This window comes from Emys orbicularis, chromosome 1, assembly GCF_028017835.1.
Source record: "Emys orbicularis isolate rEmyOrb1 chromosome 1, rEmyOrb1.hap1, whole genome shotgun sequence".
NCBI lineage: Eukaryota > Metazoa > Chordata > Testudines > Emydidae > Emys > Emys orbicularis.
Window position 1 is genome coordinate 194,916,514 of NC_088683.1, and position 72,089 is coordinate 194,988,602.

Consider the following 72,089-nt stretch of genomic DNA (forward strand, 5'->3'; position numbering starts at 1 on the left):
TTAAAGGATATTATAAATGCAAAGTGCTTCAATTTTACATTTTTGAGAGATCTAAAGGATGTTATGCTCAGAACAAGAAGGCTGGTGTTGATTTAAATGATATAAGATAAAGAATCTGAGATGCCTTCCATGAAAACAGTTTTGATACATCATTCAGATTTTCTGAAGGACAAGAGAATCTGTACACAAGAATCAGCAGCTAATGAATCCAGGAATCTTTCAGACCAAGAATGTCCAATTTCAAAAGGGGGTGATCTTCAGATTTATCAGAATGGTAGAAGTGGCTGTATATATATATAGAGAGAGATTCTGCTATCTGTTTGGTCCCAAAAATAGCAGTAGTGAGACTGAGGCTATGTCTATACTACACAGTTTTCTCGACAAATTCAGCTTTCACCGACAAAACAGTGGAGCTGTGCACACTGCAATGCTCCTCCCTCCGATTTAACTCTCCTGCAACTCTGACATAATAAAACCACCTGGAGCAGGGGCATAGAGCTTTTTGTGACACAGGCAAAATGAGAGGCATAGTTAGAGCGACACAGTGTCGGTGTAGACACTGCGTTGCTTATGTCATCCTAAGAGGCTTTCCCAGGATGTGTCCCACAATGCCCATTGTGACCACTCTGGTCACCAGTTTGAACTGTGCTTCCCACAGGCGCCAGCTTTTTTCTTTGCCTGGGAGTGCTCAACACTGCTTAGCCCCAGGCTCTGCCCCTAATCCATCCCCTCCCCCAAGCCACATCTTCCCACCTCTTTCCACCCCCACTCTGTTCCGGGTCACATCCCCACTCCACCCCTTCTCCCAAAGCCCCACCCACTTCGCCTCTTCCTTCCCAGTTCTGCCCCTTCTATCGAGCTCACTCTGTCCCTGCTCCCACCCCCCCTGCATGCTGCGGAACAGCTGATCTGCCATGGGCAGGAGGCGCTGGGAGGGACAGGCAAGAGTTGATCAGCAGGGCTGCTCACGGATGGGACGTGCTGTTGGGGGGGAGAGGGGAAGCTGGCTGCCAGTGGGTGTTAAACCCCCACTAATTTTTTTCTGTGGGTGATCCAGGGCTGGAGCACCCACAGAGTCAGAGCACATGGCTGCAGCCAGATACACAGGCATGCGCCCCCTCCCCCTTTTAAAGGCCTGTAATTTTTGAAATTCCACTTCCTGTTTGCTCAGCATGAACAGCTCACATCGTATCTTCCCAGCTGACCATGCCGGCTCCCCGCAGCAACTGCACTCCTGCCTGGAGTACATCTGATCTGTTGGATCCACTGGGCCCGTGGGGAGAGGAGGCTGTGCAGTTGCAGCTCCATTCCAGCTGTAAGAACTTTGATTCCTCTGGGCAGACTGTTCGTGGCATGCAGGAGAAGGGGCACAAAAGGGAAATGCAGCTGTGCCATGCTAATATCAAGGAGCTGAGGCAGGCGTACCAGAATGCAAGGGAGGCCAATCGTTAGGCTGGTGCATTGCCAATGACATGCCGCTTCTACAAGGAGCTGCACTCCATCCTTGGAGGTGACTCTCCTCCAGCACCAAGAACCCCATGGATAGTTTGGGACGGGGTGCTTGAGACAGCAGTCAATGGAGTGAACCCCGAGGACAAATTGGTGAATGAGGAAGTGGAGTTGGAGGAGAATGTGGGACGGGTGACATGGACGTCTGGTGGCGTGGCAATCGAGGACCTCTTTTTAACTCCAGAGGGAGTCTACCCAGTCCCAGCACTCAGGCTCTGGCACACCTTATGCAGGAGAGGGAATCTCCGGTAAGTACTCATTGTGTTTTGATACTGCAGGGAGAAGTGAGGTAGAGCTCTGCTTTTTTGTTGTTGTTGTTGTTCCAGGGTTGGAGAGGGATAGAAATAATCAACACTAGCACTGTTTGCATCTGCTTCTCCTTCCCCTGTGCAGCTAGGAAGAGGAGGCACTGTGAAAAACTTTGTTGATGCACACAGGGACGTCCCAGGAATCCTCCATAGTGATATCTAGAAAACTTTCCCGGAGGTATTCTGCAATCCTCTGCTGAAGATTCCTTGAGAGGGCAACCTTGTTTCTTCCCCTCGCAGTAGGAAACTTTGTCATGCCAATCATTAATTACATCTGCAGGAACTGAAACAGCACACAGTCGAGCAGCTTATGGACTTAATCTGTAGCCACACACATGCAGGGGCTACACCCTTGCATCCTCGGTTTCTCTGATGAGTGAGATATCAGCTGCTATCACACTTGCCTGTGGAAAACGGCGCCAGTATTCAGAACAGTGACCCTAGGTGCTTATACTGATACACCTGTGAGCCCTCTACACTCACCCTTTTGTCCCATCTTGCCCCTCCTCCGCAGCCAAACTCACCATAAGTAGGACTCTTGCCGCACTGTGTACCTGCCAAGGGAAAGTGAGAAAGGTGTATTTAATGTGTATGCATCAATATTGTGCCTCTGTCCATTGTGCTTCTGAAGATGCACCCTTGAGGATTTATTCCTGCACACCAGCTGAGTGACTCTGAGTGATAAAGAGATGAACCAGGAGGAGTAAGGAAGGCATATTCAGGGAGGTGTTGCATTAGTCTGATGCAGCTGATCGTGAGCAAAGAGCATGGAGAGAGACTATAAGTGAAATAGTGAGAATGGACAGCCAGGAGAGGAAATGGGCAGGAACAGATGATACAGCTTCTGGAGGATCAAACAGACATGGTAGCTAATCTGCTAAAAAAGGCAGTGCTAGTGACCCTTTAATTTGCCAGAGGCCCATTCAATGGTCATTCTCCACCTGCTGAGCCTTTTGTTGAAGTGCTCCTTGCTGCTGTTAAGTTTCCAGTGTAAGAGCAAGGGGTAGGCTGGGTCTCCCAGGATCACAATTGGAATTTCCACATCCCCAATTGTAATCTTCTGGTCTGGAAAGAAAGTCCCTGCTTGCAGCTTTCTATACAGGCAAGTGTTCCTGAAGATGCATGTGTAATGTACCTTCCCTGACCACCCCTTATCGATGTCAGCGAAATGACTGTGGTGATCCATGAGCACTTGCAATACCATAGAATAGAATCTCTTTCTGTTGATGTGCTCCAACACAAGGTGGTTTGGGACCAAAATAGAGCAATGCAGGCCATCTATCGCCCCACTGCAGTTAGGGAATACCATTGCCACAAAGCCATCCACACATTGCCCAGAGTCACAGTTCTTTGTAGCAGGAGGTGATTAATGGCCTTGCACACATGCATGCCTGCACCCCCCATGGTGGACTTCCCAACTCCAAACTGATTCATGACTGATCAGTAGCAATCTGGAGTTGCCAGCTTCCACACAGCAATTGCTACTCGCTTCTCTACCAGGAGGGCAGCTCTCATTTTGGTGTCCCTGCATTGGAGGAAAAGGGTGAAATCTGCACACAGTTCCAGGAAGGTGGCGCCGCGCATCCGGAAGTTCTGCAGCCACTGCTCATCATCCCATACCTGCATTACAATGTGATCCCACCACTCAGTGCTTGTTTCCTGAACCCAGTAACAATAGTCCACCGTGTGCAGCTGCTCTGTGAATGCCAAAAGCAATCTTGAATTGTTTCTTTCCATGGTGCACAGCAGGGCAGACACCATGAATTATTAGATTTGCAGCTCATGAAATACTGTAGGATTAGCTACGTTGTGTTCATAATGCTTATCACAAGACTGGAGAGCTGTGCTGGATCCATACTTTCAGAGATGGCAGGCACATAGTTTACAGTGGCTGTTGAAAAGTGGCATGAAACACATTCAGACACCCATAGTATGATGGGATGGAGAAAACTGCATCATGGGACAGTGATCCTGTTCCCATGATTCACCACAATCCCTTCCCGGGACTCCTAGCAGCAGACAGTGGTGAATTGCATGGTGCACTTCTCTCTCTGTCAATGCAAGAATACCAACTGTGGACGCGCTCCACCATCACAAGGAGAGATGTGTGGACATGCAAAAGTAGTTTAATTACAGTGGTAGGCGATTGTCGACAAAACTGTGTAATATAGACATAACCTAAATCATGAACAACAGATATTTCACAATATTGAGTAGTTAGGAGCTATGTACTGGTAGGACAATTGAATATTTTATATGATTACTTCATACCACTGGCTAGCAACTCTGGCCTAAGCCCCTGGACCTGAGCTGGGAATGGCCATTAATGATAACTGCTCCTACTCTTCCCCTTCTGACATATGTTAGCCCAGAGGATTCCGTTGCTATTGTTACTGTGGCCCTTTATTCTAACTTAACCCTCCCTCTGATTTTATGAAGGAATCTAATTAAACATTTTGTCCCCAGTTTAATGAATTTTTGTAAGTATTTCTCAGAAGATTTGCTATGGAGATTTCCAAGTAATCCCTCCCCCCCCACCACCCTTTTTTTTTTTTTTTTTGCTTTGTTTTTGCTTTGTGAGTATTGCTGATCACCCTGGAAACATTTGGCATGGAAAAATGCTTTACAGCAGCCAGAATTTTACCCTTTGAACATCAGTTCTCTCCACTGCTGAGATGAACACAGGCTTTGCTTTCGTTAGATGAGCAAAATTGCACTAATATAAATTATTTTGTTTGGCTTACTATGAGGACAACAGAAGGCTAAAAATTATTATTACATGCAAAGTGTCACAGCTTTATTTATATGGTAAGACAGTATAAACAGAACTACATGTCTACTGTGCGGGTGGTACACATGGAGACTTTGTTCTCTTGTATAAAGTATGGTGTAATGACATTAATATTGGAAATAAAATTCTGGGGCAGATCCTCAGCTGGTATAAATAGCCATAGTCCCATTGACATCAATGGGGCTCTGACAGTTAATACTAGTTGAAGATCTGCCTCTCTATATTTCCCCCCTGTGCCTGGTGGTTTAATGACAACATGGCTTGGGGCAGTTATAGATGTGTATCCTTGATGGGTCCCCTCACCAGTCAGTACCCAAAGAATCCCAAGATTTGAATACTATCATAGAAGAAAGGCAATATTTTTTCATTGTTGCTACTGTTTTTATGTGGAAATCACTCAAATGTTACAGTGCAGCTGTGGAAACCCATAGATTGGATGAAATTGAAGCAGTAAAGCACATAGTGAATTAATAGTGTGTTAAGCGTGGAAACATTATACCTTATATATCTACTATCTAGAACATTCTTACACAGATCCAAAATAGGCAAAAGCTGCTATCACATATATAGAAGAAACCCAGCTGTATTTACTGTTCACAGAAAGTGGGCACTAGCTGTATATTTATTGAACACAATTAAATATGTACTAAAAGGATTTGAGGAATAATTACAGTGAAACATCCTCCTGTTCAACAATAAAATAAGCTTTCTGGGAATGTGCATTTTTATTTATATTGGCCTTCTTAGCAGTAAAACAAATTAAATAAAAAGCTTTACTTACAATTATTTAGAGTCTGAAATAGTTGCATACTGCCTGAACTTTATAGCAATCTTATCTGGGGAAAAGTAGCAAAGTACATGTTCTAGTATGATAATGCTACAAATACACATCCAAGACATTTCTTTATAGAAAATGATAAATGATGTATCACATCCATTTATACACAAAACCTATGGGTACCAAGTTTTTGTACTGTAGCTGGAGGTGCATGTGTTATTTTTGGTTCAATTACTAAAATAGTCACTTAATGAAATTAGATTATTTCACTTGATACATCATGCAGCAACATTGGAATGGGAATTTGCCTTCTAAATTTTCCACCAGAGACAGATCCTTTTAATGGGAAAACTGTTGGCAGAAAATGAGAAGAGAAACAATATACCATAAAACTTGAAAGCCGTTTGTCTAATGGTTCTCAAACTTATTTGATCCCCCCCCCTTCTTTGTGCCTATAATATTTTACACCCCGCCACACACATAAATTTACATATAAAAAATCAACATGCAACTCTCACTAAATATTAAAAACATGAAGGCATTGATTCAAACAGAGCCATTTAAATATATGGTAATGTACATTTAAAGTGAGATACTGCTTACTTGTATCACACTCTTGTTTCTAGTGTGATGAGTGCACCTGTTTTTTGGAGCAGAGCAATTCCATCCTGGGTTGGATTCTTGAAACAGCTATCTGAAGATCCCCTTCTATCTTCAATTAAAAGTGCATCCCACATTGTAGCAAATAGATTAACCTATAGATGGCAACAACTTGATATAATGCTATGCAAGAATAACAGAAATCCATCAAAATGCACAACATCATCTGTAGACCTGATATATCTGGAGGAATCAGATTTGCTAGTTATTCATTGCTGTGGGTAAAATGTGTGCAGTAAGTTCCCCCCCCCCCAAAAGCTTCTCATGCCCCTCCCCCCTGAATACCTTCTGTGCCCCCCTTTGGGGAGATCTGCACACCAGTTTGAGCACCTCTGGCCTAGCAGAATTCAGCTGCCTACAAATACTGCCACATATACAGACAGAAAAACAGAAAAGGGAGCCTGATGGAATAATGGAAAAAGTGTATATTTTAGGGACTGATGTTGCAAACTCTGCTTCCAAGCAACACCTACTGATGCCAATGGGTGTTGATCAAATGCAGTGGCTAGAAAACTGAACACTGAAGCATGTGTTTAAGCATATGTGTTCTCGTTGACATCAGGGAAAATGCTCACTTCCTCATGCTTTCACCTTTTCTCAGAGGCACTCAGAAATTCAGGCAGTATAAAATCCTAAAACAGAAAAATAAGAAATTGAAAGATAATAAGATAATAGAAAAATAATATGCTATTGTGTTAATAAATAACCACATAAATATTGCCTGCAGCCCCCGTTTGAGTGTACAGTAGCCCATTTGAATGTTTTTTTCAAAAGATTTGCTATGGAGATTCTAAGTAATATTCCCCCTGTAGAAGAAAGAAATTCCATTTTTTTAAATTGTTATATTTTGTATTTAGTTCCCAAGACATATTAGTGTGATCTGTTGTTGTAAATAGCTTAATAAAACTATTGATGTTATAAAATAAATATAACTTTGGTTAAAATAATGAGGATTGTGACTTTTACTGGGAGTGAGGCTGGTTCAGTGTTTTTGTAATTTTGCCATTTTTGCATGACCAGACCATGCTTTTTCTTCTGAACAGGTCACTGTTCTTCTTGATCTTCAGATGTACATGGCATTACATATAATCAGTTTTGATCTAACATTCATCGTAATCCCAAATTCTTATTAGCCAGATGGGAAACAATTGTGTTTTAATCCCATTTTAACCTTTATTGAATGACTCACCATCTTTCAATCAGATTCGTAGAACAGGAGGAAAACAGAACAAATTGTTCCTGTACGAACAATTATATTTCAGTGGTCTGTGTATTATGAAAGGAGCCTTTCCCTATACTTCCAAGCCAGCAGGTTTCCTTTGTCACTGGTGATGGTAACCTTAAAGATGCTAAGGTGATGATTCCTGGACTATAAAGCACAATAGTAGTGAATGTACCCATCTTTAGCCATCCTGATTACTCTGATTGCTTAATGTGTGGTGTGTAATATATAGACACAGTGAGCACACAGGGTTGGCCACTACTAGTCCTTAAAATGTGTGGAAAAATAGCATTTTTTGGCTTTATCATCATACCTTCATCTTTTATCACATTGACAAAGGCAATTATGTCGTTCCTTATGCATCCTTCTTTTTATTCCAACGAATGTTTTCTTCCCTCTGGCGCATCCAGCAGCACTTGTTTCCAAACACTGGAGTTCACATCAGCAATTTTTGGTGTCTTATGAAATGCAAAGTTTATTTGGAAAATCAAAGAGAAAATTTCAATTTAAGAATTAAGCCAGCTAGATTAACACTCTCGGAACCAGAGCTAGCCAAGGCCTGACCTCTTCTATAAAATATGTTTGCTAACCAAACCAAAATGAAACCTTACATCTTGGGAAGTTCTGTGTCCCTCTTAAGGGAAACAAGATGTTTGTGTCTTTGTCCTTTTCTGATTTCCAACAAATCCTCCTCCCATGGTTTGTATCTCCCTTTGTAACTGCAGAACACAGGCGGCTCCAGTGTCAGTGTATGATTGTACATAACCTCATCCATTAGCTCAGACCTCAGTACACAACAATAACCCTATTTCTACAGTCCACTTGATTTATTTCAGTTTTGATCTTTAATAGCTTACTTTTAAGTGGTGTTTATTAAGAATTTTCAAAGCCTAATTGTACTCAGCATTTAATGCAGCTCACTAATCCTGTATATACAATTTCATTTAATTTTCTCCTAATCTGCATGGGTGCATATGGAGCATTTCAAGGGTGTTCAAAGAATGTGTTTGAACCTGCAGAACACCCCTTACATACAAGCTAATTAAGAATTTCATAAGGCTTACAATCAGTTACCTGGCACTTCTCAAAAGATATCCACCATTCAAGAGATGGCCAGAAAACACATTCACTTTAAAGTAGAATCTTTTCACACAGTTATGATTTCTGAGTAGCCTGAAGGCCTCCTTGCATCCCTGGTGACAATAGCATTCTAATAGCCTACTCTGTAGAGATCCATTATTATATGCATTGATATGTACAGACAATAAACTTGCCCCAAGTAACCCTGCAGAGTAAAAAAAATGGTGAGGTCACAATTCAGAAGTCACCAGAGATTCACATGTTCTATTTGGGTTTTAGGTCAGATTTCATTGTCTCATTAGTGGACTAATTAGTGGGGGCAAAAGACCTCTCTGGCTTCAAGATTAGGCTAGATAAGTTTATGGAGGGAATGGTTTGATGGGATAACGTGATTTTAGTCAATTAGGCAATAACGTGTCATCGCTGGTAAAATGAGGGTCCGGCTGGAGAATCTTGCCTGTATGCTCGGGGTTCTACTGATCGCCATATTTGGGGTCGGGAAGGAATTTTCCTCCAGGGTAGATTGGCAGAGGCCCTGGAGGTTTTTTGCCTTCCTCCACAGCATGGGGCAGGGGTCACAAGCTGGAGGATTCTCTGCGACTTGAAGTCTTTAAATCACAATCTGGAGACTTCAACAGCTGAGTTAAGGGAAAGTGGGTGGGTCAGCTTTTGTGGCCTGCATCATGCGGGAGGTCAGACTAGATGACCATAATGGTCCCTTCTGACCTTAAAGTCTATGAGTCTATGAGACTATTTCATCCTAATGATAGTCAAAGATCCTAGATGGGAATCCTGATTATCTTTGGTTCTGTTGACCAAAAAGTTTTGTTTATGAGACAGCAGGTGTGGCCAGAGTTGGCAATGATCATTTATTCTATTCCACTCCTTTCATGAAGAGCCCAGAATGTTGTATTGGGTAATTTTCTCAGTCAGTCAGTGAGCTTGCCACCCTTCCTATTCAATGTTTGTATGAGGAAACTGGGGAAGACATTAAGGTTGTTCGGATGCAGTGTCATCGGCTGGCACTTGACATACACTTTTTTGTCTTCCATTATCAGATCCGGGGGTGCAGTGTCTTTCGCTTAGGGTTTGACCAGGAGATTGTCTTGGATTGGAATGAGATGCCTCAGGCTCAGTCAGGACAAGATGATGGTGAGAGTGTATGATAGGCTAATCTTTGAAGATGGAATTATGGGGGAAAGTGTCTTGTATCTATGATTTGAATGGACTTTCCCACCTCTTGTCAGTGACATTCACAACCTAACAGTACACCCTCTTTCTGTTTTTGGTGTACTGATTTTGACCAGTCTTTCTGAGATTGAGCTTACAAAAGGTGGTGTGGAGGGACAGGAAGGGCTTTCATTGCCCAGTCCTGGAGCCATGGACAATCCTCAAGAAATAGTACTATAGTTGTAGGCTTTTTCATTAAGTCTCCCACTTGAGGTTACAGGAATTGCTATGCTCGGGCCAAGTCTTCAGTAACATGGCTTCTAATATAGGCCCAAACTTTGGGTTGGGTTGTGTGTTCTTTGCTGAAAGGTTGCCATGGACCCGTGTTGGTGCAGAAGAATGAATTTCCCAAGATGAAATTCAGTAAAGACAAATGCAAATGAGCAAATACAAAATGGAGAATAACTGGTTAGGTAGCAGAACAGATGAAAAGGGTGTAGGGGGTGATACACTATCACAAACTTAATATGAGTCAACCATGTGATGCAGTTGCAGTAAAGGCCAATATCATTCTGGAGTGTATTAAGAGGGGTGTTGTAGATAAAATCTGGGAGATAATTTGTCCCATTCTACTTGGCATTGGTGAGGCCTCAGATGGAGTACTATGTCCAGTTCTGGACACCACACTTTAAAAAAGATGTGGACAAATTGGAGAGGGTCCAGAATTGAGACATATAAAAATGAGAAAACCTGACCTATGAGGAAAGATTTTAAAAAATGGGCATATTTAGTCTTGGCAAAAGAAGACTGGGGGTGGTGGTGGGGAACCTGAAACAGTCTTCAAATATGTTAAGGGCTGTTACAAAGAGGATGGTGATCAGTTGTTCTACATGTCCACTGAAGTTAGGACAAGAAATAATGGGATTAATCTGTAGCAAGGGAAATTTAGATTAGATATTAGGAAAAAGCTGTCTAACTATAAGCATTGGAATAGGCTTCCAATGGAGGTTGTGGAATCCCTGTCATTGGAGGTTTTTATATTCAGACAGACATTTAGACATTTAGTGCTGAATGGTTTATATTTACTTGGTCCAGCCTCAGCACAGAGGGGCTGGACTAGGTGGCCTCTCAGGGTCCCTTCCAGTCCTATCTTTTTCATGGGAAGCTCTGTGGGGAAATCTTCATTGAGAAGCTCCCTCTTGTGGGACTTAACACAGGAAAAGATGATTCAGTGTTGCTCTCTCTTATGAATTTAGCACAAGTCTCTCAATATTTTATGTTTCATTTAAAACCCAGTTTCAGGAGACAAGTGACAACATGAGGACCTCAGCTTTTATTTGTTTATTTATTTTAAAGCAACTTTCTAACCTTTATACATGCAGAGAAAAACTTGAAAATGTGAGCTGAGTGCACCATAAAGGCTCAACCAACCAGCAAACCAAACCACAGAAGGGACTGGCATAACAGGCCAATGCCTGGTGAATAAAAAGAACCCAAATTGTATGTTATTTCAGTCTCATGATTTTAATGTCAATCTCAAGATTTATTTGGGCCTGACTCATGATGATTGAATCCTTTGTGTTGGCAATACTGATCATTTCATTTGAATGTCTCTCTATTTATTCTTCCTTTTACCATGTAGCTTGATGTTTCTGGGTTGTCTTTTGTGTGAGTATTTCTCCTTACATTCTCTTTGCTTCCATTCTCTCATCTTTTTCCACTCTGTCTCCATTGTTTTCAACCTTTTCTCAAAAAGTTCACTCTGAATCTCTTCCTGCTTGCTTAATCTACCTTTTTGTCTCATTTCTCTGTCTGCAGTCTTTCTCTGCTTCCCCATCCTCCTTAATTTCTAGCTCTGACCCATTCTCTTTCCCGTCACTCACTTCTCTCTCTCCCTCCACTCCCCACATTACTCATTCTCATCTCTGAGACCTTCCTGCACTTGAGGGGGAGACACACTCAGAAATGCAGGGTAAGTGCCAGAAGAAGATTGCTCCCTGCCATTTTTCCAGGAGCTGGAATTTCTCTCCTGACCACTATTAGGGACTTGAATTCTCCTCCTCTCTCCCCTCTACAATTCGGGGAGGGAAGTATCGCCAGATTGCTAAATTCTTATGTTACTTTTCCTAGGTATTAGGGGAGAATGCTGTCTTAATGTGGGGTGTTTGCCCAATAACTGAAAGGCTCCAGGTCTAGATCTCTAGGCAGAGTGATTGAGCAGCGGCACTGACTGCCTCTTGGCTTGCTCTACCTTGTGTAAAGTTAGGCTGGCAAAGTGTGCTGAGCTATGACTACCTCCAGGTGTACAGTTGCTATTTGAGAGACTGGTAGATGAACACCCAGTTATCTGGCTTTTAATTCCATGGAAGGACCAGGCACAACAGGCCAATGCCTGGTTGCTCAATGACTGTGTTCCTGTGCTATCATTTACAGGTGTTCTCCCCTCTTAAAGCTCACCTCAGTGTACAGGCTTTTGCTTTTTTGTTTGTTTTTTGGGTGGGGGGGGGGGAAGTCTTTTGCAGCCTGATGCCTTGTACCCTGTGTAATTCAGCCTTCTCTGGAGCAGTATCTATGGCCTTTGGAAACTTTCATAGTCCTGAAAGCAGTGGATATATTATGCTTTACTGGTACTTCAGCACTGACTCTTATGAAAATTCACGGATACAAACAAATAATGGAAACTGAATACAAGACAAGATGAAAAAACTGCTTTAAATGAGCATTGCAGTCAGCTCTTCTTGAAATATATTGGTTAATAACACGGTACCTTCTAGATTATAGGTATATAGAATACAGCAGAGAGGACAGTGTGGGTTCTGGGGACAGAAGAGATATTGGAAGTGCAATATCTAGGTGAGATAATAAGAAACCAGGTCCTAGATGTGTTTCAGATTTAAAAAAAATATATCTTAGAAAATGATGTTGCTGTCTAAAGTGTATTGACCTAAGATAAAAATGTTTATAGGCAAAATTCAGGGAAAGGATACCCAATAAGATCAGAGTCAACACTTTCGCCATGGTGCCTTCCAATCTGAGAAAAAAGACACAATAATCTGAAAAAAAAAATAGAACTCATAGTAAATTAGTAACTTATTTGTAGCCTGGTGACTACCTCATAGCAAAATGGCCATCTCCATTCTTATTTTCAATTTTACAAGCAACCTTTAGTTTGTTTTGGTTTATTTTCCATCTATTGTCTCATCACATTTCCATGATAAGATATTTGGAACTAAGAAGTGATTGCTAAATAGAGGATAAAAATGTATTTCTTTGGGGTTTTTATTGTAAAAATCTGCATTTCCAAGAACCAACAGAAATTCTTATGAAAATGAGTTTGATAATGGTGAAGATTGTTGGCTAAATTCCATCTACGCAGAGTTGTGTTGTGAAGAAAATGCCCCTGAGTGGCAATGCCTCTGAAATAAGAACATTTTGAACTTGTACAGCTCCTTCTCACTCTGAGGATCAAAAAGTGGTTTACAAATGTTAATAACAATGTGGAATTTTGTAAATGTGACAACGGAGGTGCGGAGGATTTAAATGACCACAATATGTCAGAAATATGTCTAAAACCTTTAAATCAATTTCTTCCCACTGGGACAAATCCTGCTCAACTTGGACCGGATCCAAAGCTCACTGAAGACTCTCATTGATTTCACTGGGATTTGGATCACGCCCCTTATGCAGATGACCGCACCGCACCTTTAAGCCGGGGGTGGGAGGTAGCAGGGGTATTTGGCTGATTTCCTGAATGAGGGGAATAGTGCTTTATGGCTGGAGGTAGGGTTCCCAGGCATCCAGTTTTTGACCGGAACGCCCAGTCGAAAAGGGATTCTGGCAGCTCTGGTCAGCACCACTGACCAGGCTATTAAAAGTCCGGTTGGCAGTGCAGCGGGGCTAAGGCAGGCTCCCTGCCTGCCCTGGTTCCGCGCAGCTCCCAGAAGCGGCCGGCATGTCCCTGTGGCCCCTAGGCAGAGGGGTAATCAGGGAAGCTCAGCGTGCTGCCCCACCCCCAGCACCAGCTCCATAGCTCCCATTGACTGGGAACCATGGCCAATGGGAGTTGTGGGAGTGGCACCTCTGGGTGCAGGCAGTGTGCGGATCCCCCTGGCCCCTCCGCCTAGGAGCCAGACATTCCGGCCGCTTCCAGGAGCCACCCGGAGCCAAGGTAGGCAGGAAGCCTGCCTTAGCCCCATTGTGCCACTGACCGGGAGCCACCTGAGGTAAGCACTGTCTGGTTGGAGCCTGCATGCCCAATCCCCTACCCCAGATTGAAACCCCTTCCCACAGTCCTTCTCAGATCCTGCATCCCAATCCCCTGCTCCAGCCCTGAGCCCCCTTCCGGAGCCTGTACCCCACACCCCTCCTGTACCCCAACCCCCTGCCCCAGTCCTGAACCCCCCTCCTGCACCCCAAATCCCACATCCCCAGCCCCACCCTAAAGCCCATACCCCCAACCAGAGCCCGCACCCCCTCCTGCACCCCAACTCCTTGCCCCAGCCCAGAGCCCCCTCCTGTACCCTGAACCCCTCATTTCTGCCCCAGAGCCCACACCCCCAGCTGGATCACTCACTGCCTCCCATACTCCAACCCCTTACCCCATCCCAGAGAAAGTGAGTGAGGGTAGGGAAGAGTGAGCGACGGTAGAGGGGGGGATGGAGTGAGTGTGGGGCAGGCCTCTGGGGAAGGTGCGGGGAAGGGATGTTTGATTTTGTGCAATAAGAAAGTTGGCAACCCTACTGGAGGGGTGGGGAGATGAAAACTGCTGCAAAAGGGTCAGCATGGTTTCTGGTTCATCCCTTGGAAATGCAGGGTTTAAAAGGGGCAGCCCTGAGCCTGAGCCAGCCTCGTTTTTACAGGGAGCAGGCTGAGGCAGGAGGGAACATAGTACTTCAGCAGGTCTCAGCATGACTCCACATGGGAACAGTGCAGTAAGAAAGGGGTAGGGGAGTAATTTCCCCCTTCCTCTGGTCCAGGTAGGGCGAAGCAGGCCTGGTAGAGTAGCTCTGCAAGGGGATGGGGATATGGCTAGCCAGGCAGCCTGCAGTCTGATTCAGCCCCCTGATTGGAACACAAGGAGAGGGAGTGCTCTCCCTCCTCCCCCCGCAGCTGTGCTGTGAGTGCAGGCGTTAGTGAATCAGGTTTTAAGTTTTTCCTGCTAGGGTGGGAGACGTCAGGAGGCACTTTTGCTCAGCTCAGCCCTGATCTGTGTAGAGGCAGGATGGTAAGCAGTGAAGGGGGAGAGGAGACACAGAGGGAGAGGAAGTCCCCTCCTACCGCCGTTCCCTCAATCCATGCAGAGATAGGCAGGAGCACATTTGTAATGCCAAAAAGGGAGGGGGAGATACCTAGTAAGTCAGCTTTAAGGGACATATTATTCTGGGGTACAGGGAGGAGGTGCAACATGCCCCCCCACACACACATTGATCATTCAGTTAGGGGCAGTTTCAGGTTTTGGCTTAGGGCGGGCAGGACAGACCCAGGGAATTTTCACTTCTCCCTTTTCTGTCAGGCTCAGCACTAACACTGGGAAAAACGGGGTGGGGGGATGGGAGGGTTTCAAAGGCTACACAGGGCATTTGTAAAGGGGATGAAGGAGTCAGCGGCAGTCAGGGGTAGTTGCCATGCAACTGAGGCTTGGGGCTGGTGCTAGGACGGGGCGCATGGGGTTTGGGGGGTTCTGTTTCATTACCAAAGGCAGCCCCCTCTCATCCCCAGGTTCATGGCTTGGGGGACTCCAAGGGAAGCAAACGTCTATCTCAGTTAGCAGGAAATGTCATGCAAGTGGTTAAGACCGTTATTTCTAAGGTTGTCTTCACAGCATTCGGGGTTTCCAAAGGATTCAGGATCTCCCAGAGCATTGATGTTCGTCCCAGGTGAGTACAAAACTTGGGGCCAACACTGCTAGCAGGAGTGCGTCAGTGCAGCAACAGATGCATATGGCATGGGATGCAGGCTTCGGGAAGCATCTGTGAGGGCAGGCATGTTTGCGGATTACGTTTTGGGGTGCATTCAGCGTGTTCAGGCCACAGCGTTAAGGGAAGGGTCCCGGGGGAACCAGCATAGGGGTTAAATCCAGTGCCACCCACAGGTTGTCAAGGGCACCATTTCCAGTTCAGCTGAACTGTTAAGGGTGCTCATTTGGGAGTACCTTCATAAAGCAGATGGGGGCAGATTACTGTCAGTTTAGATTCTGTTTCTGGGGACTATAAATAATACACTGTCAAACAAAAACCCTGGACGTCATGGGTGCAGATGGAATATGTAATGTGCTGTCAAACAAACATATTAGAAGTCAGGGGCATGGTCGGGCTATGTGGTTTAAAAAAAAATAGGATTCCACAGGAATGAATTGAGGGCAGGGTATTAGAGCACTTCATACAATGGCCTGTACATAACTTGCAAGTTTTTCTCCTGGAGCTTGATCCTCAAATAGGCTTCAGGATAAAATCCATTACTTTATTGCCTTTCCTGGGTTTATACTGGCATAGCAGATGCCTTGCCTCACTTTTACATAACAGGTTTCAGAAGCTGGCACCAGGAGCCAGCCAAGAACCTTAGTGGATGCCATTAGCTGCATGGAACCTGGGGGTAGGATGGTTAGCAATGTAGCTAATGTAGCTGGCCTTGAAGGTTGGCTACTGGGGTCCAGTGATGGGGTGAGCCTGCATTGACATGGAAGGAGAAGCGTGTTATTGGACCAGCTGTTGCCACTGCTGTGCGCAACATGATGTGGCACATCTTGGAAAATGCTATTTGGGAATGTGTAAAGGGGTTCAATTACTGCCCAGAACAAGAAGGGGCTTGATGCAGATCCATGTTGTCAGACATGCATTAACGCAGGGTCTGGCTGGCAGCCGTGGAGCGCCACCTGGGTGGACAAGGCATGAGAGATGATAACAGAGGGGGTGGCCAGATTCCTTGACGTCATAAAAGGCTCAGCAATTTGGCATCCTGGGGCACCAAATAATTCAGGAAGGATGGGGTTCCCCTGTACATCCTGGGAGCCCATTTGTTTTGACCGATATAAAAGGGGGGCAGTAAGAGATGTCTGGGAACCTGACTGGGTTTGGAGGGGGGAGGCAGCCAAACTAATTGCCAGTGCCTCCTTGTGGCGGATGTCCAGTGCAGGTACTCCATAGGGAAGGTATCCAGTGACCGGATAAATGGCTTGGAAAAGGACTTAAAAAAGGGGTGTTCCATAAAGGAGAAAACGGGGACAGTTGGGGACTCCTATGAATGTTACGGCAGGGAACCAACCTCCCATTCTTATAACCCACCTTAACTCTCCTAAGGGGGGGGGGTGGATGGTAAGATCCCGGCAATGGATTTGCTAGATGGACCTGAATGGAAAAAGAGGGGGAGCTGGTAAAAGCCCCTAGGGTAATTATGGAATAAACATGGGGTTACCTGCACTGTGCACTGTTATCTGCCGGGTAGTCCCAGATATCTAATAATAAAGTTGTGGCCTGATTAAACCCATGTCAAATGTCTCCTGTCCTTCTTTCAGTATAGCCAAACAATGAATACACCCCATTGATTTGGGGACTATTTTTTTGTGTAAGGTATGTAAGGATATGGGCCCTTTATAACTTTAGCCTTCAATATGCTTTTCCCTAATGCTGTTTTCGAGCTACAGATAAAGGTGTGAGGACTTTTAGCACTTTTGTCTCTTTATTCTTACAATTATGGATTTTAGTCTTAATTCCCTATATTTCTATTTTTTTTCTCAGTTCCTTTTCTCCCCCTTACACAATTGCTTCCCTACCTGTCATTGAACAAACACATTTCTCACACACATATAACTAGGTTTTGAATTTATGCATAAGGAATTTAAAAAAGGAAAGGTCATTTACTATAGACGTTTAATTTGTGCTTTGTTCATGATTTTTTCCCCTCTGATATCCTCATGACCTTCTCTTCCAAGTACTTACTAGTGAGATAGTGAACTTTAGAATAGCAAGGAGAATGTTGAAATGGGAATATATTGACACAGCAAGCTGTATTTCAAAGTTGACCTTCGGTATGATGCCTATATGGTTCCAAAAAGCAGTTTTTCACAAAGAAAAATGGCTTATGTTTCATGGAAGTTTTGGTGAAATTCTCAAAAGGTAACTAAAAGAGAAACATAATTCTAATTTTTTCTGCCATCGCTTTAACTTTAATGATGTTTCACACAAATTGAATTGAAGCATGGCCATATTTTAGTTATGTTTTTTTTTAATCATTAATAAGGAAATCTAGAAAGCATAATAAGGAAATATAATAACATATTGTGGACCAGAACATAAACTGATATAAATCAGAGCTGCTCTATTGATTTAAAAATTTCTAATTTACACCATCTGGTGATCTGGGTCACTTTTCTTCATTTTTCATAGGTGATTGTTACTTTAGCTTCTCAGTTTCTTTTAATAGAATTTACACTGTCTTTATTCTCACTAGACTGTATAATTCAGATGGGGTTTTACTAACAAATAAGTTCAATGCTATTTTTTCTCATTTAATATGGATGCTTTTATAGTGGATTGCATTAATAAATAACTGCCCAGCAAATATGGCTCATTTTCATTAAACAATGCCTCTTCCCCCCAAAAAGTCTGTATGAATCCAATTAAAACAGCAAATGAATTAAATAGTCACAGCAGAAACAATAAAAGTATAAATTGCTTATTCCGTTATCAAGTTGTTCTTTCATGCTAAAGTCTTAATTTTCACTTCTCAAGATGCAATGAATAGCACAGCAATTTAAAATTTTGTTTGTCGTTTCAGTTCATTAAACCTAGAAAAAGATAAATATTCTAATGACTAATAAATAGATGACAAAGTTAGTTTAATCAGGCAGATAAACAAAGATAAGTATTTAGAAAGAAAGATAACAGACAACTATGTCATTCAATGAAAGGAAGTAGAGAGACAAAATGTCAAGTATAGAACATAAAAAACAGGAGCAGATGATAAAGTGGTGCAAAGTAAGGTCTCAGTACTTTACGATATAATGATTACCAGATTTGGAGGAATTTTTTATCAAAGTGTAAAGTAAAGAGAAAAATATAGCATTTAGAGAAAGCATGTTACCATACATGCATCTTGAAGTAGGATGGAGACTTTCCTTTTTTTTAAACTATAGTGTCCCCACCCAGTCTCTCTGAACTGAGACTGAATTCTTGTGTAGTGTAAATCACTATTTCTGTTACAACAGTATGTTGAAATGGTTAATATAATGGAGAAGATGTTTGAAACAACTAGGAGCAATTGGTGGTCTTTGTGTAGTAACAAAGACCACCAATTGGGGTCCGCAGAAAGTGAAGGAATAGGGATGGGAAAGGCTGTAATGTTCAGAGATTCCTGAATATTTCAAAGAGAATTTTCTGCTCATTTGCACCTTTGTGTTCACTCCGCATTGCCAACTCTCCACCTAGTTGCTTCTGGGAGCAGGGAGCCTCCTGGGCATAGCTCTACTCCTCACTGAATACTGCTGGTGTCAAACCACACGGCCATAAGACAGGATGGAGGAGTCCTTACTCCTTCCTACTCCCCTGTACAGCTGTATAGAACCATGGCACAGTCTAACTCTGACAAAGTACTTCACAGATCACATCATGGAGCACCTGGGGGCACATTCCATAGAGCTCACAGAAGCAGAAGAGTATAACTATGCTTTGACAACTCCTTCAGATGCATCTCAGAGAAGCTGGTATTCATTGATCTGCTCTTCAACAGCTGCCAGGAGAGCGAGGATACTGATACCTGGGACAAGAAAGTGGAGCCTCATGCTGGTCATTAAGACAGAAAATGAGGTAAGCATATGGAAGGATTATGGGAAAGTAGCTGCAGATATCAGAGCACGGGGGATAAGGAAGCATGGAATGTGATACTGAGCCTTTCACCTCAAAGGCTTGGGCATGATGCAGGAATCAGTGGGTGAAATTCTCTGGTGTGTATTATGTAGGAAGGTCAGCCTAGATCATTGTAATGGGTGGTCTTTTCTGGCCTTAAAACCAATGAATATGTGGACAACCACTCTCACACTGAAAATCATATACTACCCCTGTGGTGAGTATGGCAGTGGCTTACATGGAAGAATTTTACTGCAAAATTGACTGTACTTCTAGTAATATCTAATGTGATTTAGGAGAGGGAAACAAGAAATAACAGTACCATGTGACCAGACAGTTTTTTGTGGAGTACTCCAGCCCAGAGACAAAACAAACGAACAAAAACTGAGTACTCTACTAGTCATACTGGGGGATATCCTGGCTCTATACATGTCACTGGGAGTTTTGCCTTTGACTTCAGTGGGTCAGGATTTCAAATTTTGTTTTTATCTTATGGTATGTGTGAATCAAAGTCTCTTTTCTTGTTACTGGGTTGTCTATCCATCTGTATCACATTTTGTTTCTCTTGTAGAGCTGTTCACTTTGCCTAGGGGAAATCTGTATTCCAGGAGGAGATTTTGTGCTGCACGTCCCGGAGACACAGCTCAAAACAAGCAGACCAGGGTCAAGGGGGGCCTACATGGTTTTAAGCCATCCTTGTGCCCTCCTACGTCTGGGATGTCATGTGCACTTAAGTGCCTCTCTACATATATTAGAACAGTCAGATGCTCCTGTAAATTGGGGCAGCCTCCCAAAAAGCTAACCGAAAGGGCTGCAAACTGTAAGAGTTAAAGAAAGGAGGGTGATTTATCAGAAATGAAGTAAGTAAACTGTCAGCTTCCAAATGAAGGAGGTGAGATGACAAGTAAAACCAATCTAATTTTGCTGAACTCTGTATTTACAAAACCTGATGTAAGAAGCAACTTGGAGGCTATGAAAATTCCTAACTTACTGGGAGATGATATGTGTGTGAGGATATGAAGGGAGAGGAAGCTGCAGACTGAAATAAAAAGGTAAAACTTCCTGTAGCAGTGTGCAAGGAAACCCTAAGCTGCTGAAAAGATCCTGAGAAATTAAAGAATTTGGGCACTGGATGACTATGTCTGACCAAGTACCACTGTGGATAATGATTTAAATAAAAATCACCATAATGGCAGCATTAACAGAACTCAGGAACCATTTTAAGAAGAAAGTGGGTCTCCTCCACTGATTGCTTTGAAAGGGTTGTAGTTGCAAGTGCCTGACCAAAAGACTGATTTCTAACCACTCTTCTGAACATGATGGGAGATAAAAATCTCACCTTATTAACAGTCTATTGTAACCAGTCACGGTCCCAAAGAGGAGATGGCCACCACTGGAATAAACCCTGCCCATTGAAACATCATGGAATCGCACGCCTATGATTGAGTGGATCATGGGATATGTAGATGTAGACATAACCAGACACACCCCTGTGTGTTAATTTTTTGACCATCGAGTATCATTCTTGAGTGAATCCACTAAACACTCAATGGTCATAGCTGTAGCATATACAGCGCTTGCCTTCAACATTTATGATTCACTTTCTGTCACATCCTATGTTACCAAATTATTGCACTCCACTGCGCAGAATGGATCTGACCTGTACAATAAAGATAGGATATTATGTAATATGATGCACATGCTGTGTCGTGTTTGGTTGCTATCCCCAGGAATTTAGAGGTATTATGTTTAGTACAGAAGGGATCTAATGTTTTTCTAATTAATGCATCAGAAGTACACTGAGAATTACAAAGAATAACCTTTATATTCAACTTCATATTTTATCACATTCAAATAAGTGTTTTTCCTTAGTTTATTCCAAAATGGTGATTCATTTCAAATAGTAGAAAATTCTAATTCATATTAGTTTTTACTTTTTTTTAAATGAAAGAAATAAAGAAATATACTTTCCGTACATTTGAACTAGATTATACATTCCTCTACAAGCAGGAGGAATTTTATGTATATATATGTAGGTGCATATGTGTAATGTTGGAGTCAATATGTAGGCATTAAAATAATAAATTATTTGATAGCTTGACAAACCAGTAAGCTCTTTTTTAACTTAAATGTGAATCTCTTTCGTGGTTCTTAATTTACTCAATTTCAGGAAAGCTTCCAGTGGTGTATTGAAAACTGTTAAAATTACAAGCTGTCATTTTAAATTGTAAGGGGTTTCCTGGTCCTCCATGGAAATTAGGGGACTCTGAGGAAAGCAGTCAGTGTGAAAAAGAACCAGTCTGAAGCAAGGTGGGCTGAATTGTGCCTCCCTGCCTTAGGCTAGCAGTCTGCTCAGTCTCTCTTTGTATTTGGTTGTTACGTGTTAGATTTCTGGATTTTGAGAGATAGAATGGTGTTATGTTGCAACTTTTGAAGAAGAATATTTATGTTTTGTTTCTAACTCTCTGTTACACAGGCAGATGCTTAAGCTCATGCTTAATTTTAAGATGAACTAAGTCCTACTGAAGTCACTGGGACTTCAGCGTGCACTTAACACTTAACACGTCTATATGTTTTCCTTAATCGTGACCTGAGGGCCAAACCCTGAGGAGAAGAGACAAAGTAAAAAACTGAGTATGGAGTTAGGTCCTGTTCCAATACCCACTGAAGGAGTCCCACTGACTTCAAAGGATGCTGGATCTGGCACAGTGGTCATACAACGTTGTTAAGCCTATTTGCATTTCTTTATGGGTAACTAACAGTTATCACTTATATGCTAATCCTTGGCAGATGCTACGTGTCATCATTATTGGAAGTTCAGGTAGAAATAAAATACAATTTACCTTTCAGTGAAGGACTGATGCATATACAACTCATTAAATTGTTTGTTTCACATAGCTAGTGGAAGTGAAACTATAAATACCTGAAGTTCTGATTACCAGTAAGGAGCAACCTGTTATATAAAGTCTTCAGGACAAAATCTGTTTTTCATGCTGCTCACAGCAAAAAAGGACTACCTTTCAATAGGCTACATTTCTGTGATAAGTCTCACCATATGAGACTCTCACATTCAAAACTCCCATTGACTTCAGTGAGAATGACTGCAATATAAAATTACAACAAATGTTGACTCGTTCAGTTCCTAATACCACTGCAACTGAAGTTTAAGGGGGTTTTACTATTGATATAAATGGGAGTAGAATTAATCTCCTAATGGAGCAGCCTCTGATGAACTGGATGGCTCAAGATGTGCATCTTATGCTTCACATTCACATACCTTTAAGATGTCCATCCATGTCATAGGCGACCAGAATAAACTTTGCAACCTAAAGATTTAGGGGAATTAACTTTTAAAGCAGAAACTAGCTAATTATTCTGCTTAATTGTATCTCTGTATTGGGAACAGTTAGTATATTTCCATAGAATACATCTGCTGAACTATATACACTTTTGAGTGTGGAGGGAATGGGTTTAGTCTGGAATTTTAGCCTATGACAATTAGTGTAGACAGCACAGAGAAACCAATTTCATACTAAGAAACAGGGAGCGGATTAGTGGTAGAATCTTTCAGTTGCAACGTTTTCAGAGTTTTGCTGATTTAAGCAGATTTAAAATTATGGCAACAAAGGGGTTTTTTGTGCTTAGTTTCCTTTTGGATTTTGTTTGCTTTGCATATTATGTTAAAAAATGCAGAAAAACAAAAGATGAAAAAATATCATATAGAAGTATAGGAGCATTAAAAAAAAACAAAAAAACAGACCATCTCCTTTGAAAGTGTTGTGGACTTTAAAGTTAACACATCAGAAGACAAATCTTAAAACATACCGAGACTACCTTTTGGGCTCTTATTGAAGTCATTAAAATCACTACTTTATAGAAGCATATACGCCATTGGAAAAACCAGTGTAGCATTCCTTCATAATTTTCAGTATGTACGTCACAGTAGAATCTCACTGTTACACACTTTGCTAGTTCACCTGCCCTTATTTTCAACAGACTTAATAAGAATGAATACAATGTGATCACACTTTACTAAGAATTCATTTCATTTTCCAAAATGCCCTTTGGCACATTCACACTACATAATATTTTTGTTTATTAAACTACCCTTTAATGAAATATCTTGCCACAGCTGTGATAGGGTGAAGAAACTTCTGCCCTCCAGCATAACACTTTTGGGCTGTGGACAGCCTAGTGAAGCTAGCATTTCTCTGCTCAGTTGTGAGGAATCATTAGGCCAGATGTGACAGCAGCATAAGTGGCTCTCTGTCACCTTTTTACCATCCTTGCCTCCCACTCCCCAGTCCTGGGATCAGTGGGTCACCACAGTGTTCTGTTCATGCCTCCTCCCCAGGGCCAGTGCAACCCATTAGGTGACCTAGGTGGTCGCCTAGGGCGCTAACATTTGGGAGGCGGCGACCGCAGCGGACGGATCTTTGTCTGCCCCGGTCGTCGTCGGTATTTCGGAGCGGGACCTTCTCCGCCCGCTGTCGGGGGCGGCATTTTGGGGGTGGGACCTTCCACCGCCTAGGGCAGCAAAAAAGCTGGCGGCGCTCCTGCTCCCCCCCCAGCTGCGTATACATCCAACACTCTGTCGCTGCTGGTGGGAAGCTTGAGGTGGAGGCATAGAGAAGGCTGTGGAGTCTCATACTCTCTATAGTATACCATTCAGGGATTACCCTATACTGGTGGAATCCTCGACTATCCAGCTCTATGGCATCTATCTGTACACTGCTACAGTTATGTATTGAGGCTATAGCAAGAAGCAGATTCTGGCCTTTAGTAATTATACAGGAAAGCTGACATTAGCCCTGATGTTATTAGGACCCCCAATTAGGAGAGGCTTGCAACTGTAAGGTCCTGAGTCCCAAAGGCTGGCTCTGTGAAGAGCAGATAGATAAGGTTTTCAAATTACAGCCTCTAGCTCATTCTTAGAACTGCACAAGTATCTTGGTATATAAAAATAAAAGTACCTCTGCTAGCATCAATTCTTCACATGCCATTCTTGTGAAACCTTGAACCATTTTACAATGAGCTTGTGAGGGGCACCAGAAATTTCAAATAAGCGCCACAGAGAGCAGAGCTAAAAATACATAATAGCAGGCCGTGGAAGAAATATGGTTAGGTCAAGTGAGCATTTTAGAGGCAATGCATAGGGGAAATGAATTTTCCAAATATAAAAGGGAAATTAATTCTACCAGTGGAAGAAGATCCCAGAGTTTATTTTCCCCTCACTCTGGGCATCTCTCCTATTAGCAATGTATGTGCTGTGTGCACTACAAGGAGAAAAGAACACAATTTTTATTTTTCTCTGTGGTGCAGTATGTCTCTATAGTTAATGTTTGTAAATGTATTCTGCTTAGTGAATTTCTCAGTGGGACAAGTAGTCTGACTGAACAGTAACAGGAGAAACAGCATTTTCAAAATGTAGATTACAATAAGGTCATATAAGGGTGGGTAAATCTGAAAAGCTTTGGTGGTGTTGTTTAGGGATGATTACTTTTAACCATCTAGGTCTGCAGCTTTGGGCCTTGATCCTGCAAACACTTGACACACTCCACTTTACTTGACGTGCTTAGCTCCACTGATGTAAAGCACATCCATATTTCTTTGTAGGAAAGGGGCTTTGAACTAGAAAGCTTTTGAGAGCAGGCTTTCCTGCAAGATTTACTTCCTGCATCTTTCTATCCCATGAGAATAAAAAGTATGAAAACCCTTGGCATGATATTTAAGCTTTCCTGCTTCAGGTCCCACCAGGAATCAAGAAGTGCAAAGATGCACAATGCTGAAAAACACTAAAAGCAAACAAACCAATCCCAAGATGTTTTTAACCTAAATAAGGTTCGGTTTAAGTCTAGACTGTATGTTGGGTGAATGCCCAGATCATGCCTTTTTTTTCTGAAACCTTTTCATTATCATACCCATTCAGCCCAAAATGTGGAAAAATCTGGATTTGAACAACTTTGTTTAAAATATTGTAATGTGTTATAAACAGTAAACCTTTCAAACAGTGATTGGTCTAATTGAGTAATAATGACTTACAGAGTAAATCCTTAAAAATCTAGCACTCTGATACCAGCTAATGACATTTTAGAAATACCTAAAATGGCTAAAGTAGTTATATTGGGCAATTTTTTCATGAATCTGTTCAAGGCTTTGACATCTGCACCCTATATATTTATTTTCACTTTTTTTTCAATTAGCATAATATGGATCACAAACACTTAGATGTTCCCAAGCAAACAACATTATTAGAAACACGATTTTCCTTATGCTCCAGGACATGAAGCAGGAATTGCTTTGAGCAGCCGAGAGAAATCTCTCAAACAAGGAAATAAATACAATATACAATGTAATCTATTAGTCACAGAAGCGTTTAAACAAGAAAGAGTGCTATTTGGCTCTGCCTCACATCTAGTTAATTCTTGTAAAAACAGAAAATCTGGCAAAACACTGTTCTAAAAATAAATGATGCCTCCAAAATTAAAAGAGGCATGGAAGAATTTAAAATGAAGTGGTGTGACCTGAAAGATGTGCCAAAGATAAACCTGCTGCCAGAAAACAAAGGAAGAAAACTAATCTATCACAGTAACAGTTTCATCACACAGGAGACATGTCTGTAATGCTTGTCTTATTGACTGAATCTGTTTCAAACCTGTATCAGAAGAGATACTAAAAAAATAAGGTAATACCCGTGTTATCCCTAGCAAATATATTAATGTATTGTCTAGGGTTGTGCTGGTGTTATTTACACAAATGAAGAAAGACTTGGAGAACACATAGAGAAACAGATGCATCATTCTCCGTGTAGTATGGTTCCCTGAAGAGGGAATCTTAAATACCAATGGTCAGCAAGGCACCAGTATATATGAGGTGTCTTTTGAAGAAAACAATCTTGAACCAACTTCTGATCAGGTTGCACTGAAGGGAATGAGAGTTCATATGGACACAAAGATATAGAAAATTATTTAACTGGCATTACACATTTAAACCCTATAGATGAGAGCAATTATGAGACTAATTAAAGAGTTCACCTGTGGATTTTTAAGACAGCTGAATCAGGAATTGGATGGCATGAACACTAATAATCCCAACAGTCTCTTGAATGCAGAGTTGTTGTCGCCATACTGGTCCCAGGATATTAGAGAGACAAGGTACGTGAGGTAATTTCTTTTATTGAACCAACTTCTGTTGGTAAGAGAGACAAGCTTTTGAACTTACACAGAGCTCTTCCTGAGGTCTTCAGCTCTGTATAAGCTCGAAAGCTTATCTCTCTCACCAAGAGAAGCTGGTCCAACAAAATATATTACCTCACCCACCTGGTCACTCTAACAATCTATTAACAGACAATGTAAGATGGAAGCACCACTATTTCTGGAACACAGTAACATTTCCACAGAATTAAAATCAGTAGACAAAATGATTGTAAGTTTAAGATAAGTCTGTAAAGCATCATTTGAGCAATGGATTTCAACCTGTGGTCTGCGGACCCCTGGTGATCCACAGACTATGACTAAGATTTCCAAAGGGATCTGCACCTCTATTTGAAATTTTGTAGGGGTCAACAGATGAAAAAAAGGTCTTAGAGTAATGACTGAATAATGAGGGCAGATACACAACAGCTGATGGCCTGGCCCTCTATAGATCACCATTTCATTGACTTCAGTTTCATCCTGCATAGCGCAATTTTGTAGGTGAAATAACTTTCATCCTGATATTTCGTAAGAGATGCAATTCCTGCTCTGGTTGGATTCAGTGCTCCAGCACTAACTAATGAGATCTTTATTTACTTGTTTGCATACCTAATTGGCCTACCCATTGTGAAAGTAGAATGAATTATATTGTAAAAATAGAATGGATTAAAGAAACGATTTATGTTCCTTTAAGCAGGAATAAGGAATGTTGAAATATAGATGTCAGGAAGAGAAACATTAAGGTATGAAACAATGGGTCCACTTAAGCTAATGGTGGGACATTAACAGGAGATAGGTAATAGTTAGTAAGGAAATAAGATATGTATGTCTAGCCCCAGGTAAACTTATCCGTTCTGCTTCCTTTTGTTATCTTGTTAAGTTTGCGCCCTTTTATCTGTATAAATAAGATAGTTTGAGTCTTGCGTGGTGCTCACATTATCTGGATGTATTAGCAGAGCGCTTTGCTAATAAACAGAGTGGTCTGACAAATTGTGAGTCCTGAATCTGACTTTGATAATTTGGAGGTTCCACTGAGATGGCAACCATCTTCATAGGGGCCGTGTGATTCCTGACCGTTTTTGTAGGACGACTGTGGCAGCCGGCACCTGGGCATTTGGCCCAAGCGGTCCTCCACCGGAACAGAAGGGTGCACAACCACAGTGAAGTCTACGCCCTCAAACCTGTTGGTTCCCACTCTGTTCTGGTAGGGATCCCGGGATCTGACATCAGGAATCTGGTCAGATAATTATTTCTGTGTTTTGTCTTGACTGAGGACTGTCCTGTCTCTGTGTTTATCCATCCTCCCTGTGGAGTGTTTGAGTCTGGGCGCCGTCTCCGTCCGGGGATCGGCCGACCAAAGGGTTCCTGTTCCCGCGGTCTGAGTGAGTGAAATCTGCACAATCGCAGCCGCACCGCGCCTTGGGTAAAACCCTTGGTGTGAAAGCAAGGGTGATTGAGGCAGTAGCCTGTGGGCTCCTTTTGTGTGTTGCACCGGGCATGGCTCTGACAAACCCGAATTTCCTTCTTGTGCGATTGGTGTGTGAAGTCCTCCTGTATGGGTAACCAGACGTCTAAGTTGGGACAGTTCCCTAAAGGAATGCCGGCTCATTTTATGCATTTTAGGAAGGGTCCGGACTCCTGTAAATTTCGGAAAAATGGTCTAGGCTAACTCAGGGGAATACCAAAACTCAGTGGCCACTGTTAGGATCTTGGGACAAAGACCGAGTGGATGTCTTAAAAGACAAACTCGGCCAACCTAAAACTAAATTGGCAAAAGGAGAAGTTGATTGTTTCATGCAGTGGTGGGAAGAGGCAAATCGTAGGTGGACAGAATCAAAACTTGCCTCTCTCAAAGATTCAAATGATAAGTTAAAAGCTTTATTGGAAGCCTTCTCTCCCATCACCAGACCGAGCGCTCCCCTTTACCCCATTCTCTGAGAAGACTCGGATCGATCCCAACCCCCTTCATACTCCCATCTCATTGTGGAAGAGGACGATGATGAGAAAGATCCATTAATTGGCTTGCAGCCTTGCGTCGGATCAATAGACGGTCACCAACCTCCCCAGTTCAGGAACAACTCCCAGGGGTCTCCAGTTCAGACCAGTCCAGATTGTCCAATACTGCCCAGACCCATTCCTCTGGTACTGCTCAGACCCATAAAGAAAAAAAACCCGTTCCCCCGAAACCCTCCAGTCTGCCTGACTCCTCTGCTTTCCCCCATACATACGAAGATAGCCTGGATACTGATTGGGCCCAACGCTTGTGCTCTGGCTCTAAAACTATCCAGGCTCTCCTCCGAATCCTGCATACTGGGGGCCAACAAGAGGGTCCCATTTGAAGCTATAAACTCTGGACTCGTACAGAGCTCCATTCAATTGTAAAAGGCTTTCTGAAGCCCCTGGAAAATCCTACCAAATTTGCAGAGGAATTTTTGTTAGTGTGCGACACCTATGAATCCTCTGAGGCAGACCTCCTGCAGCTGTGCAAGCTACTTGTAACCCCTAGTAAGCATGAAAAATGGCTCACAGCAGCCAATTGGCCCGTCAGTGAGCGCCACTCTACTTTGCCAGACACCGGTTCTGATGCTGAATACCGAAAAAAAGTGTAAAGACCGAGCTAAAAACCTACATGAGGCCATCCCTCGAGTATGGACTCCTAAAACCAACTGGACAGCCATACATTGCTGTAAACAGCGACAGGGAGAAAGCCCAGGCGACTATCACACCCGGCTGACTGATGTTTTTCTGCAACATTCTGGTATACAGCAACTGGGTGAAAATGGAAAGGGCACCCTGGCTCATGCGTTTGTTAATGGCCTCCTACCTGCTATTGGCACTATGCTAAAGAGAAAAAGTGTTGGGTGGGAGACCGAAACCATGGACAAATTGCAAACAGTGGCAGAGCACTGCCATTGCACTCTAAAAGGAAAGGAGGAACAGTCCTCCCAAAAGTTAATGGCCCTGCAAATACAGCATTATTCAGGGCAGGGCAACCAGTCCCGGGGACGGGGACGTGGTTGCGGGAGGGGCGGGAGGGGCCGTGGAACTGGATTTTCGGATTTTGGGGATGTTTGTAATTACTGTAAGCAGCCCGGACATTGGAAGAACGAGTGTCTGCTCCAGCCTAATAGCTCTGTAAACAACCAGCTAGACCCCCGGTCGGCACAGCCCGACAGTCCCCAGCCTGACTTTGTCCCACAGCAATGACGGGACGCCGGGGAACCTCAGGAAATTTTAGCTCCTTTACTACCTCTCACGGGTGAATGTGTTTTGACTATCAATGATCTTTCTCTTTTTGATACGGGAGCTTCGCTCTCTGCAGTTCGTACTACCAACATGCCTGCGGTTCCCCGCTCCGGAAAAACTGTGTCCACTGTGGGCATTACGGGAGTCCCAACCCCTTATCCCCTTTCAAAACCTCTACCGGTCCAGGTTGGTCCCCTTTCCGCAGATCATGCATTCCTTTTCTCTGATTCCACTCCGGTAAATCTTTTGGGTCGGGATCTGTTATGTAAACTTGGCTGTACCATCTACTGTTCCCCGGATGGTGTCTACTTACAAATCCCCCAGTCCTCTCTGAGTGATTCTGTGGCCTCCCTGCTGTCTGAAACTCCCCTTTCCACTCCGGTCCCCTGTTACCCATTGATCCCATCCCTTGAACACCTAATTTCACAGGTCCCATCCTCTCTGTGGCCAACCCACCCATCTGAAGTGGGCCGCTTAAATACTGACCCTGTCTGCATTACTGTTGACTCCTCCAAACCCTTGCCTCGCCTGTCTCAATACCCTTTAAACCCCGAAGCAGAGGCTGGCATTGCTCCGGTCATGCCCTGTGGGAACAAGGCATTATTGTCCCCTGCTCCAGCCCCTGTAACATCCCTATCCTCCCAGTTCAAAAAGCCGATGGTAAATCATGGCGGTTTGTTCAGGATCTTCGAGACATTAACCACATTGTCATACCCGCCTTTCCTGTTGTCCCTAATCCAGCAACAATTCTGGCTTCTATCCCACCAGGTGCAACTCATTTTACTGTTGTTGATTTTTGCTCTGCTTTCTTTTCTGTCCCGGTTCACTCTGACTCCTAGTATCTTTTTGCCTTTTCTTACAAGGGGCAACAGTACACATGGACCACGCTCCCCCAGGGGTATACTGAAAGCCCATCTTACTTTTCCCAAGCATTAGCCCGAGACCTTGCTGACCTTGTTTTCTCGTCCGGGTCCACACTAGTCCAATATGTAGATGATCTACTCCTCTGTTCCCCTTCGTTGTCTGCCTCAGAAACTGATTCTTTAGTGTTCCTTACTGCCCTAGCAAACAAGGGTCACAAGGCTTCTCGCTCTAAGCTACAGCTCTGTCAAGCCTCTGTCACATACCTTGGCTTTCTCCTCTCCCTTATGCCTGCCAAGGGAATTCCTGCCACTCTGTCCAGTGATCGGGGTACACATTTTACCGGACAACTTGTTCAACACCTGGATTGTATATTACATATCACACACCTGTTGCACTGTCCCTACCACCCACAGGGTGCAGTTGAAAGATGAAATGGTGTACTTAAGAATAAGCTTGCTAAAATTTGTGACTCTACAGGGTTAAGCTGGCCAGCAGCTTTACCGCTGGCCCTTATGGAAATGCGATCCACTCCATCCCAAAGGCATAAATTGAGTCCTTTTGAAATTGTTATGGGATGCCCTATGCGAGCTATGGCTACCATTACTCCAGTCCCAGTCTTGAATTTGACTCACAGTACGCTCCTTCAATATTGCAAGAGATTAATGCAAGCCGTAAGTCACTTCCATTCACAGGTTTGAGCTGCCAGGCCAACGGAACCCACCTCTGATGCTTGTCACGACCTTGAGCCAGGTGATTGGGTCTACGTAAGGCACCATCATCGAAAACACGCCTTGGAGCCCCAGTGGAAGGGTCGTCATCAGGTACTGCTTACTACCCAGACAGCTGTTAAACTATCTGGCATTGCAGCATGGATACATGCTTCACAGTGTAAGAAGGCACCACCCCCAGTGAACCAATCATCACCTCAGGACCACGCAGAGTCAATTTTGACTCCAGAAGAAGATGTAGCGGAACAGCCTGCAATACCTTACAATCTACGCTCTCGTAAGGGCTGCCAGAAGCAGACGACGACCTAAAGCAAGGCCCAAAAAGAAGCAGTAGCGATCCTAGTGCCTGCTGCCTGGTGGACGTAAAACCGTGACTGCGGTTCCCTCAGTTGAGGTTGTCAGAACCAGAAGGGCCTTGCCTCCAACATGCGCCTCTGGTGGTGCCTGTTCCTCAGCTGCTGGTGTCTTAAGGTCTGGGGAGTCCACGATGACAATTCTTTTATCCAGCAGCAAGTGTGGATAGCTCAGACCCTTAATATTTCCAATTGCTAGGTCTGCAGCCACATCCCAGCCCACTCTCAAACTGTTGTTTCTGTCCTGGCAATCCCACTCAATTCCCCAGACCTCACTGGAGGACCTCGTCCATTTAACAAACATGGAACAGCAATGACACTTGGGAAGTGGTGGGAATAAATGTATCTAAATGGATAAGGGTGGTGGAGGGAAAAGGTCATTGGTGTTGGATGTGTAATGGGACAGGGCTGGATCTGGGAAAAAGCCGTTGTCTTCAGCATATTGTGGCCAATGGTATATGGGATTATTCAAGCAAAACTAAAAAGTGGCGGGCCGGGTATGGGGATATGAATTTTTTCTCAACCTGGGATCAAACAGAGAAATCAATCTCATGTTCGCCCTACAGTAATCTTAGTGAAAACAATACAATCTTTCAATGCCATGCAAATAACACCACTCCTCGTAAGGAGAATTACCCTGTGCCCTTTGGGGGATATTACTCCTCCTTTGCAAACACCTATATGACAAATGGGTGCAACCGACCCTTCCCGGCCTTAATAGGCCATCATTGGGTTTGTGGGACCAAGGCTTATACTGCACTACCAGCTAACTGGTCAGGTATCTGTTATCCCACCTGACTCTTCCCACAATTCCGAGTGCTAGGGTCCTTCCCACAAGGACACCTCCGTAATTTCAGGCGAAAAAGAAGGGACTTATCAGATGCCCAATGGTATGTAAATAACATAAGCCCCTTAACCTGGGAAGAGGCCATTGGCAGTTCCTTAATCCCATTTGGGGGAGTAATGCACCATGCAAAAAGGCTCCTGAGATTAAAAGCAGTAGTTGAAATAATGGCAAATGAAACCGGAGAAAGTTTAAGAGCCCTGGCCAAAGAAACAGGGGCGATCCGACAGATGGCCCTCCAAAACCATCAGGCATTGGACATAGTGCTGGCAGCCAAAGGAGGGACCTGTGCTTTCATTGGAAAAGAATGTTGTGTGTATATACCTGACAACACCAATAAGGTAATAGATTGCGCTAGCCACTTAGAAGAAATCGCATATCTTCCCCATGAAGAGCCGAGTTCTTTATGGAAGTGGCTAAGTAACCTGTTCAATTTCTCTGGCATAGGAAACTGGTTGTGTCAGGGAGCCCTGACTATCCTGTTTGGAATCTTAATGATTTTTGTATGTTTTCAGTTAATCTCCTGTTGCATCCAAAATTGTGTAAAACATGCCACGCAGATAGCTGCCCAAACCAGAGTGCTAATATGATGATTTTAAATATCACTGATGAACAAAAGAGATAAAGAACGATTGATATGTGGAACCCAGTAATTGTTGGTCATTGCGTAGCTTGACCAAAAGGAGGGATTGTGAAAGTAGAATGAATTATATTGTAAAAATAGAATGGATTATAGAAATGCTGTATGTTCCTTTAAGCAGGAATAAGGAATGTTGAAATATAGATGTCAGGAAGAGAAACATTAGGTATGAAACAATGGGTCCACTTAAGCTAATGGTGGGACATTAACAGGAGATCGGTAATAGTTAGTAAGGAAATAAGATATGTATGTCTAGCCCCAGGTAAACTTATCAGTTCTGCTTCCTTTTGTTATCTTGTTAAGTTTGCGCCCTTTTATCTGTATAAATAAGATAGTTTGAGTCTTGCGTGGTGCTCACATTATCTGGATGTTTTAGCAGAGCACTTTGCTAATAAACAGAGTGGTCTGACAAATTGTGAGTCCTGAATCTGACTTTGACACCATTTACTTCACCTGCATATCCAAATGGCCAGTCACATGCATGCTAACTGCAACTGGGTGCACAAATGTGTATGTACTTTACTGAAATCTGGCCCCAGGTGTCTGGATTTGGAAACTTGGTATGCCTAACTTGCAGCATATTCACATGATAGTTTTTAGAAACTGCCAGATAACGTATAGCTTTTTGAAAATTAAGTAATTAAACCATCCAATTTAAATCAGCCAACTATAAAGTAAGTGACTCAGAGAAAAAGTAAATAAAAAAAAATATGGGAGAGGCAAGTAGGTAAAAAAGCCTTACAAGTTCAATCAGTGGAAAAAAATTCTAAAGTACATGTTCAATCTTTCTTAATCATTGAAATACCTAACGGTAAATTTTCCTGTCTCATTTGGGCCTCAGAAGTCATCTGGGCAATGGACAGCTTCCGCTAGGGACAAAAATATACAGTTGTTTGGTAGAATCAGCTTTCAGTTGAGCTGGAAGAGGAAAATATAAGCTCATTTTAGTTCTTAAATCCATTTCAATTGTACAAGCACTTTCTTGAGTTCTTGACATTTTTTCCCAACTGTTAAAAGTAGCAGTTATACATTATTTTTAGTATTTCTGATGATGACAAGCTGCCCCAAGCACGGCACGGCAGTCAGGGGGCTTTCGGCGGTCCGCTGGTAACGCGGATTCAGCGTACCCGCCGCCGAATTGCAGCTGAAGCCGCGGGACTGGCGGACCTCCCACAGGCATGCCGCCGAAGGCTCCCTGACTGCCACCCCCACAGCAACTGGCAGGCTGCCCCCCGCGGCTTGCCGCCCCAGGCACGGGCTTGGTGCGCTGGTGCCTGGAGCCGCCCCTGATGACAAGGAAGTTTTCTTTCAGTCTTCAAAACAGAATAAAGTCCAAGCTGCAAAATTTGGATCTGGATTTGGATTACTGCATGCCCATGCCTGACTGCCTGACTCTGCTCCCTGTTGTGGTGCCCAACCCATAGTGGAATCTTCAGCCTTGAGCTAGGTTCCCAGGATCCTCATAAGATGCATGGTAAGAGTGAGGTGCCTAAGAAAGTGATCCTCACAAGGTAGCACACTGAGCAGGGAGCCACCTAAACTAGGCAAGAGTGAAATGTTGAGGTGAGAGAACAGTTTTAGGCACTTATGTGGCCACCCTGGTATATGTCACTGATGGGCACCTCCTTCCAGTCAGGATCCTCAGCCATGAACCCTCTCCTGGATTTAGACACCTAAATCTGGTGAGCATCTTATGCCCTGTGCCCTTTCAGCTGAAACCATCTCTCCCTCCTGCTCATGCTCGGTACCTCTCTCACACTCAACATTCACTTATCTGTACTCCTCCCCAGCTATATTTTTTGGGGGGTGCTGTCATTTCCATCTATTGGCAGCCTGAATTTGTCCCTCCTGCAGCAGGACCTGACAGGTATCAGGTGTTAGCTGTGCTCACAGTATGCCTACAGGATCAGGCCTGTTGATGAGATAGGTGTTACTTCCTCTTAATTTGAGAATTTCACTTACAGGCCTTTGAGACTTTGGCTTGAGCTAAAACTCCTACCTGTTTGTTACCTGAGGGATGGTAATGGCGACAAGGCTTAGGTGGCTTTGTGAATGCCGACTGGTGGAAATTTATGCATCTACGGGGCTAAGTGGCACTTGAGTGGTGGGTTTGAAAATGTTAGTAGTACCTAAATGGTGGACTTAGGTGCCTAAAACGGCAGATTGTTACCTAAATACCGTTTAGGATCTGGCTTCTAATACTTGAGGTCCAGTTAAGGTTAGTCTTTTGTTAAACTGTCTTGCTTTGTCACTGATTCTGCAATTTTTCCTATTATTTTTTTTTAAGTCACAGCTCTGTAGTCCTCCCTGAAACTCCTTTCAGTTTCAATTTAAAAAAAATAATCTTGTTTTCATGAATGCAAAGTTAATCTTCCAAATATGAACTAAGTACAATGGATGCAGTGTTGTCTTCCTGAATGCCACTAACAAATAGCACTTCTGCAGAGCATTTTTTCTCTTTACACTCAAAGTTGTTCTGAAATGGCAGGTGATCTCTAAATCCATGTAACTTAGTTATCAAAACTAGACTAAGTGTCAGTTTTATAAATATGATGTGCCAGATCCTCAGCTGGTGTAAAATAGCACGACTCTACTGAAGCAGCCGTGCCCTCCACCATTAGCCCGCATGAGATTTCTGCTTCTCTCTGCTTTGCTGTAAGTAAGCAATAACTAATGGAAGCTTACAAATGTACATTGTACATTTTCCCCTTTTAACTATTAGCTGCTCTCATATTGAATTTTCAAACTTTAGTAAATTAGTAAATTATGATTTTTTTCTGGATGTTCAATAGTCAACGCAGTGACAGGTGATAATATGCAGTAAATTACTTGAACAGAAAATAGTATAATATACATAAGGAGGATAATTATAATCCATTCACTTGTTATAAAAAAGGAAGCCATTTTGTAGTTGATTATCCATCACAACAGCAAATCCAATATCCATGCATTAGTTTTTTGGTTGTTGTTTGTTGTTTAAGGAAATATTGGATTCAGTGCTAGAGACTTATTAACTTTCAGGCTAGAGTATTTGATCGATAGCTAAATTGGGCTTTTATAGCCAGGTCATAACCGTCTTACCACAGAGATTTGTTAAAGAATACAGGGAGATACTTAATTATACAGGTATGTTTGTTATTACCTTCAAAGACCTCATTTACTTTAGGTTACTTTGATTATGCCTGATTTGACTATTACTGTAATATAAACGGGACAAGGGATACATCTGTATGTTTAAAATATTGGGCAATTTTACATAGTTATACTTCTAATTCAATGTGAATCATGTAACACTTGTTCATCTGAAAGGGGTGGATAAAGTCAGAAATAAAGCAAAAGACAGCACACAGAAATTTTGATAAAAATTCACATTAATTCCATATTGGTGTGGGCTAACTCCTATAACAATGGCCTCTAGGAAACCACATATATTAATTTACTGCTCTCCACCAGCACAAACTGAACCTGATGTTTGTTCACTACTTGTACATTTAGCTTTAGCTTTGTAGGCACTGGTGAATGTAGCTTTACCTAAAGTTTAAATAAATCTACACTGATGTCTAAAAATAAGCCTAGCTGAAGTTTAGCATCAAGAGTGAGTCAAATTGTTTATATTTTCATTTAATATACTATCTTAGAATCAAACTAATTAACTATTGAAGTACAGTGGGTCACATATGTGAGTAGGACACTGGTAGATAGTGTGCCACAACGCAACATGTAACCATGGTTGTTACAGCCTACGTTGACATTGCAATCTTTAGCAAACTAACTGTCTATCTACATTATTAATTTGTTTTCTAATTGTGCTAAATTTATGTTGAACTAAAAACCATAGTAATTACAAAAACTGCATTAATGCAATGCTAAGGATGAGATTTTAAGCCCTTAAAAGCCAGGAAATGCATTATTAATAGTCCTATATCAGTCATAATTCTACTTCCTTACACATTATACTAATGTCTTTCTTTACCTGATCCATCAAAAGTGGCCTATGATACTATATATTAGGCATATTTTGACCAGTAGCTGCAATTACTGAATGTATATTCACCTTCAGTGCTATAGACCACCAGATTTCCTTCTCCCTTCTGAAAAAAAATACAGACTTATCAGCTGTACTGTAAAAATGTACAAGTGTACCCTGCTTTTGGTGTACCTAATTCAAAACAGCAACAAAGAGAAGGTTATCCTGGATTTTACAGCTAAGTCTGTTTGAGAGAATAGTGGCACATTATTTGTTTCACTATTTAGTGCTTCTGGTAATGATGTCAGGTGAAGATTCAGAGATTCTTGTCCTTAAAAGCTTGTAGTTTCAATACCTGCCCAAATTCCCTTTCAGTTTCATGCCAACTTCTCAACCCTGCAAACTGTATTTGGGGTCAGTCACACGGACTTTGCTGCTCACAAATGCAAGGAATAAGGTCTAAGGCATAGGGAGCTCCCTTGCTCCACTGTGCAGACATATCACTGATGCTTGGCAACTCCGCTTATCATATAGCTGGGAAGAGAGTAGGCAGGCAGGGATGAGCCGTGGGTGGAGTCTTGGTTCTGCTTCACTGCCCAATGGCACCAGAGCCAGCACAGAGAAGGAAGAATACTATGCCAGAAAATGAACAGGCACAGATTACTTCCTCATTAGAGCAAGGGGGAAACAGGGACTAGATTGTGCCCCTTAGTCACTCTGTTTCATGTTCTGATCCAGCAGCACAGCTATGCCATGCCCCTTAGTTGGATAGGATCCCTTTCTTGGTTGCCCCTGCTTTCCCATAAAATACACTGCAAATCATAGAATATCAGTGTTGGAAGGGAACTCAGGAGGTCATCTAGTCCAACCCCAGGCTCCAAGCAGGACCAGTCCCCAGACAGATTTTTATCCCAGTTCCCTAAATGGCCCCCTCAAGAATTGAATTCATAACCCTGGGTTTAGCAGGCCAATGCTCAAACCACTGAGCTATCCCTAAATATTTCCTATAAGAAATAAATTACACTTTTTAAAAAGAAAATATAACTCTGTAATCAGTTGCACATTGTGCCTCAGGATGAATAACAGAAACACTGATACACAACTAGTTATTTGTATACTGCCTACAAAGGCAAACAAAATGAAGTATCTCCATGTATATTTCTATGCTTCTGCATTTAAAAGTAGCAGGATGAAAGCCACAGCTATGTAGATTTAACATCTGCTTTAATTGCAACCACATATAAAAGCCATGCATCGACTTGAAGAAAACTAATAAATGGTACATTTTGAAGGAACGGAAGATATTTTGTAGAAGGTTGGCATTAAACCCTTGGTTTTATTTATCATACTGTGGAAAGGTCAAGTTTTGCTCAAAGTAACAAAGAGCAGCACAATATATCATTGATTACTTATGTGTTGTGTGTACCAACATAGCTCCAGTTTGTTCCTCCGACTCCTCCCATATCTCAAGGGAATCCTATAGTCATAGATTTCCTCTCTTCTGTGTAGCAGTGGAACAAAACATGTCTGTGCAACACTGTCCACTCCTGCCTCCTAGACACCACACACCTCCTGGATCCCACAGGTGCTCGGTGGGAGTGAGGTCTGTACAAAGAGAGGGCATGGACACCCATTCACAGAGGCAGCTGACCCTGACCATTGGGATTGTAATGAGAGCAATGGGAGAGCCACCCAGGGGCAGACCCAGTGGAGATATACAGGCATGTTGGGGATCCAGTTTTAGAAGTGGGTCCTGTGGCCTAGTCACTGGCAAACTCCACCACCAAGAACAAAAGAGGGAGAATTCCACAACACAGGTGATCTTCACAGAGATTTCCTTCCCTTGGACTTTACTGCAGGAAGGGAAGATCCAAGACAGTATTTTGTGAATTGTTGCAATATAGTCTATGTGCATGCCTTAGGTGAACATTAAGAAAACAAGCCACCCTAAAAGCAGTGTACCCAGCCCCGGGAGAATTCCCCTGTGGGAGGGTATCTGCTGATGACATACATAGTAGCTTCTATGACAATGCCATTCCTTTGGACATGGCTCAGGAATGTAGCTAGAGGAAAGGAGGTAAGACCAGAATGTCACTATGGCCCAGCAATCCCCAGCTTCTTAGCATCACTGACAATCAACAGAACTTAGAACAGTTCTCAGGCTACATTGTTATGCTAATGGGCCAGGGCAGTATGCTTTCGCCAAGGATCAGGAGAATGCACAAAGGCTTCTGAAAGCCACTTGTCTTCACACACATGCATGCACACACACTCCTCTTGAGTTGCATTGAGCAGTTCTCAATGATAGTTCAGGGTCTGGACCAATATGCCTGTGCTTTCTGCTGAAAAAGGTATGAAAGACATGACTATTATACGTTCACTTATTCAAGCATATACTAAATTGATGTTACTGAAGTCAGAAAGAAAAAAAAATCCTATTTACTTTAAACTTCCTATTAGAAATTCAGGTTTCAACACACATTACCTGTATGTATGCAGATATAAATACAAATCCAATTTTTCTAAATAGATATTAGCTATAAATCATAACTTCATAAGCAACAAAAGAAAGACTTTTACATTGTCTAATCATGTTATGGCATTTTATAGGTATTAAAATGATGGAATGACAAAATAATGCAGTGTATTTCTAGTTACAGGGGATGCTTTATGAAGAATGCCTGGCATGTCAATACAGCTGTCACCATTATACATTTCCTTTCATGTTGGCTTTTCTCAGTGCCTTCACGTGACATTACTATACTAAACTGATCCAGTGGAAGTAATGGCAAAATATTGTGTTCCTTATAAATCACCTTGTAGGTATGCAAAAGGTTTTATATGCCATGTAGACAATAAATCACAATCATCCTAATCACCACAGGAACTGCTAACAGATACTATACTGTGTATAAGACTAGGATACTTTGGAAAGCAGATATTTCATTAAATACACTTTGGAAATGGTTCTCTTCAAAGACATGGGTAGGTAAGGATTTATGAAGGAAGCATTATGTGGTTGAAGCTGCAACCCAAGGTACCTGCCCACAACAACCTAGAAGTGCAACAGAGCTAATTCTACAGAGCATTCCCATCCAAATGGTGATTGGCTATGGCTGCTTTTGTCCTCAAGAGTGATTTATACGTGTAGCTTTGTAATCAATAAAAAAATATGTTAAAGTCTGAATGTTCACAGGCAGGCAGTGCTCTCAGCCCATGGGGGAGAAGGAGAGTGTCTTGTTGCTTAACTGGGAAGCAGCTACTTGATGTTCATCATTACCACTCCTTAACCAGAATCCAGTTCAGCTAGAATAATGGCTATAACATGAGTCAAATATGGAGAAATTAATGCATGAAAAAAGGAAAGGATCCTCAATACTCTGACAGGAGTACTGAGCATCCCATGAAGTAAATTTATATTGTAAGAACTTCTCTTTGGTATTAGCTGATATTCCCCAAACTTGAACATAAGGACATAAAATGGCCATACTGGGTCAGACCAAAGGTCCATCTAGCCCCGTATCCTGTCTTCCGACTGTGGCCAATGCCAGGTGCCCTAGAGGGAATGAACTTGCAAACACTTACACATGTGCTTGTCACATGACTAGTCCCACTGACTTTAATCACAAGATAAATATTAAGCATGTGTGTAAATTTGCAGGATTGGGGTCAAAATCAGGGCATATAAGTAGCTGGTTATTAATTTCCTGATTTTCATACTCAAAATACTTTATTATTTTCACTTGTTTGCTCTCCCATTCAGCCATGACTAAATTCAACTCAGAACCTAAGAAGCTGTTCATGTTACCTACAAGACATATGCTCTCTTTCTTACCAAACCACAATAAGATTATTTTAAAAATGTGATAAGGAAATCCTTTAGATTGTGTCGTGTTACAAGGTTGTTGCTGGGTACTTTAGAATCTTGAAAAAGTTTGAGACATCTAGCCTTTGCCAGAGAACAGGCGTGCAAATTCTAAATGCATTCTGCACTTCCTAAAAATTAGGATAAATTGTCAAAGTTAGTCCTTTTCTATATCAACCAGTGAAGGATCAGGAAGGCAACCCTTCATCCTGAATACATCATGCAGACAAAACAGGTGGTCGGTAGTTGAGTAAACAAATTCAGTATGACCAGAATAACTCACTGATATCATTGTTACAATACATTTTAGATCAGAAAGAGCAAGCATGACGGACTGATATGGGGGAGAGAGATCAAACTGGTTACCATGTTTTACTATTCAGGAATGGATAAAATAAGGGACTAGCAATGAAGGATCATTTGATTTCAAGTCAGTGTATCAAATGTGTCTAGGTTTAAAAGTGACTGAAAGTTGTTGCCATCTAATGGTTTTTCTGATGTTGTATGTGAAAAGAGCTGTTGATCTCATTAATGTCCCGACTGGGGACATTTTGTATTCTGTGACCTCATGTTAAAACTGAAACAAGGTTTCGATACTCCCCTCCTAGTAATAAAGAAAGGGAGGTTGGTTGTAACCTTCTGAAACCCAATCTCCTCTCCAGTTTGAAATCCCATAGTTTTACATAATAAATAATGCAGCCTCATTCATTATTAGCACTATGAACTACATTTAACTAATAGCAACATAATAATAGTTTCACATTATCCCCCAGCCATCTTCAGGAGCACACTTTGCTCTTCAATGTCTTCTATCCCAGGTCGTGTTTGGGGGGTCAGAGTGAGGGATGCTAGTGGAAGAGGAAGTGTTAGCTATGTAAGCACAGCCTCAGGCCTTGTTCTTTCAACTTTGGCGAGCATGGTCTGAGATTTGTGATTATATAGAACAGAGATTGGAAACCTTTGGCACGTGGCTTGCCAGGGTAAGCCCTCTGGTGGGCCGGGCCAGTTTGTTTACCTGCAGCATCCACAGGTTCGGCCGATCGCGGCTCCCACTGGCCGCAGTTCGCCGCTCCAGGCCAATGGGGGTGGCGGGAAGCGGTGGCCAGAACATCCCTCGGCCCACGCCGCTTCCCGCCACCCCATTGGCCTGGAGCAGCAAACCATGGGCAGTGGGATCGGGGATCGGCCGAACCTGCAGACGCGGCAGCTAAACAAACCATCCCGGCCCGCCGGGGGGCTTACCCTGGTGGGCTGCGGGCCAAAGGTTGCTGATCCCTGATATAGAACCTCGAACCCAAATGTTTCTGTTCAAGCAGATTTAAGATTCAAGGCAAATATGACTCTCAGGTTTGCTTTCCTTCTCCGAACACCAATTTGCAAATTATGGGTTAGCTCACAAATGAAAATAATTTTGGTGTTCTCAGCCAAATCTCTAGTGGATATTTTCCCACAACACCAAAATACCTCACAGATTGGTATAACTTGGCATAACTGTAAGTATTTGTCCTTGCAAATTCCAGCACTGCAAAACCCAGGGATTTTACAAATTAGGATTGATGTATGCAATTGTAAGGTAATCCTCAAAAAAGGCACAGAAACTTTCCACATTATCCATTGCTCACAGCATTTCTGCTAATCCCCCACTTGCATGTATGCTGAATTTACCCATTATTATTTTAAAATTATTTTTTGCTGTGAAGTAAGCCTGGTGATAGACATCTGAATGCAATTATCTGATTTCAAAATCTCTGCAAAAAGAAATAGCCCTTCTATACATGAAAGCCCATTTTGGGGGGGGGGGAACTTCCTTCCCCTTTTGAAGATTTCAGCAAAGATGAGGCTGCGTAATCAACAGAATCAATTTTTAACCGAGGCCTCGTTTGCAAACCCAAAGAGAGATGAAGCCTTCATTATAATCTCTCTGTCCCTCTTTTCTCCCATAGAACACTGATACCGACTCACCAAACACAGAATTTCAGAGGTACAGTTTTAATGGTTTCCAAGCTAAAGCAGCCCGAGTCAGAAAATTGCCAGCACATTCCTTTAAAATTCTTACTGTTTTGCTGAATCCTCCTTTGCTCCTGCACATAATAAACATACTATGCTATACTATATATGATTGCATGGCTATCTGTGTTTATATTAATATGATCTATATAGTGCTGTAAACTTGGCAGACCATTAACTTTAGCAAGGCTCGTTTTACGGAAATCGTTAAATCCCAGCACAGCCATTTGCAAGATGGCAGCAGTCTTTCCTCAGATTAGGCCACGGGGATATGTATGTATTTGTCCCATGCAAGAGGGGAAGATGTATAGGAGAGAGTCAGTGCCTCTCCTGCAGTCAGAAAAATAAAGTATCAAGTCATTTTGGGAACCGTTTCTTCATGGAGTGAGGGCCTGATGTTGTTTGATATTTGTATTATAGGGCTAGATACACAAGACTCAGCACTGTAGTTCCCACCTGTTAGACCATTCTACTGCCTAGTGGAGTGCACAGCCCTGAGTTAGGGGCCCAGACTCCCTGTATAATGCACAGGGAGAGTTAAGAATGGGACACAAAAGGCAGCATGCTGAGTTGGGAGCCTAAACTAGCCAATAGGAAATGCAGAGGAGAGGGGTCTGGCTCATGCCCCACTCCACTCAAAAAATTAGGTACCTACTGGGCACCTACCTCCATCTGGGATTCACAGCCATGAACCGTCTTCTGGAGTTAGGTGCCTAAGGCCAGGTCTACATTATAAACTTACATCGGTATAACTATATCACTATGGGGCAATGCTCCCTCTAATTTTTTCCATCCATGTGTGGAATGAATTTTGTTATGTGCACCATATTGAGGTAATGTGCGGATGTGCGCCACCAGTAGAAAAAAAAACTAGATATATATTTTTAAAAGTTACTATAACATGGAAGAAGAAGAAGAAGAAGAAGAAAGAATATTAAAACAAGGGATAATTAACAAGTGCTGATGCTCACTTTACAGCACAGCACACGTGGGGAAAGTGACCTGGATGCAGGGAGTGCTGGTGTGTATGTTGGGGGAACTATGTGAGGGAGACTGTGTGTGTGCCTGAGAGAGTGTATGAGCACGCTGTCTCTTTAAGAAACCACTTAGGGTCAGGAGCCTGAAGGCTTGTTCAGACACAAGCAGCTGCTGGCAGCTCCATATCCAGAGAGGCAGCAGCACAGACAGATTCCCCCTGTCCCATCACCCCAGCTCTGTGGTGATTGGGTACATGGGCAGGGGGAGGGGGACACCCCGAACAGAACAAGGAGTAAACCGGTCTCAAGTTGCTGACAGAACAAGGAGTAATGATCTCAAGTTGCAGTGGGGGAGGTTTAGGTTGAATATTAGGAAAAACTTTGTCACTAGGGGGGTGGTGAAGCACTGGAATGGGTTACCTTTGGAGGAGGTGGAATCTCCTTTCTTAGGCTACATCTACACTACAGGGGGGGGTCGATTTAAGATACGCAAATTCAGCTACGCGAATAGCGTAGCTGAATTCAACGTATCAGATCCGACTTACCCTGTTGTGAGGACGGCGGCAAAATCGACTGCCACGGCTCCCAGTCGACGGCGCTTACTCCCACCTCCGCTGGTGGAGTAAGCGCGTCGATTCGGGGATCGATTGTCGCGTCCTGACGAGACGCGATAAGTCGATCCCCAAGAGATCAATTTCTACCCGCCGATTCAGGCGGGTAGTGTAGACCTAGCCTTAGAGGTTTTTAAGATCAGGCTTGACAAAGCCCTGGCTGGGATGATTTAGTTGGGAATTGGTCCTGCTTTGAGCAGGAGGTTGGACTAGATGACCTCCTGAGGTCCCTTCCACCCCTGATATTCTATGATTCTATGATCAGCCTTTCCCTCTCCCTCCTCCCCCCCCCCCCCACAGCAGACAGGAGGAGGTTCCCAGTCCTGAGCAGTGTGGCCAGGGGTGGCTCTGGGGTAGGAACCGGAGCGGGGAGGGAGAGAGAAGGAGAAGTGGTGGCTGTACATGGCGTGGAACAGGGGAGAGGAGAGGCACCCCTGCTCTAGAGAAGTCAGATGGCTCAGCTGGTCATCCAACTGCCCCCCTGCAGCTTGAGTCCCTCTGCCGTCTCCAGATGCTGCTGCTCGCCTGCCTGTCTGCCACCTTCGTCAGCCCAGATGGCTTCTTGGCAGGTCAGGTGGGACTCAGGCAAACCCTGCACATGCACCCTCTTTGGCAGGCTGCCGGCCCTGCACGGCACTTGATGGACTGTTGTGTGACCACACAGACACACAGTTTAGAGGAAAGAACAGATTTAAAAATTTTATTAAAGTTAATGTTTAAAATTAAATATATACAAGTTAAGAGGGAAGGTACTGTACATCTGGGGTCAGGTTTGACTTGTAAGGGATTACAGGGTATTGGTTACAAGGATCACGAGATACATACATATCACATAGCCAGCATAGACCCAGATTGGGGTGCGGGAGTTTTTAAAGCATCAATGGATAAGTGGGCTTGGGTAGGCCACCCATGAAATGTATTAAGAGTCCAAGTCCGTATCAGTGTAGCGAATAAGTACATGGGTGGGGTGTGTCCCTTGGTTCGTCAGGGAAGGAAGTGCGTTATTTCCCTGGTCGGTGGTCTCGATCACTCAACCTGGTATTGATGGTGTCCCATGATGTGTTCCGTATAGATGTCTCTGGACTACCTGATGGGCGGAATGTAAGAGGCAGCCAACATTGGCACAGGCTCCATACACAAGCATCTTGGGGAATGAGCAGATAGACTAGATGACTTCGGAGGCAGGATTATATTAGTGGGAGGAAGTACATGCACATTATTGTGAGCAGAACTGAATTTTATGGGAGTGGGGAATGTGGAGAATGTATGAATAAATGAATACAGCCAAGCTCAAAAATGATTGAATGTTATTCCCATGCAGTGGATGTTTGGTGGACCGTGTGTGAAATGAATTTGGTAAGTCTCAGTTCCAGCTCTCACTCGCAAACTCAGGACTGTGCTTTGCAAACATAGCAACGAGGCCAAGAACTGTATAGCCTATGGAGACTGAGCCACTTGTGTTACCATTAGAAGAGCCCAGATCATGTTTCAAGCATGTTGACAGGGCAGTGTTGGCAGGGGGATGTGTTCCTTCCTGCTGCAGCCATGTAAATAACAGAGGACTTCATTCACAGGGTATGTCAGTCTAACACTTATCACCAGCACTAAGTCCATAGACAATGTTCTAAAAATGGAAGTAGGTAATCATATGCAGATTATTTGACAACATGCAAATTAATTCATTAAATAATTTGCATACATTTTCCTGCAATTGTGACTAAATGTCCTAATTTCCCTCCTCCCCCCCAAAATGTGGCAACCCTATGGAGGAGTTTGGAGCAGGTGAGCTCTCACTCCAGACCCAGAGAGGTAGAAACAGTAGCTGCAGGGGGTAGGAAGCAAGAAAACTAATGAGCAGATCTTAAGTCCAGTAGGAGAAGCAACAATAGAGATTCAGAAAGGATGGGTGAATTGCTCAAGACAGTTTAGACCCAAGCAGCAGCCAAGCGGTGTCTGTGAAGCAAAAAGCTTTCCCTTCTTACTCGACCTACTAACTCTAGGGCTAAGAGGATAGTTTAATCTTTGTGTCTGTGCAGTCAATGGCATTCCACTTTGTGAGGTTGACGTCTGCACTGCAAACTTGACTAAGACAACTCAGCTACCTATGCGAGTAGTGAACTAGCACTGAAAGCTCTGTGCCCTATCCAATGTAACAAACACCTTATTTTTAAAGTGTTGGAATTATATTAAAACACCCTTGTGCCCTACTCAGAAAACACCATGTGCATTTTATAATACATAATGGAGCATAACAAACATCTTTTATGCATGAATGATGTCGATTCTTAGTGACAGCAACACTACATACCCTACACATTATCCCTCTTTACACCTATAGTCTTGTGAAAAATAAAATATGTGATGAGAAGAGGATAGGAAAAAGCTGCCAAATAGGATACATTGTAGCAGGTTCCTGACAAACTCTTGCACTGCGTGCCTAAGCCTATATTAAGATGCATACAAGTTGTCAGTGTGTTAGAAGGCCAGCCAAAGAAAAAGGACAATGGTATCATGGGAACCATTTGTCAGGAGTAAGGCCCTCAGCTGTACATGCTCAAAAAAACATGTCCTAACAAACCAGCTAGGCTACCTGATGGCCAGCCCTGGCTGACTGCTAAGGAAGCCAGCAGGCTGGTTCTTAAACCTAGCAGCAGCAATAGCTTGCTGGCTGCTCAATAACACAGACTCTCTGCCTCCTTGTGCTTGTCTTTCCAAGCCCTGCTCCTGTTTTGTTTCTCCTTGGCTCCAGCCCAGATTTTGCCCTGAACCCAGCCTTGTTCCCATCCTTTTCCAAGTTTGCTCTGGCCTCAGAACTAGCCCTACTCCTGCCTTCCCTGACACCAGTAATCCAGTTCTGACAGTCAGCCATGACTCTGACTCTGCTTCAACCCTTGGCTCTGGCATTTGGACTTTGACTTCGGTCTCGACCCTTGGGCCTGACTCATGACTCCGACTCTGTCCAAACCCTTGGCTCTGGCATTTGGGCTCTGACGACTAGGCCTGACTCTTGCTCCATCCACTAGGCCTGACCTCCTATGACCTGGTCTGCTGACACCATCTAATTCATAAAGAAGCTAAGAGAATGGAACCAAGATTAATACTCTGTTGAAGACAAGGCACAAATCTCCAAATTTTACATCATTATGTCTATGTGACTTCACGAGGAACAAACAGGGGAAGACTTCCCAAACAATGGGTGTGAGTCTTAAGTCTACTTTTTGTGGTTGAGAGAGCTCTGTTTTTTAAAAGCTCTCAATAAGCATTGCTTTAATTCCCCCTGAATCCTCCAATGCCTATTCTTGGGGCTTTAGAACCTTCAGCTTTTACTTTAATAATGATAAGAACTTTCCTTAAAAAAAGGTGGGTGAAGTAAATTAAGGTTAATGTTTTTGAAGAGTTGGGCATACATCTGATTCCTTCTGTCATCTCACTGATTTATCTCACTAGATGTAGACAAAGTGTAACTCAACAACCCAGCATTTGTCTACTGTGGAGCAATCCTATTGCATTGTAACTATGTGTGAAAACGTCACAGACCATTTCAGTATGTTTTTCATTTCATGGAGAGTATCTCTCTGACTCCCTTTCACAGTAGCTTACTGAGATGTCTCAGAAGATCTTAGACAAAAACAAAGACTCCCATTTCACTCAGTGCCCCTGTAACCTCATCCATCCTTTTAACCTGCTCTGGTTGGTTATCCATGCACTGCCTTCTAATCAATATCTCATTGACAGTAGCTAAGAGTGCCCTGGGGTGAAATTATTTGGTAGTGTATTCCTGAGTATTTACTTCCCATGGATTACAAAAGGACTAGTGACAAAACCTGCATTGTGATGATAATGGAGGAAGAGTACAGTATTTATCCTCATGCAACACAATGAGCATAAAAAAAGAAGTAATTTTTTTATTGAGCATATGCTACAGAATTTTGAAAGATGCTTCATGCTAGAAATTGCTATAGACAATGTGTAATCTAATGGCAGAATGAATTATTGAAACAGCAGGAATTCATAAATCTCCTGCTATCCTGTCAACCATCAGCTATTCATGACAGACACAATTGAGACTAATCAACTCAGTGTTGAGACATCAGCAGGATAGCAAGTTATTCTGCAGAAAATGTATCCTGATAAAGAGGTCAGACATCATGAAATCAAGACCCTTGAACTAGAAAAGAAATATCAATGGTAGGAGACTTCTAATAACCTTCTGGTATCTTGGAATGGTTATCCATCCAGGAGTATCCATCCTTTGCTGACAAAAGCAGTAACTCTGTGTCTAGAAAAGCTTAAAGAAGTTGTGGCAATATTTGTTCAGTTCAGTGTGTTACAGCTGATTGATGGAAACACACAGCACACTAAAATCAAGCATTTAAATTCAGACTCCCAATAATCTGAGAATTAGCTATTTACAGAAATTATACAGAAGGAGCACTTAAGAAGATGAACAAAGTCACAACTGTGCTTTGAATTTGACCATCATAATTCTGATCCTGCAAGTGCTGTAAATGTCAATGATGCAGATAGAATAAGAGTGGAAATCTTAACAAGGGGGGAAAGACACTAAGAAAGGAGAGCTAGATCATGAAGAAAGTCTAGTAAAGCAGATGTGTAAAGCAATTGATAAGTTTTAATATTTGCTGGGTGAAGCTGTGGAGGGAATTACCAGTTAACTTTATCCGTTGTTGTTAAAATCCATGAACAGGGCTTTGAATGGCTGTCTAGCTGGGTATTTGGTATTCTGTGGTTCTTGAACTACCAATATTTGTTTCTCTCTTTGGCCCTGAGTGAGCAAAGTTCCACCATTGCTACATTTTTGCAGCATGCTGTGGCCGTGACTAAGTTGGACCAAGTGTCTCCAGCCCTCCACATTAAGAACACTTTCCAGGTATCTGCCAAATGCTTGCAGAATTGGGAAGCAATTAAATGGCTCTCCTAGTAGTACAGATGTTCCATCTGTCAGTGAAGGAAACCATGTGGGAAGAACTGCAATTGCCAATATTGTCAAGTTCTTCATATGACCTCTGGTGATGGTTTAAGTATTTGACACTTCTAGAAACATTGTGCTGGCTGGAATGCTGTCCTGGTACCTGTTTCTCAGGACAAGCCATCACATTAACAGCAGGAGAGACAACTCAGGAGTCACATGTTCTTGGGACAGGCCTAAACTAACACTGGCAGCTTTTCCTGGAGTGTATTGGAAAATTGGAATCAACAGTGCCACTACTGAGAATGGCTGCCTGAAGTGGTTCCCTAGCAATCCCCATCATCACAGAGAAAAACCTACTTTGGGATAGTTCTTGCCAGAAAGAGACACAGAGCTAGATTCCCAAGAGGGATTTAGGTGTCTAACTGCCCTTTTAGGTGCCCAAGTCCAACACTTAAGTGTGCCTGTCATTCATCAGCTGCTGCCTAAACGTACAGTCTGTAAGTGCCTACATTTCCACCATGGCACCTAAATTTCTGCCTGTGGGTATGAAAGAATTTGCCTCAGTCCTGAGCTGCATGGCACTTAACTCACACCTAAACCCCTGGCATAATTTTCAAACTAGGCATTCCCCCGCTTATCTCACTTACATCTAAATTGCCCTTGGGAATCTATCCCACACTGCTTGCAAGCCATAATGAAGATTATAGAACCATAACTGTGTTCAGAAGCCAGTTCCATCCCCAGAGGGTACAATGCCTTTACATTCTATAGTTTCTCTACCCTCCGCCCCTTGATACTTTACTAAACCAAATACAGTGGGCCTGATCCTCCTCTCATTCTAATATAAATCAGGAGCAACTCTTTTAAAAGCCAAATCCTTAACGTGAGGAAGACAATGGAGCTATGCTAAATTACACTAAGTGAGGATCTGGCCCACAACAGAGTTATACTGATGTAAACTAGTGTTAGGGAAGAATCAAGCCCAGTCTCTGTTGCAGGGAAGCAGCCAGAAGGGGGTTGGAGGAAAGTGTTTTTAAGTCAAAGAAAGAGAAAAGGGAAAGGATAGAGCCAGACTCCAGATGATAAATGCTGAAATAGAATTTGTACCCTCTGCTTACATTCAAATAATAAAGGAAAATAGGTGGAGGAAAGGGAAGAAAAGGGAAGAAAAGGGAAAGAAAGAAAGAGACAGTTTCTCTCCTTGGAGTTTCACTATGGTCCCACAAGCATTTCAGGTTCTCCTGTCATAGCAGATTATATGGTAATTTTGCTCCCATTTATAACTTCTGTAAATTTCATGTGTGTAATGTATTTAGATATGCTGTGCTTTTTTATCAAGACCATAACAATATGAAGGATAAAAATAACACCATTCAGTGTATGCTGTAATCACCTCCAAATGTGCATTGTCATGCATTACCGGCTAATTGGCACATGAAAATATCTTGACCTCTTAAATGTACAAATTTTGCTTAGTATATCAAATATTTTGAAAGTACAAGCTTCACAGCTTATTCATTGTAGTTACTTTCATAAGCTTATGTAAATATTTCTAGAAATCAACAAATGAAACGGAGTGTTTCATTGCACTTTGGTAGTAAAATGTACTTGTTGTGAATCTAAATCTACAAAGTTGTAAAATCACTTTCCCCCCCCAAAATTCAGAAAGCTACAAGCAAATAAATATACTTCCAAATACAGAAGCATTTTTTTTTGTTTACTTCCTAGAGTGTGTTGAAAATTAATAGCTTCCTTTACATACCTAATCCTTCAACAGCTATCTATGCAGATTTTTTTTTCATCTCACTGTCCTTCTTGTAAAGTCTAATTCTCATTCAGAAACAAAGGGACATGTCTGAAATCAATTAGACTAGTTGTGGAGTAAAGTGCTATTCAATACCAATAAGGATATTATAATGATTTCCTCCTTGCCTATAGAAACCCTTGGGCAGTATGCATTAAGAACTAAGTGTAAAGCAAAAGACTAGTGACTTCAAATTCTATGGGAAGGCTCTTAGGAGTTTGACTGGAAAACTAATGCATTTGATTGTCCTTTAAGGGGAAGGATACATTTTTTGTTAGGGTTTTGCAAACAGGTATTTCCAAATTCCAGATTATGATTGCCAGAATATGAGACTATCTGTTTCTACCTATGGTCTTCCTGTGACTGAGAGAAAAGGTACTAGAAAGACAAGGTGGGTGAGGTAATATCTTTTATTAGACCAACTTTTCTTCTTGAAAGAGACAAGTGTTTTAGCTACACAAAGCTCTTCCTCAGGTCTGGGCCTATATTCCCCCCTCCCCCCCTTGAGTATTTCACAAAATATTAAGGTATAAGTTAATTAAATGTGTCAAAGAGAACATACATTTTCACACAACCACCAACCAAATTGCAGGCTCAAAATAATAACACACTGTTATTCTCAAATATATTTAAAATAGCAGTGTTGATGTGGTAAATATGCTAAAATCAAACCACTGGCTTGTCAAAAATGTTTAATAGGATTCTTCCACAATAGGTGACCTCTTAGATTTTGCAAGTTAAAAGGTTCTGGTGATCACAAGTGAAATATGAGCTGCCTGTATACTAGTGTCCCATATGCCTGCCACCAGATCTGGCTGCTCAAGCTGCGGGAGGGTGGAGTATGATGCATCCCACAAAGGGGTATAGTAGCAGGTACAAAGCCTCTGCAGCTCCAGGAGGCAATGTGCATCCCTAGAGTGCTGAGGCTATACACTGCTCCTTCCTATAGAGTTGTTGCTTACAGTCACTAGCTAACATTCATTGCATAGCAGCAACCATGCATTTTACAAACAGGTATGAAGTAAAGTCTTCAAACCAGAGTGTACATTAAAGCTAGATCCACAAAGAGATTTAGGCACATAACTGCTCCTTTAGGCACCCAAGCCAAAATTTGGATCTTCAAAAACCCTGGTCAGCTGCCACTTAACCCTGTAGGGGCCTACTGATAAGGTCACCTACAGTAGGATAAGGTCACCTACATTTTCTGCTGCTGAGCATGCACACAGCAACCTGGCACCTGACACCTGGTGCCCAGCTCATGACTAATCCCTGGCAGGATACTCAAGCTAGGCATTCCCACATCAAAATCTCCTGTGAGGCCTGATCTTGTAGACGTCCTTATAGGCTGCCTTAAACCATATCTATCAGATTAGTGCATCCCCACCCCTGCCCCCCAAAATCAACAACATTATAGGAGGTCATGGTTTCCCCCTTATAGCCCAGTGATTAGCTTATTCACCCAGGACTTGGGAGACTGGGTTGAAGTCCTCTTTCTGCTTGAGGTGGAGTAGGGATTTGAACTCTAGTACCCCTGTGAGTGCCCTTACCACTAGGCTATGGGGTATTTTAAGGTGAGTCCCTCTCAATCTCTCCTCTTGAAGCTGTCCCACTTTACATGCAATACTTAAATATTCATGAAGAGAGAAAATGACTCTACAGTCCAGTGGTTTGTACACTTGTGGGAGTGTCGGTTCCAAGGAGTTCAGTCACAAATTTAATTAATGCATTTTTTTTTTAACGAGCGTCATCAGCATGGAAGCATGTCCCCTGGAATGGAGACCGAAGCATGAAGGGGCATATGAATGTTTAGCATATTTGGCACGTAAATACCTTGCAATGCTGGCTACAAAAGTGTAATGCAAATGACTTTCTGGTGATATTTAAAAAAATAAGCGGGTAGTATTACTCCTGTAAATGTAAACAAACTTGTTTGTTTTAGTGATTGGCTGAACAAGAAGTAGGACTGAGTGGACTTGTAGGCTCTGATGTTTTACATTGTTTTGTTTTTGAGTGCAGTTATGTAACTAAAAAAAAATTTACATTTGTAAATTGCACTTTCACAACAGAGATGGCACTACAGTACTTGTATGAGGTGAATTGAAAAATACTATTTATTTTGTTTATCATGTTTACAGTGCAAATATTTGTAATAAAATAATACACATTTTGATTTCAACTACAACACAGAATACAATATATAAGAAAATGTATAAAAACATCAAAATATTTAATACATTTCCATTGGTATTCTATTGTTTAACAGTGCAATTAAAACTGTGATTAATTGTGATTAATTTTTTTAATCAGGATTAATTTTTTGAGTTAATCACATGAGTTAATTGTGATTAATCAACAGCCCTATTTCCCAGTAAATTATATTTATGAAATAATATGACAGCTCATAATATTTGGAATACTGCTTTCCTGCTACTTCATGGTTTCCAAAAGAGAAAATATCATTTTTGTGTTATCATTACTCAGCTGGTTTTAATGGGAAAACAGTCTTGACCTGCCAAATTTCTTAGGGAATTTCTCAAACTGTTTAATTACAGTAATTTGATTTTTTTATATGCACTATTAATTATCCTAGGTAGATAACTCAGACATGCAAAGATGATCTGAAAGCCACGGAAAACTGTTAGTAAGGATGAAAGTTTCTGCTTAGCCTATTAAATAACAACGCTGATTGTTACAAGGTTGCAGTTTGCTGGACCCAGAGATAGCAAACTTCTGACCAAATAGTAAAAGTTTTCCTTGTGTATCTCCCATTGCTGCTGATATTTTCTTTCAGCGAATGATCAGAAGCCATGTGCTGTAAAGACATTCATCCACATTCAGTAATGTGTAATCACAGCTCCACAGGCCTGATCTAGCAAGCACCTACTAATGTGAGTAGTCCTATTCAAAGTGATGAAATATGATAGTCCTAGAACTGCCCATGTGAGCAAGTGCAGGACTGGAACCTGTGTCTTTCCAGTATATCAGAGTTGTCTTGTGACTAGCTTTAGCATTCCGGTACAGCGGAGTAACGAAGGATTCCTTGTTCCTCATGTGGATATGTTAGGGCTACCAAGATCTTATATTCAGATGCTGGGAGAGCACATAGGCTGGAGGGCAGTTGCTCAACCCAGTAAGCGAGTGACCTTTTAGGGGTGGGGAGTAAATGCAGTTACTACAGGATCAGAATTTCAAAAGAGCTCAGTTATCAAATACATATATCAAAATAAATGGCTTTATTTTCACAGCTCAACACCTTGGTGTTACAGTGGGAGCTGCTGGGTTCTGAGCACTCTTGAAAACCTGGCTCTTATTGAGGTATCTACATGGGAGTCCAACTTTTTTTGAAAATCTGATCCTAATCTGGCTTTGAACACTTCTGAACATCTGGGCCACAATGTTGGAGCTGATTGGCCACGTGGCAGGAGTAAACTAACCTCCCAAATGTGTGCCATATTATTCTTCATGTGAGAGGGGAGCCCTGGGTGGAACTGCGTCTACAGGAGTTTTTCTAAAGCACAGTGTCTCCCTGTTCTCCCCGTGAGGCAGTGCGCCTAGCACCATCCCATAGTCAGGTTGTGCTTAAAGGCACAGTCTAATCTTAACTATTTCCGATATTCTTTTTCAAGGAGATTCCTACAATGAACTATCAAACTGCTATCAGATGGTAATGGCGTAAAATAAGCTGGCTCGGGTTTTGAGCCAACACCTAATTGTGAAAATCTCTATCAGCACACCAGTCCCCTGATCCATCTTTTTTTTTTTTAATAATATTATATTGGTTATATGAAGGTTAAGTTTACATCTGTATCGAGTCTCTTTCAGTACTCCTGTAGCTATTACAGAGTTTTTGATTTGTTGTTACCCAGAGTTCCTTATTTCTTGTCTAGTTTCTTATGCATTTCTTAACTGTTAGTTTCAGTAGGTGCTATTTTGACATGTTTAACCTTTAAAAATAAATCACAGTATCTCTTCTTTTTAAACTTCCATACTTAGCTCATTTTTTTAATACCAAAGGGTTATAGACTAATGCTCTGAAATTTCTTCTTAATAAATCAAAGCCTTGTTTGAGTTATGGAGCTCTCAAAGCATTTAAAACCACAAAACACTCAATCTTTTGTTCTCATCTATCTAATCTAAAATTTGTCAAAAATTACTTAAATCAATATAGTGTGGAGAATTTTTTTTTCTGAGACTTTGTAGACAATATGTTATCCCACAAGTGAAATTTTATGAGAAATAAATCCCTAAAAATGGAAACAACATAGATTGATATAGTACAGGCACTTGCTAATGCAAAACAGCATGCAGCAATTTTTAACATATAAGGAAACATATTAAAAAAACAAATCCGAAGTTGACCTAGATCTACTTCCATTTTCCTAGCAGCAGTCTTATTAGCTAATCATATCTTCATGCCTGAGAAAAAGCAGCTTATAAAATCCCAAGATTATAGCTATTTGCAATTTATTTATTTAGTTTTAAAATCTCCTTAAGTTTTATAAAAGGTAGAGTCTGGATAAGTCAGGCATGCAATGGCATAACAGATGAGCCTTTCTGAAATGGCATTAACCATGTAGTGGCACCTGAAATAGCATTGCTGTTTTATACAAGGCCTGAACCTGTGAGGCTCTGAGTACGTGACATGTTGAGTCCTTCAGCTTCCATAAAAAATAATGAACTATGGGGTTACTCAGCACCTAGAGGCTCCGGCCCTCAGTCTTTTTAGATAATCAGATCAATGGCCCAGTTCTGCTCTCATTGAACTCAAGGGGAGGTTGGCTCTTAGATTCCTCTGAGATATCCAGTAGCACATCATCATTACTGTTTTAGCATTTTAATTCTGACATTGGTGAAAGACATAAAGTACCCATGATTAAATGAGTACTTTTGGTTACTATCACAGTGTAGCTGGTCCTTAAAGGCAGTCGGGGGCTCAGCATGACTGTGACAGACTGTGCTAAAAAGAATAAGCCAGGCAACATGGATCTGGGGATAACTGATTGCCTAAGTAGCTGGGCAGTAATTAACTAGTTAAGGAACATGGGCCTTACATATGTAGGCTCAGGCAGGAAAGAACCCAGGGAGGAAGCACATGGGGAAAGAATGTGGCAGGGGGAACTGGCTAGGAAGTTCTCCTAATGGAGGCTCTCCCTAGAGAACAGAGTCTCCTGGGGAGAGAAACAGTCCCTGGAAGAGAGAGTTCCTAATGGGAGAGCTCCTCAGGGGGAGCTGGAGAGGGAGCTCACTAGGAAAGTAAGTCTAGGTGGGGGACACTCTCATCGGGAAAAAGCTATGAATGCCAAGCCTCAGCAAAACCTGGTACCAATGGAAGGACTTCACCAGATAATAGCAGATGCCCCAGATCAAAGGAATTACATGTTGCCCTGAAGAAAGGTTATTTTGGTTTGACCTCAGTGGGGACCTTGACCCAAGATAAGAGATCTTTCCCCAGCTGATGACAAGAGACTTTGACTCCAGAAGATGGCTCTGACTCACTCATAAGGGTTTGATGGGTCCTTCAGCCTTTTCCTCCTCCAGCTAGGATGCTGGGGTGGAGGTCTATTTGTCAAATGTTCTGCTTTGGATTAAATAAACCAGACCCCTGAAGAAGCACTGTTCAGTATAACTAATCTTCCCTGGAATTATTGAAAGCCCCCTAGGGGAAACTGAGGCCAACATTTAATTGTAGTGCTGCATGGGCTGCCAGGGGGTGATCCAGAAGTGAGGGCCCCCATTACAGTTATGTAAGCAGGTCATCTTGGATTTTTTCAGTTTCAGAAGTGCATGCACATTGGTTGCCAGTGTATCATTCCTGTAATGTAAAATGTACATAATAGAATTCCAAATTCCCATTGGCTAAATGTAAATAATTAAAATTAACCAAAACCACCAACAATTTCCACAAAAATAAGGCTAATGCTAAGTAGTCCTTTCCTTTCATCACATTTATAGCTTTGTTGTTGTTTGGGTGTTTTTGTTACAACATGAGACAGTTTCCTATTTAATTAACATATTTTGAGTTATTGTGCCTAATGTACTTTAGTGAATTTCCTAAAACAAGACTTCTCTATTCCCATCCATTTTGTAAGTTTACTCATTTACAATATAAGGAGGTACTTATACCTACTACAGTTACTTTGATTATTTGCCTTTTCCCCCTCTAAACAACACCACTGTTTTTTACAGTTCGCCTTGTAAAACATGCCAGAGTTGTTCACAATCATTTCTGCTTTCCTTTGGCTATGATGGGACTCACAAAAGTCTTTTCTTTACATTTTTGTACTATTTTTTTCTACACATCTTTTTTGGGGAGGAGGGGAGAACAGTTGTTATATGACATTTTTTGTCTTTGAAAACAAAAAGTATGTATGTTTATTTTTTAAATTAAGCTTATTGACTTTTTTAAAAACTATGAATCAGAAGCATAGTCAAGCAACCTAAAAAAATACAGAGACATAAATTATCAGGCAAATAGGATAGTATAACAATACCTGGTATCTGCAGCATAAGGAATTGCTTCTTTTATGATAGGACAGTAAAGTAATAAAATAGGGTCTGAATAGACATTCCAGACTGTAAAATAAATAATAATAAAAAAGAAAATAACTTTGACTTGTTCATTAGGATTTAAACTTAAAGAACATAAACAACAGGAGTATTTGGTAAATGAAAAGGAAGCAGCCGATGTCAGGTTATCGAAGAGGAAAGGGCTACTAAGCAAAATGATAAATGTTCATTTTCTAATTGAGTAACAATTTTACCTCCAAACAGTGAATATGAACATTTTGAAGTGTCTATTGTGTTGCTCTTCCAGCATCATTTGTCTGGCTGAAAGTGCAATCCATAAGTACTTTGAAGAGTCTGGCATTTCTTAATGTCTGGAATGTGTGATGTTTTGCTATATGGCTTACTCAGCAATTGCTTAATAAGGCAGTCAAAGTTAACATTTTAAATGAAGCCATTTTATTTTACTTTGCTCTAAACAAGCATATTTTATTTATAGAGTATCATCTATAACATAGGATTGAATATACTATTTGAGATATTTTAATTGGCATGACTAATTACCGATCCCAAACCTTTTGTGGAAAAATGGCATTTTTTTCCCTAACAACATTTTTTTTCCAGTTCTTGGAAATACATTTGTATTTGTGTTTTTTTGTTTTTTATTATAAAAACTTCTCTTTCTTTGTTTACAAGGAGAGAAAGAGGGTTCGGGGGAGGGAGGGGAAACACCAACAAACTAAACACATAAATATCCTTCTGTTTTTATTGTGTTGAAAAACTAAAAATTTTCAAAAGAAGTTACAAATCTTCATTTTGTTTAACAAAACAAAATTCCAAAGAAAGTATATGATATTTTTGTCCAGCTCTCTGTTCCGCAGTACAAAAGGAATAAATATAATTGTTAAAATCACTTTTTCTTGCTATTCTGGAGTCTTTTTCTCCCAGACTTTAATGTACTGCACACACTCTATTAGAAAGCTTGACAATCACTGCTAAAAACCAAAAAGTATTACTTCTCAATATTTGTTTTCCTTTGAAGATATTCACTGTTTTAAAATTCACAGAAAGTATCTGATATTTAATCTGAAAAACTTCTGTGAAATAAAGAATTGCAGGATAGGAAGGGACACTCGAGTCACAAAGCCAGCCCTGTTTGAGTTAGATGTTCGATGGTTTACTTGCTGTGATTATACTGACTTTAATGTTTTTTTCCCTCCTTTTGCTCCAAGTTTCTCTGTGGTTATATTGGCTTTGATGGGAACCACACAGCTAAACCCTGCATGACTCTTTGAAAAGTGTGTCCCTTCATGTTAGCCTAGCTTAGTCACTCTTCCTGTTTATCACTCTTTTCTTCTGCACCCTTCTGCATGTAGATATTCCCTTACCACCTCCATTATTTCATATTAGTAGCTTCTATGGTCTTTGGCAATTTTATAAACAAAAATTATTATTAATGACTTTTGTACAATATTTTAACTTAGGTTTTTCTATTTCCTCAAAAGCTTTGTCAGCTTAGAAACATAGGTTTGTTTTCCAGTAGCTTGAGAAGACTCTAAATGGGACATAGAGTAATAAAGGTATAAGTCATTAGTTTATATCCACTGCATATGGTGCAATTCATTACCAATTGGTAGCCTATGTGAAATGAGCAGTGGATCTCAGGCTAGTTCCTATTGGACACATGTCTATATCACAACTGGTACTAAGAAACAAATGTCTGGCCATCTCAACAGAGGCCACAAGGACTGAATGAGAATGGAAAGTGAACCAGTCTCTCTCCCCTAGAGACATGATTCCTTCTGAAACAAGATCACAGTTAATTATAGTTATATCAGATTTCCCAGTTTTGGTTTATATGGATTACTATGGGCTAGTTTTGGTTATTTTTGGTTACTGGATTATGTATCCATTGTACTCTTCTTTAAACTTGAATTTAGAGAGCCCATGGGAAAGGTCTGCTGACAAGCTATGGTAGGAAGAAGTCCAGGAGGCAGCAGAGTGGAGTCTTCTGGAGCAGACCTTGGCTGCTGGTTATAGGGACTCTGGACTGGAACCCAGTGTAGAGGACTGGGGCCAGAATCAGCGGCTGTTTCATTGCTGTGTAGACTTTGAAGCTTGGGCTGGAGCCTGGGCTCTGGGACCCTCTCACCTCACTAGGTCCTAGAGCCCAGAAATCTACACAATAATGAAACAGCCTGAGTCCCATGAGCCTGAGTCGGCTGGCACGGGCCAGCTGCAGGTGTCTAGTTGCTGTGTAGACATACCTCTGGCAGCTGGTCGCTTTGGGCAAGCATGAGTGAGAGATCTGGCAAGTAATTTGTGGACCCACTTTGCCTGGTTTAGCCCCACATTTATGTGTGGGTTTTTTAAAAAACAAAAAAGTTGTGGTTTTCAGCTTTAAAATTCAACCCTGTGTCTGTGTTTTCATTCTCTTGAACATTCTGATCTCCCTTTTGGCTTATTGTCAATGCAGATGCCTCTGAAGTGAATTGGTATGTACGGAATCATAGAAGTGTAAGACTGGAAGGGACATCAATGGGTCCTCTAGTCCAGTCCCCTGAACTCAAGGCAAAACTGCAATAGCTAGCACATTCCTGACAGGTATTTTACTAACCTGTTCTTAAAAATCTCCAGTGACAGAGATTCCACAACCTCCCTAGGCAATTTGTTCCAGTGCTTAACCAGCCTGACATTTAGGAAGTTTTTCTAATGTCCAACCTAAACCTCCCTTGGTGCAATTTAAGACCGTTGCTTGCCCTATCCACAGAAGTTAATGAGAATAATTTTTCATCCTCTTGCTTGTAACAACTTTTTGTGTACTTGAAAACTATTATCAAGTCCCCTCTCAGTCTTACCTTCTCCAGACTAAACAAACCCAGTGTTTTCAGTTTTTCCTCATAGGTCATGTTTTCTAGACCTTTAATCACTTTTGTTGCTCTTCTCTAGACTTTCTCCAATTTGTCCACATCTTTCCTGAAATGTGGCACCCAGAACTGGACATAATACTCCAGCTGAGGCCTTATCAGTGCATAGAATTGTGGAAGAATTTCTTCACATGTCTTGCTTATAACACTCCTGCTAATACATCCCAGAATTGTTTGCCTTTTTTTTTTTTTTTTTGCATCAGTGTGACACTCTTGACTCACATTTAACTTGTGAGCCACTATAACCCTCAGATCTGTTTCTGCAGTGCTCCTTCCTATGTAGTCATTTCCCATTTTGTATGTGTGCAACTGATTGTTCCTTCCTAAGTGGAGTACTTTGCATTTATCCTTATTGAATTTCATCATATTTACTTCAGACAATTTTTCCAGATCATTTTGAATTTTAATCCTATCCTCTGATGCACTTGCAACCCCTCCCATTTTGGTATTATCCTCTGACTTTATAAGTGTACTCTCTGTGCCACAATAGAAATCATTATCCAAAGAACTCTTAAGGAATTCTCGGTTTACCATAAATAAAGCTATATACTTCTGTCTTATTCTCTGCAGTCTTTCCACTCCCATGGACTCTTGTCACTTATTCTTTGGCTGTTTGTCTAATTTAGAATGTAAGTACGTCAGTGGGCCTTGTTGGGATCCCACTCTTGGTTCCATTCAAGTCAGTTTTACTATTGCCTTCAATGAATGCAAAATCAGACACCCTAGCAACCAGTCACCAGAGCCAACAGTGCACACAGGTTATTACAGAAGTATTCTGATATGAACCAGCAATCTGGAAGGGAAAATTCTTGATGACATTTACAATCCCCTGAGCAATCCTGTCCCACTTTCATTTCTGTAGTCTAAGCACAATTTTGCTTTCCCCCTATTGTACCACAAAATCTTTGTCTTCTGTTAGTCTTCCTCCTCCCTCGCTGGAAGGGGAAAGAATCAAGGTAAAGGTTAAGAAATTCACCATTCCTTTTGTCCTGCACCTTTGTACTTTTCAAGGGAACCATTTATTTGTTTATTTCAAAATTGAACAGCAATTATGTACTTGGAATGCTCTTTGCTATCAGTGTTCAGCATTTACCTCTATTCCCCAATTATCCTTTAATCATGTTCAGTTATCTTCTATTCCCCTTTCTTCCAGATCTTATTTATTCTATTATGTCTTTGGCTTTCTATTTATATCATTTTTCACATGCCTTCCAATTTCTTCACAATCACACTGGTCTCTAATGCCCTTCTACCTCTTTAGATTTAACAATAAAAAAAGCAAAAGCTTTTAGTTCTGAATAGAGATGTTCTAAGCTGGTCTTGAAGTAATTGGGAGAAAAGTGAATTTGAAGTGCTCAGTGGATCACAAGCAATGCAAACACTTGCATCAGTTCACTCAACAAATTTAAACTAGACAGTAGTAGTCTGTTGTTTTTAATATGATGCAAGTGGTTATGCAAACAACTCTTTCAAAAAAGATACTCAATTATGCCTGAGCCATTTGCATGCCTCAACTTACTAATTCCCTTTTGTGTGTATGTTTATAATGACCAGCTTGCCAGATCAGAGAAATAATAAAGTCATTTGCTGTTAGAAATATAATAAAGGACATTTTTATTCTTTGCTTACCGACATTATAAAATTAACAAAGGGCTTAATCCTATGATCATTGAAGTGAATGACAAAGCTCCCATTGATGATAATGCATATGCTTTTTTACATGCTTAACTTAATCCATCTGAGTAGTGCTCATTAACCTCAATTAAACTTGCAGCATGAGGTTGTCAAATGAAAGTGAGGACAAGAACCTTTTTTTATAAGGTGACAAAACAAGGGGGGAAATTGGCAAGCTTCTGTCTCTACTGCTGACTTGTTTGCAATTTCACTGCTGGAGAAATAGGCCCACTGCATGGCCTAAGCAGCCATTGTAAATCTGACTCCCATGTCAAGCTGCTCAAGGCTTTGCTTTTAGTTACTTTGTGGTCACAGGCTCAGAGTAGTGTTGCAAAGGTGGGGCTGTCATGGCAGCTAAGCCAGATGTTTATTAGATGAGGGTGGGGGGAGAGATAAGAATTAAAAGTTTTGTCAAGATCGGACCCATCTACAGCTATAACTCTAGGATTTCAAATATTAAATATCTGTGTAATTCTTTTTCTTCCCTTTCACGGAAGTAATAGTGGTTGCACTTGAAATGTTTTGTCTGGTTTGAATACTTTTACCAGTGCAGGATATAACTCCTCCCCACATAATGGGGAATATCATTAGAACTAGTAAAATCATTCAAACTGGTAGAAACTTAAGTGCTACTATTGTACAAATCTTGCTTCTGTGCTTCTCACAGGAATAAAGTGGCATAAGAATCCTGGCCAATGTAGGTATCTAGTTGGGGAATGCAAGTAATGCTCAGCATGCTGAGCCGTGGTTTCAGGTTACCATTGGCGCAGGCAGTTTGCTTCAAGGTGTCCACATAGCTTCTGTTAAAAGCCTGGAAAAGTAAACCAATCAAATCTCAATGGAGGAGCTACTGACTCTGCAGCAGGAGTGGATTTACCATGAAACAAACCGTGTGGTGGCACGGGCCCCCAGTGACAGGGGGCCCCCCAAAATGCAGGACAAATCTCATTTGACAACCTGCCCCTGAGTCCCAGCCGTCGGCGCAGCAGGGCTCAGGCAGGCGGGCTGCCTGCATGCCATGGCCGGTGGCCCCATACCGCTCCCGGAAGCAGCCGGCTGCTGGCACGTCTCTGGCGCCCCTGGCAGGGGAGAGGCAGCTCCACGCACTGCCCCCGCCCTGGGCAGCCCACAGAGACCCGCTGCCTCCCTCCCCCCAAGGGGTGCACAGAGATGTGCCAGCAGCAGGGTGAAGGCGGCTCCTTGCCTGCTCTGCCTCCCTCCCTTTTCACCGCGCCACTCCCGGAAGTGGCTGGCATGTCCCTGTGACCCTTGGGAGGGGGGCGTGTCTCCACGCGCTGCCCCCGTCCCCAAGTGCCAACTCCGCAGCTCCCATTGGCCAGGTACTGCGGCCAATGGGAGCTGCGGGGGCAGCGCCTGTGAACAGTGGCATTTAGAGACCCCCTGCCCCTGCCTAGGAGCCAGAGGGGTGTGTGCACCGGTCGCTTTGGGAGCCACGCCGCCCCAGGTAAGTGCTACCCCCCCTGCTCCCCTCCTGCAACCCAAACCCCTGCCCTAGCCCAGAGCACGCACCCAGCACCCAAACTTCCTCCCAGAGCCCACACCCCTCACCCCCTCCTGCACCCCAACCCCAATCAAGGTACCTCACTTTATTTTCATTTACTTCCCATTACTTATAATATAGGAGAAGGGGAAGAAAAAAAGAATGAAAAATGGAGGGGAGATAAGAGAGAAAGTTCTTTTTCTTGGCTGGGTCCCGATGCGGGGGCGGGAGGGGACGAAAATGAAGCTGAGCACAGGGCCCCACTAACTCTAAATCCTCCATTGGTCTGCAGCAGAAAGTTACATAAGCTCCCATTGCAATGTACTGCAAAGTGAATGAGACTGTTCACTGGAAGCCTTTAGACTTGATTGTTTAGTGTTCAGTTTTGCTTCTGGCATATCACTGAGCATGGAAAAAATGTAGAGACAGAATATATAATTTTTAAAACTTGTTTAACAACTAAAAGACCTGTCCATCATTATTTTACTTGTTACCCTGAAGAATATGTGGAAGTTGTGCTTTTATTCTGATAAAGTGCAGTCCTGTGACACTAACCCTACCACCATTTGTACTGTGGTGTGATTGTATGCAGTACTCTTGTGTACTTCAGCTAAGAAGGAGTGTTTCATTTGTTCTCCAGGTGATCAGAAATATTCATGTCTCTTCAATGAAAATTGTATTCCTCTTGCTCACCCTACCTGTCTAGAGCTTCAAACGGGAAGAAATATTTCTCAGCATGAACACACTGTGGAACAGATTTCAAAGAAAAGTTTTAAATTACTCTGCCACTTCTGAGTCTACTGCTTTTTGGCAGCCATCTTGAGGGGAATAACTGACAAAGGGCCTGATTCCATTAGTGGTAAACACTAATTTGATTCAATGAGAGAAGGATTTGGCCCCTTGTTTGCAGTACTTGAAGTATGAAAGTTGTACATAAGAAACTATAAAGCAATTTCCAATGTGATTTATTATTTTAGCCATCAAAAATACTTTTATGTTAAGATGAAAGCAAAATACACTGCAGTTTAATCATGAGGAAAAGCTTTTATTTTTAATCTTTAAACTTTCAGATTTCTGGGCTGCACCAAACATTTGCAGTTTTCTTTTTAGTTAAAAGTTTGAAAAGTCCCCCTTTTTTTCTTTTCAAACATCAGACTAGAGAACTCCAGCTCTGGGCGAGATTGTAGCTTGAAAAGTCACTGCAGCATTAATGATCAGGAGCAGTGATGGCAGGAGGCATTTTGTCCTTGGAAGATTATGGGGCAGCAACTTCTTCTCCCTCCAATAAGTTTCTGTGTGCATTCCCATCAGTGGTAGCTGGTGCAGAAGTATGTAAGAGCCTAGCCCTACACCACTGGGATTTTAAGTTTCACTTGAAGAGTTTTGACTCTGCTTCTTGCCCACTCCCCATGTTCAGGGAGCACAGAGTGAGAGATTGTTTGTCGTCCCTGAGCTGGGGAGTTGCCTGCAGTCTCTTCCCACCCTAGGCAGGAGAAGACAAAATGTGACCATGGAGAATGTACCACCTCCTCTGAAATGTGTGGTTGCTGGGGGAGAGAGAAAGAGAGAAGGTTTTAATGGATTTCCTTAAACCTGTCAGTTCCTTTAAGTCCCAATTCAGCAAAATAGGTAAGCATATAAAGAGCCTCATTGACTTAGGCAATGCTAATATGCTTGAAATTAGGTATATGATTAAAAATCTTATGAAAACTTTCTCATGCATTTTTATTTAATTTTAAAGATGAATTTTTTTTATTTTAACTCTTTATCCAAATTAGAACCATTCAGCATAAGCCTATTACTTTTCCCATTGAGACAAATGGTAAAGACACCCATTGACTGCATGGGAATAGGATTAGGATCTAAGCAATATCTTTGTCTCATTAACATTACCTGAAAATATGTAAAAGAAAATACTTAGTTTTTTAAACCTTTCAAATGTGTAGTTCTGTTTGGGAATGAATAAGAAAAATGTAGATGCTCCTACTAAATATGTTGAATTACTTCAGAGTCAAAGATTTTTTGTTTTGTTCAAGTTTGTGTATGAATGCCTAATTACATTTTATGGGAGCAAGAATCTACTACTCTCTGTGAATGTGCAGGGTTTTCACATTTAGGGGTCTGTTTCCTTCAGTCTATCATAACTACCATTAGTGTTTATGGGAGCTGTACTCACGCAGAGCATAACAAATTTCTTAACACACTTAATTTAATACATTTTTGTTGTGTTATTGATCAGTAAGCACAGAAGAATCACATCTGTGTCCTCTGATGAAATCAGGAGGAAGCACAACTCTTAAAGATTCTTTGAGCACTTAATAGTGCCTGGGTTTATACTATTGGAAGAAACTCAACATTATTTTAATACAGCTTTAGACAATATATTCTGATTCATTAAGGCTCTGATCCTGCACTCCTTAAATCAATAGGAAAGTTCCCACTGAATGCACTGGTAACAAGTTCAGGCCCTAAAAATCCACCAAAGGCCTAAACCTGCAGGTCATAGGTTTACAAAACTCTTATTGAATTTGATTTACCTAATATCTATTCTATAAATGCTCTTGCACCATGCTAATTACCATAGTATCTGAGCATTTTCTAGTAGTGCATTAAGAAACTTAACTAAACATCTGTGACGTGTTGGTTGTTCTCTCATCCCTTCCTGAGGGGAGTAGAATGTCTTGTTTTGAAGATGTGTGGTTTTGTTTTTTTTAAATAAATACACCTGTTGCTCTGTGTTTGTTAAAGAAGGCAAAGTTTAAAAAAAGAAGTGCCTCGCACTTGGAGCAGACATTTGTGATGGTCCTTAGTTCCTGGAGAAGTTCATTCCGGTCATGGACAAACCCTGGAGAAAGGCCAGTCTTCCACACAGACAAGCTATATTCTTATTGTAATGACTTCCTTTGTGTTAGATAAGTGTATTTGTCTACAATGGTCTTTGCAATGGAGCGTTTAACTTTTAAATATCCTGGAGTGCTTTGAACTTGATTAGAAATTTTATGGGAAGCCAGTGTAGAGCATAGACGATCAGACTGTTGGACTGGTGCCAGTTGTGGGGGGAAGAGTTTTGTAAATGAAAAATGAGTAAATTAAGATGACTCCTATTGACTTCACTGTATTTTGGATCATGTCCCCATTGAAGTGGCCTTATTTTCAAAGGTGCTAAATAAAGGTATTGATTGCAGTGAAAAGCTTCAATTTGTAATAAATACAAAGACTAGGGATAAAAGAGGAGTTGCATGTATTTTAAAAGTCCCAAGACAGCAGGGGAGTAGAATTTGTAAGAATAAAGTTAGGCTTTGTTTGTACAAATATTGGAAAAAAGTTAAGAAGTCATGGACCTAAAGTTGCCAGCATTTCTTTAAAGTATATTCTTTTCTAACAGCTGTCTTAACATGTCTTAAAATTTACATCTGTTTTGCTCCATCAGAATACAATCTCAAATGGTTTCCCCTCTTTGACAAATTAAATTTCTGTGCCTATAAAAGTGTGTACATGTTGAAACATTTTTTTCTTCATTAAAGTATTTGAATTTAGTGCTGGACAGCCAACAATCAGCTCACACGGCGTATGGAGATGTTGATGTTTTAAAGCATGTACTAGCAAGAATGACAAAGTACCTCTTTCCAGTAGATGACTACTATTCTCATCACTACCAGTCATAGTTAAGATCCAGTAACTCTTTGTTTTTGAAGAAAATATGCTTTTGGAAGTTAAAAAATGGAAAATGTTGACCATCTCTTCAAATATTGTTTGCCAAATTGCTTTAAATCAGGAAAATGCCTAAAGGACTACAAAACTTTTTTTTTTCCCTCTAAAAACAGAACAACAAAAACAAAAACCTTTATCTTAAAAATGGTTAAACTTTTCTTTCTGGTAAGAATTAGTAAAACTAATGAACTTTCATGCTTAGGTATTGTATGCCAAATTACATCTGGATTGACTTTTTGCAGTGGAATTCCTACAATCTCCCAAATATTTTAATGGCAACATTGATAGGGCCTTTATCTACAGAAATAATAATGGCCATTCTGTTTAAAAAAGAAGACTCTATCTAGTCCATTTATCTGACACCTTATTTAAGTAGACCTTTGCTTCTGTCTCCAGCACAACCCATATGCTTAAATTATAAGTAATACCATATTTCACCAGACACTTCATTTTTCTGTTTCAGTGAATCTTTTTTAATCATTGTTTTAAGAACTCTCTCAGGATGTTCAAAAAGTACAATGCCATTTTTTAATTGCAAAGTGCTGTTGGCATGGTATTAGAACTCTTGGTAGCATATAGGCTGACCAATCATGTATTCCTTTCCTGGTTCAGATCTAACAAATGTCCAGTCCACACCTCACTTGGCCAAAGCCCAACTGCAGGACATGTTGTTTGACAAAGACCCAGAATGGAAGACAAAACAAAATTAGTTGAGGTAAATTTAAGGCAATGAGATTAAATGTTTTTAGCATGAATAACACTCTCTATCTCCAGGCAGCAAAATAATTATGCTTAACATATGCTTAACTTTTGAGTGAACAGACCTACTGATTTCAATGGGAGATGGTGCACTTAAGTCTTGGATTCCATGATTCCAAATTTCTGATGTAAATAATTCCCAAACAAAAAAGTGTGGTACCATCAACTGTCTTAAAGGTAGTAAATGTGGGTCTGAAACAAGGGACATTTGTAAGGTTTGCCTCCATTTTAGAGTGTCTATTTATTAAAGAATTTTTTTAACATTATGCAGACAAGACATATACACAGTGCAATCTAACACCCTCTATCTGTTTTTCCCAGCCTTTGCTATTTACTTTTTTGTAGGTGGAACTTGAAACATCTGCTTGACGCCTGCACCTTTCAACTGCTGTTAACTTAATTCTCAGTATTGCAAGTAATTAATAATATAAGGCTGCAGTGTCAAAATTATTTTGCCCTAGATGTGGAAGGGGATTTGAAGTGCACTTGGTTAGTTGAAGGAAAAAAATCAGTGGTGTGCAGTTTCTGACAGTGCTGGGCAACAATATCTTAAGTAATATCTGATGGACTATATTTAAAGGGCCATAACCCCTGAGTTATTCCAGTATTATGTGTCATCATCTTTACTTCCTTTATGGTCTTTGCTGGGTTGGGGAGGAAACAAAAACATTATGGACTTGATCCTGCACGATTTGAGTCAATGGGAGCTTTCCCATTGACTTCAACAGGGGAATAATCAGGCACCTAATCTCTACTCTCCTTTCCAGGCAGAGGTAGGGTGTGTGTGTGTGTGTGTGTGTGTGTGTGTGTGTGTGTGTGTGTGTGTGTGTGTGTGTTTTGAAAGAAAAACTGAATTTATAGATATATATAAGGGAGCATATTGTACATTCTAGAAGGGTATAGCAGCAGTCACTGCTGTGTGTCACTTCTTCAACAATACATTTAGAAGATGCTATGAATATGTAGGCCCCTCTTCATTCTCTCTACCATGGGCACAGGATTATAGACATTCTAGTTCAAGATTGGGAAGGGTAGATTATAAATTTCATATAAATATATATATATGTGTGTGTGTGTGTGTGTGTGTATGTATGTTTTATATAAATGCACACGCGCACACACACATATCCATTCTGTACCATAATAAATTCTAACTGCTAGTCCTCTGCCCTTCTGTGTGACTACATAAGCACTTTAGTTTTGATTCGGCAAGAGGTCTGTAACTTGCAGCCCCATATAACACCATAAAAGGTTGGTTGGTTATAATAATGGACTACCCGTTTCCTTAACTAGCTCATCAGAGAATAAAATCTAACTTTGCTCGTAATTAAAGCAGCAGTTTGCTCTGTAATTATGAGAGCAAAGTTTAATTATAATCAGACTCTTAAAAGAAATTTTAAAATATTTCTCGAAAAAGCAAAACCTAATTATGCCTTTATGAGGAGGGACTGAAAAAAATAATTAATATTTGATTTGTTTCGGTTCAAAAAATACACAGAAATGCATTCCCTCCCTCCACCCCCAAAATATATTTTTGTCTGTCAAGAACAGTTTAAAATCAGGCTCAAGGTATCTCAAGTTGGATATCTAAAAAGGTGGGCATCCACAATCAGTGCCACTACTGACATCTTGGCTGAAGAGGTTTGAATTTTGTGTACAGTGTTTTCTAGTGTTTCTAGACAAAACACAGAACATAGATACATAAATGCAAGATGAGTTCTAATCCCATCATGCTTATTGGTTTCTCATACGGTTTTGGCAATGTCCAATTAAAATCTATATCTATCTTAAATCCTACGCAAATCCTCTCATTTCACCAGAGAGATGTTAGGACTTTTATTAATAGATATCTTTACTGTGCTTTGAATATTTAAAGAGATCAGTATAACAACACTTAGCCTCTTTAAAAATTACATTAAATGAGCAGAAGGCTAAAAAGTTCTATATTGTAGCAAAATTGATATGTTGTGTTTTACTACAGTTTGTAGTGTTTCTGTGCAATTTTTTATATAACTTCTTTCAAATACTCTTGAAAAAGCTATATGGAAATATACTACAGACTTTCTGAAGAGCTTTTATGGGATATACAACTATTCTCATTCACTTTCTATTGCACAGTTATCAGAATGTTCTAAGATCTAAATCAGTTCTGCAAAACTCTGTAAAAATCTTTCCTTACACGTTGATACAACACAGTCTGAGAAGAGTAAATGTTAGCCAAACACTTTCAATTGTGACAAAGGAAAGAGTGTTTTATTAACAGAATTTTAGTAACAATTTTAGGGATAGAGACTGTGCACCGGATCCTCAGCTGGCATAAAGCTTAGCTGTTATAGAAGTCAGTGGAGCAAAGCCAACTTATAGCACTTGAGGATCAGCCCAATTTCTTTATTTTAATAGGTCTGGAAAATATCTAGCATATTACTGCAATCACAATTTTAATAATAATAATAATCCTTTCTGTGGCTCCCCGGAGAAGAAGGGAGTCTACCTCTTGTCATAGCATCTCCTTGTGACAGTAGTCCCTTAAAGGAACTGGGAAGAGGGTTTGAGGGTAGGAGGTACCAGAAACTCAATCAAACAGCCACTATGAATAAACTCCAATACCTGTTTGTCTGTAGTTAGGGCCATCCAGTTTTTGAAAAATTGGTAAGGTGGCCTCCAAATGTCAGAGGAGGGAAATGAAGTGGCATCAGTAAAGGATTTTGGAACTCAACAGTCCTGTCAGAAAACTCTTTGTTTGGGGTAAGTAAGATGTGGAAGTGGATGTTGCAGAGGCTGGGTTCCTAGATCCATAATCTCTCTCTTTTTAGCATGGTGGTTCCTGAGGACAGTGGTATAAAACAGCCTAGGAGTTGGTCTTGCCTTATTCCACTGTCTCTGGTGTTTTCTCTTGGGGGCAGGGGTATAAGTGTTCAGTGAGCAAAGCATTATCCATTGAAACTTTGAGGGAGTGGAGAGACTAATCCGTGTTCTCATGAAGTAGGTTGACAATATCAAATAGCAGATTGTGGATGGTACCCTGCATGGGAAACCTGCAGATTGTAACCATGAGTTTCTCCTCATAACGATGGCTGCATACCCCTACGTGCAGTATCTGCCAGTTCCACCATGGATTGGACAAAATTTTTGACCACCAATCTGCCTCCATCCACTAAGGCCTGGAAGCGGGCCCTGTCCTCCTCAGGAAGCTTGTCCTTAAATTCAAAAAACTTATAATTAGTAAATCATATTTGGACAGGAGGGCCTGATAATGTGAGATCCCAAAATGGAAGGATGTGGAAGAGGAGATCTTTCTCCCTAGAAGATCAAGTTGCTTGTGTCCCTTGTCAGAGGGTGTAGTGTCTGGGTGCTGTTGCTTGGACTGCTCTGTAGCCGCCTGTACCACCATAGTTAAATGGAGGATGAGAGAACAAAAAGTCTCTCTCTTTGGATGGAATAAAATAGCGCTTCTCTTAGGGGTGGGAAAACAAGAAGCAGAAGTATGCCAAACGGTTGTTGCTGGACCCAGGATGGCCGCGTTGGTGCGGAGGACCACTTGATTAGGACCAGAAGGCTATAGAATGTCTAGTAAACTGTGCTGAGACTCCTGGTCTTCCTCAAGCTGAAGCTATAGCTCTGCAGCCA